The following is a 68,927-nucleotide window of genomic DNA, read 5'->3' on the forward strand; positions in this document are numbered from 1 at the left end:
AGTTCAAAATGGGGAAGAAAAAAGGGCCAGCGAGATTTTAACTGATTGTTGTAGTACTCGACGAGAGAAATCGACTAGTGAAGGAATTGTCAAAATCTGCGCAGGCAAACATGGAGAAAATCTCATTTTCATGTATCAGTTCAAAATGGGGAAGAAAAAAGGGCCCGCGAGATTTTAACTGATTGTTGTAGTACTCGACGAGAGAAATCGATTAGTGAAGGAATTTTCAAAATCGGCGCAGGCAAACATGGAGAAAATGGCATTTTCATGTACTGGTTCAAAATGGGGAAGGAAAAAGGTCCCGCGAGTTTGAACCGCTACGATGTATGTTCACGAACCGTCTTCTCAAATTTAGTTAATTACTGTGACACTGAAACATGTGACACACAGTCACATTGTGGATGACTCTGCAATCGGCAACCACTGCACATATACTCCTCCCGCCCCACAGTTTGATTATTTCGATCCATTCCTCACGTGCTAACGGCATGGTTCAACATCTGCAAGAAAGAGGTAAATGTAACGTTCAATTGGCAATAGCTTTTCACCAAATTAAGCTGCATGAAATCTGATTGCATATTTGACATACTGAGAAAATTCTAGCCCGTGGCCATATGTATCACATATCCCACCAGTTCATAAAAATTTTGAACACAAAATTACGGTCGTCCGTGTGACGTACTCCCAAAAGGCCTAATGTGTATCACCCACCTCACATTCAATGAAACCACATCCGTGTAGAATTTAGAAAGGAACTTCTTATGATGTATACAGGATGTCTCAAACGTTCCCTGACATAGGGTAACTCTTATTATCAGAGTTACAACAAAATGTAAGAGGAAAAACATCTCGAAATATGACGTTTTCAATCTAAAGTGAACACTTTAAAAAAAATCGGACGAGGTGTTTGTGCTGTATACTCTTTATGCACCCAATTTTAAATGAAAATGCAACGTTGTCATTTACCTGGACCCACAACATAAGTGAATGAAGTTACTGTTTGAAATGGGGGCTGGCCATCGACATGTTAGCGTAAAAGACAGTAACTTCACTCACCTATGTTGTGGGTCCAGGTAAATGGCAACGTTGCATTTTCATTTCACATTGGGCGCATAGAGAGTGTACAGCGCAAACGGGTCATCCGATTTTAAAAAATTCCATTCACTTTAGAATGAAAACATTATATTTGGAGATGCTTTCCAAAGTAGTATAATTTAGTTTGTTTAAATTTACAATTTAATACAAGTAGATTCGGATTTACATGCGTAGGATTTTGTATGCATCTAACTAATGAATTCTTTTATATTCATGCTTAACTTAGTGACTTGGCTTTGGACTGGAACTGATTATTGTAACCCATTATTACTTGAGAAGAAACAAGATATCCGAATCTTCATTTGGAGAAATCAAAGGTCTATTGGAAAGCTGGGGATTACAATCATTAATTTCTACATTTCAAGGTGCGTAAATTACATATTCTGTGTTTATTGTTAAATTACTATTACTATTATTGGGTTTAGAATCAATCAAGCACTTCATGATATTTTATGGGGATCAAGATGGGTGCCGGATAGATAAGTATTTGAGCGTCAGGCTCTTATTTCTTTTCAATTTAATATTTAATCAATGATTATTTTTCTCCCTCATTATTCCACCAAATCGTATTCCAAGATCATATATCCATTTTTGATCGATATATCCATATTTTTGATCTCTTTGATATTTCTATATTTTCGATTTTTGATATTGTTTATATTTCGATATTGCTGTATTTTTCGATATTTCGAACAAGTTTCGATAGTTTGTCGATATCAATTATCTATATCTAAATTCGGATATCCCAAAGCCCTATCGAATCCCCTCCGAAATGAAGTTTTTGGCTATGGACCTGATTAGGGATGCGCACGAGACAAGACGAGACAGAATTTTTGTTACGAAATTCGAGACAAGATAGAGCTCTTCCAATAGAAACGGATCTAGTTTTCGAGACGAGACATAACTTTCGCGGCATCTTTTCGAGAGGAGACAATCTCAAATCTTTTCTCTTGCGCATCCCTAGACTTGATCATGAGTTATCAAAAAAAAATGTTAATGAGAAATAACATGTAAATACAATATAGGTAGCTAAAACATTTTTGTTTTCATTCTTCAGTAATGCATTGTTATTAATCTCAGGGGGGCGCGGTGGCTCAGTGGTAGAGCGTGCACCTCCGGTGCTTGGGGTCCCTGGTTCGATCCCAACTCGCGCCGTGTGGATTTTGTGGTGGACAAACACCGTGCTCGTGGGTTTTCTCGGGGTTCTCCCGTTTCCTTCCACTTTCTTCATTCCACCATTTCACTCATTTCTCATTATCACCGTCTCCTTTAGCCTAACCGGCATAACCGTGGGACGTTAAACTTAAAGATTTCATTTTTTATTAATCTCAGTATTTTATAGTGTATTCTAATGTATAATTAAATTTTGAATTCAGTTAACTTATTTTGTTTCTCAGATTGTTTTTAAAATGTATGTGCAAACGTTATTTTCATTCTTGAGAGTTTAAAGTGACGTATAGTTATTAAACATAGTATTTAATATTGTACTCTTAACATGAAAGTGATATACAGTTAACTTTTGAATTCAGTTAACTTTTTTCTTTCTGAAATTGCTTTAAAAAGTATGTAAAAACGTTTTTATTTTCTTTCTTGTGTGCTAAAAGTGGTGCAAAGTTATTAAACTTACTACTTTATATTGTATTCTTAACCCTAAACTGATACACAGTGCGTTTTTGAATAAATTATGTCAAGTTATTTGAGTGACGAACACTGGTAGAAAATCCTGACTACTACTGGAACGTTTTGATTTTAAGGTGACGACTACTGGGGCAAGGATTTTAAAATATTGTTTTTCCTCAACGGCTACTCCTTTTTGAATTCTGACTACATGGTCATTATAGGAAAGACACATGTCTTTCCAACTATGGTACAGCTCCGACAGATTCACGATGCTCAGAGAAGAGACAAAATAGTATGTTTTCAACCTTAAAATGAGAACCACTGGCGTTTTTACCCTGCTATGCAAAAGTAAGTGAGTACTCCAATGGGGTTCCAATGCGGTACCTAATTTCTGCATTTTAGATATATGGAAATGCATGTGTCTAACATGTAAAGAACTTTTTTTTTTTTTACTGAAAACTGCAACTCTGTAAGCCTTATGGATACCGAGGTATGGGAAAATCAACTATAGGTATGTGGGGCTTGCATATTTGACGCTACAATTCGGAAATTGAATTAAAATATGAATCACGGCTATCAAGATGATGTCAAATAATGGGAGGACCAATACAGTTAAGGGGTTTTCGTGTTAGATGCTAAAATTTCCGAAATCGGTCATGGAAAGTTAATAAACACCAGTAGCAATTTCATCTTAAAGTAATTAGAGTATCTTCATGGGGTGTTAGAACATCATGGAGTCTACCAAAATTAAATTTTAAAAGCTTTTGAAAATATAATCTGACATTTGTAAACAGTATTTGAAATATGTGTTTACCCAAAACTTCCAGCTAGTACATCTAACATCTGGAGAAACACTGTTAAATAAAAGCGTATGAGATCTTGAAATTTCGGAAACAATTATTGGTCGCAACAAAATTAAATAAGATGATACTTCTATGGGTTAAATGAGTACCTCAGTACAATTTCGATCGAAAGATTAGTTCAGTCCTAGGTTTTCTTAAGCAATTCCAAGGGTTCATCGAGCTGTGCAAAAGAATGAAAATTCGCTGTCAATATCTAAGATAGTAACCAAGATATAAGGACGTAAAAATAGAGATCTTTATGGATTTGTACTTTTCGGTCTTTCCTATAAGAAAAAAATTCAGAAAACTACTGTATATACCTTAATAGACAATTCAGTGGGCGGGGACACAGTAGCTTAGTGGTAGGGTATTTAACTAATCTTTTTTGCAGAAACTATTGGAGTATTCAATTAACCCGTAGAGATACGATCATACTTAACTCCCTATTTAATTTTAAAATTAAATAAAAGGAAATATTTCAGTGTAGCGACCCACGATTATGCATTTTAGTCTCAGGGAGATTATGATTAAAGCAAGTGAATGTTGTTGACAGAATTGATGGGATGCAAAGGTGGGAGGAAAGAGAGTACCCCGAGAAAACCCACGAATACGATGTCCACTACAAACTGACTTGGCCGTGGATCGAACCAAGAACCCAATACACCAGAGGTAAGCACTCTACCACTAACCCACCGTGCCCCCGCCCATTTAATTGTCTATTAAGGTATATACGGTTGTTTTCTGAAATTTCTTCTTCTTACAGCAAATACTCAAAAGTACAAATCCATGTGGGTCTCTATTTTTACGACGTCATAAAATGCATAATTCCTTATAACTCGCTTGCTATATTAGATATTGACAAAAAATGTTCACTTTATTTCAGAGCCCGATGAACGCTTGGAATTGTCCAAAGAAAATTTAGAGCTGAATTAATCTTTCGATCGAAATTGTACTGACGAGTCTGAGGTACTCACTTAACCCATATAAGTACCATCTTATTTAACTTTTGTTAGGATCAATAATTGTTTTCTGAAATTTCAAGATCTAATACGCTTTTATTGTATGGTGTCTCTTTAGCTGCTAGATGTACTAGCTGGAAGTTTTAGGTAAATACATATTTCTAATACTCTTTACAAATGTCAAAATATATTTTCCAAAGCTTTTAAAATTTAATCTTGGTAGACCCCATGATGTTCTTAAACTCCATGGAAATACCTAATTATTTTAAGATGAAATTTCTACTGATGCTTATTAACTTTCCATGACCGGTTTCGGAAATTTTACCACCTGACACGAAAACCCCATAACTGTATGGATCCTCCCTTTATTTGACAATATCTTGATAGTCACATTTTAATTCATTTTCTAAATTGTACTGTCTAATATGCAAGCTCCACATACCTAGGGTGTCGCTTTTTATTTCACCATATTTCGGTAACTGTTAGGCGTACCGATTGATTGATTGATTGATTTTGAGTTTAACGTCCCGTTCAGCAGCGAGGCTATATGAGACGTGGACCTACTGATTAACGTGGAATCCGAACCACATGAGCTCCCGCCGGGAATCGAACCCGGGTCTCCCACGCCAAAGGCGCGTACGCTAACCGCTTAGCCACGGAGGAGCTCTTAGGCGTACCGACTTGCGCTTTCGGTAAACACACACCTCTAACGTTCTTTAAAACGTTATTAAGACATATTTTAGAATATTTAGAAATGAGAGTTCTGCGAATATCATGGTACCCGAAAACCCCCATCAGGGCGTATGTGTAGTGTATTTAATTGAAACTACTTTTGAGGTTGTTGTAAGCCCTCGTAATTACGTTTCCGAAACTGCACCACCTAGTACGCAAACCCCACACTTCTATGGTGTCACTCTTTATTTTCCCATATCTCAATATCCCTAAGGCTTACCGAGTTGAGGTTTTCGGTAAACAAATGTCAGTTCCCTACATTTTAGAGACATACATTTCCACATATCTAAAAAAATACAGACATTAGGTACCCCATGGTACCCCGAACACCATTGGGGTACCCCTTACTTTTGAATAGTAATACATTTTGAGTTGTTCAGCATCATTAAACACTTCATAGTTTTTCTACGTGCAACCCAAAAGTCCATACCTGACCGAACAGATTTTGTCCATTCAATCTCAAAAATGTTAAGATACTTTGTATTGTTAAGTACAACCAAGTTAAGCACACTGAATTTAATATTTTAAATATTTTCTGATTTTTGTTTCAGGTATTTCGTGCATCAAAACAAAACCAGGATTCTGCTTGGAAGACAGTGAAAAGAAACAGTGTAGGTAGTGGTCAAGTACGTCCTTTCTGAAGACAGACCCAATTGTATTTACATTCTTTTGTACGAATATATAACCCTAATAAAGATACTGTACTACAAATTATTTCTTTCTTCCATAAATTAGAATAAAATATTATCTCTGTTTAAAGAAAATGTTTGTTAGTGTTAAGTCATTTCAACTCTTTTTCTCTGTAATAAGAATATTATCCCTCGCAATATTTTTTATCTTTGTGCTATTGCGATTGGATGAACTAAAATTCTATACGAAGCATGCACTATTATTTCAGACATGCATTAATAACTAATGTAGTGTTCTGTATGTAAGGCAATGTGTATACTGAACATGTCTAGCGAAGGTGTTGTTTTAATATAGGATCTATAACTCAGCTTTTCAGTAGTCAACTTTATTGGGAATCCGAAGAAAAAAGTAAAAAAAAAAAGTTGGACTTACCAACGTGTGTGTGTTCGAATTCTGGACTAATTCAAATTATCCAGAGAAATCATTATATATTTCTTTGTTGCTATTTCTTGGTGATGTATGACTGGAGTATCCTTTATCCAAGTCATATGAAACGGAGACTTCATACATCGCTATACTTTGTATGAACTATGTTCCGTATTTACTTAATCACTTTGTAACTTTATCTAGTGTTGACAAGGCCGTAGGTGTCAATCGAATAGTTTAGTGTTTCACTCATGTCACCTTGTGACTAAGGTACGTCCTGTCGGTATATATATGGTACTGGGTTCAATTAGCGATAAAATACATTTTTAGCATTAAACAAATGCAAAAATCTACACGAAATGAGATACCATGATCTCTGACTTACGGATAACACCAAGCAACTAATGGTACTGAGTGTGATTGAGTTTACTAGTTACTATCTGGCTAAAATCAGTGTTCCTTTAGCTATACTTCTTTTCGTGCCCTGAATTGCAAAGATTGAAATAACCGTTTTAAATTATTGTGTATATATATCTTCCGAGTAATTCTGTGAATCATTGCTCTTTCTTTAAGCAATGTATGAGACTGTTAAACTGCTCGTTGCTTAAAATGTTGCACTAAGAAGGATGCATCCAGGAAAGTCCAAATTTGCAGAATGTCTAGAGCAGGGAAGGATAAATATGTTTAGTCGATGGCTGCACAACGCCTCCGCTGTCACCACGTTGTCACACAGCGAATACAGCGGACGTTTAAGAATATTCTGCACTTACTATTAGGTATCTGCCTGGGAACTTGGTGCAGCTACCCAGTCTCCTTCTTGGTGTTGCATTTGTAATGGCGAATACTGAGTAGGAATCATCTTGTGAGCGAACACGTTTTCGGCTGTCAGCATACTTTTAATTACTGCGACATTAAAAAAAACTGTTAATTAAAATGTACAGACAAGTTATTTCTGGAAAATTCTATTCAGGTCTTTTGTGATAACAACTGCACTTTAGAAGAAGATACTATTAAGGAAAAGAATGAGGTAAAATAATCTTTATATCGTACAAGCAATGGATGATAACAGCTTAATAAATGATTGTACGTAAATCTTGTTTGAGTTTGAATATAGGATTGTATATGGCTGGGCATTTTGCATTATTATTGAAGTCCTGCAACTAACTAACTGCAAACCATATGATAAATTCTTACAGTAATATATCACATATTTATTTACTCTGTATGAAAACGAAAATAGTTTAACATATGGTTAACCTCCTTTGTGCCCATAATTTTAAAATTAACGCTTGTGTCACTTTTCAACACTTGGCTTTGCAGTAGCTTTCCAACGAATTAGCAGGAAGCCCAAACTTACAGGACACCCTGCAGGTAAATACATTTCTTTGGACAGTTTCACTGCTCCAAACTAAGATTTGAAAAGTGTAGTATTGTTAGTTTTATTATTATTGGCACAAAGGAGATCAACCATATTTTAAGCTATTTTTGTTTCCATACAGAGAAAAATAATATGTGACAACATTACAGTAAGAATGTATCATGTATTTCTCAGTATGTTGCAGCACTTCAATAATGGTGCATTATACGTACAATCTAGATCCTGAATATGTCCAATCCATATATTACAACAAGGCAATACGTATGCGATACAGGTAAAATCCGTATATTTCATATGGACGATCTATAAGCTACATACATCCAATCCATACATTACATATGGCCAACCTGTACGCGACATACGTATAATCTATATGCTGCATGCAGACAGTCTGTAAGCTACATATGTGCACTCTGTATGGTGCATACGGATATTCTGTATGCTGTATCGGGACAAGCTGTGTGCGACATAAGGAAAATCTGTATAATACATACATACAATACGTATACTGTATCTAGTCGTACGTACGGGGCACAAGTACAATATAGATGTTGTCTTGGAGTTGAACGAAAGAAACATACGTACAGAACGTATATTGCATACTTCTTGAAATTATGCTCTGTCCTGATAGTCAGTGAGTGTCGTCATTATTAACCCACATGCTACATACGATCCTGACGTCACAAAGCTAGATATTACCTCCGTATATACTTGTTACTACTAATGACGTCACACGAATGACGTCATTACACTTATGCAGACAGTACGTATAATACATACTTTTTCAGCTATACGTTTGCTGCAGGATGTTATATACGGTTGTACGTTAAGTCCAGAAACTACAGGAATTACGAATGTAACCTACGTTTTTAAGTATGCCACCTACATTTTTTTCTCTCAGTGTAGGACACCGTAAAATGGATATCTAGATTTTGTGTGTAAGGCATATATAACACAACGTATAGGAAATTCATTACCACTTAGAAAATCCCCTATCTTACATATAAAATTGAACAACTTGTAAGAGTCATTACCATCAGAAATGGCAAGATTTTCTACAAATCTATTTAACACCGACAAAGCAGTATTATCCTCCAAGCGAGAAAAATTGGTACGAAGATAAGCGCCACCTATGTCATTTGTGTGATCACTATGGATTCTATTACTAGGCAATTTACTAGTACGTTTAGGGATAGCACCAGTGGACCTATCATGCCCCGTATGATCCTTATTAACAAGGACCTCAGAAGATACCATACCCACTTTTCCAGTCTTTTAACATGTTTCCTAACCTTTCAATTTCCAAAAAACAATCAATCAATTTTATTTATATTTAGTGGTGGAGTATCTACACCAACATCATCCAACCCGGATATAGTGTCTGACGAAACCTTATCTTGACCTACACCTTCGGCCGTGTTTAATATATAATGCGAACAGCAAGGGTATTAACAAACTAATTCAGTATTTTAAAAGCCTCAACCTGGTGAGTTTGACTTCAAACCATTTATATGTAATGTATCAGAAATGCCCCACCGAAAGTCAAGTAAGGCATTGTCCCACTAGTTAGATCATTTAATAATAAGCAATATTTCCCTGCATCAGAACAGCAGCATACATGACATACACATAAAGGCACGTTATTAAATTGGATACCCCTCTTAGGCAGATATAGTATAAACTAGGGAATTTTCAAAAACAAAATATCATCCTCAATTAAAAGATATACAAATGAGCAATTTATTAACGAGATAATAAAGAACAAGCGAAGAACACTAATATATATGTATATGAGTAAAGTTCATACAGATCAAAATTTATATATATATATATATATATATATATATATATATATATATATATATATAGTCGCTCTCACAATTGAGCGTACACCTTATTTATTAACATAAAAATGCACAAAAAATCTACATTAAGTGAAGTAGCCCTACGTATTTCAAACTTAAAATATTACTTCCTGAACAGATCTAGAACCAATTAGAATACATTTTCTTCGTAAACATTATTTCAGTAATGATTAATAAAGTAAGGAACAAAATAGTGTGTGTATTCGGAGTTACAAAATTGAGTGTACACACTTGAATACACACTTAAATATTGAGCATACACATTTACATATTGAACAGAAAAAAATATTCAGTAGTTGATGGCGCCACCGTTGACTTTTATTAAAGTAGCTAAGCTTTTAGGAATGAAGTGTACATGTTTGTGGGTCACTAAAAGAACACTTTTGCTCCAGTCTTCTTGCAGAGTCCTTTTCAACTCAGTTTTATTCGTAATTTTATGTTTCTACACTTGTTTTTCTAATTCTCACCAGAAAGTCTCAATTGGATTTATATACGAAGACTGGAGTTTCCAACCTTTTTGGAGTGTTATATAATAACCACAATTTGACAATACGGGCAGTATGCTTGGGATCGTTGTCATGCTGAAAATAATACGATGACCCCATACCAAGCTCATTAACACTTTCGTTGATGTTATTCTTTAACACTGACAAATACCCGTATTTGTAAATTGTGGTATCAATGAACTCCACGTTACCGACACTAGAAGCGGTCATACTGCGCCATAACATTACGGAGCCATTTCCGTATTTGACAGCAGGTCGTAGATTTTGTTGTTGTAGGGCTTTACTGGGTCGCCGCCACACATACTGCAGTCCATCTGACCCGAACACATTAAACTTGCTTTCGTCACTGAATATCACTGAATCCCAGAATGTAGGAGGCTGTGAAATATACTTTTTAGCGAACGCCAATTTTTACGTTTGTTAACTTTACTTATCCATGGCTTCTTTTTGGCTACGCGACCATCATATGCTGCTCTTCTCAACGTCCTGCGTATCGTTTCACACGAGATTGCTTTTCCCGTCTCAAATGCAATTTTCGTGGCAAGTTTTGACACACTTTGATGTGGATTTCTTCTTGTTTGCATAACTACATTTTTTTGCTCTCGCTCATTTAGAATTATTTTTTACCCCTCCCTCGTTTATTGCGCACTGTCCCTTCATATTTAAATTTGTCAACAATTTTTTGCACTGTAGAATGCGTTTGATCCATGAGCTGTCCAATTTGACGCAATAACTTACATTGTAAAGCGAATTTGAGTATTAAGTTTCTGACTTCCATAGTTTCTCTTCTGCTCTTGTATTCACATAAAGCACATTTTGCGTATCAAGGTATGTATTGATGAAGCACAACGATCACTGAGTACGGATTATTGCACTTTTGTACTCCTTCTACAGTCTTCCAATGAAGACAAATACTAAGGTGTACGCTCAATTCTTTGTCTTTGTTTTTATATTCTGCGAGACCTAGTACGCATACGTCCTTCCAATCACAACAAATTCTTACTTACATTAGCTAAAGAAGCATCATACTCTTTTAACATAGACCCATGCTAATTTATCGAAACAAAATATTATATAGCAGTTTTAATATAATAACTGCAAGTGTACGCTCAATTGTGAGACCGACTATATATATATATATATATATATATATATATATATATATATATATATATATATATATATATATATATATATATATATATATATATATACTCAAATCTCAATTTCTATTAATTTGCAAGTATGACACGGTAGTAACATAGGTTATATCAAATTACCAAAAATAAAGTAAATTTAATCACACATTGAGTTAACACTACTTTTACCTATAGAAAAAGGGTCAACTTCATATGGTCAGCTCAATAGCGAACGTTGGAAGGAAGTCTTCGCAAGCACAAAATAACATATATATTAAGAAAGAAGCACCTGAGGAAAGAAAAAAACTATTAAAAAACTACAATTAAATTACAGAACTAAATAACTGAACACCTCTGTCATTGTTCAAACACGTCACTGTCCGTTGAGTCGCGAAGCACAATTTTACATTTAAATAAACTCCAAGGAATACGCACCCGATTTGAATCATACTGACGAGATGCAGAAGGACTTCATATCACGGCACAAGATATGACGTCGTATCATATACAATAGTACAAGAACAATAAACCAACTGAACACCATAGTGAGATGACATTTTTTTTACAGATATAAAAGTAGAATGCAATTTCCAAATGAAGAAGATAAGTAAAGTTTAAAACAGATATTTGTAATTTGATTCACATCCAGAGCTTTTCGTTGGAATTGACAATCTAAAGATTGTAGGATTACATAAGGGTGGAGTGTGTGTGTGAATTCCTGGCGAAGACAAAACGAAAGTAAATTATTTAAAAGTAGTTATGAGATTTTGGGAAGTTTGTCGAGCACGTGAAACCCCTGAAGTTCTTCCGGCAGCAAACTGGAAACCTCATCGGAAACCTGTCCCATTCGAACACCTAACAAGATGTGAAGCAACCTGCTGATGTCGAGTAATGCCATGTAGATTGTCAACCTAGAACGGCCCAGTGAGAGATACGTGGACAACGCACTATTGATGGCAAATCAGCGATATACATCTAAGCATAAAATTCAATAGTATACGTTTACGTGTAAACAAGTGTAGACAATGTAAACAACGTAAAAATATAATACATGTAGACAATGTGAAATCAATAGTATTAGATCGACTAGATACCTACATACATACCACAATATAATACTAAACGAAAAGTTACTTTTGATTTTGTATAATAAGCAATTGAAGTAAATATAAATATGTAGCAAAGTGTCATGTCATGAGATTGTTGACTTACAGATAGTATTATTGTAAATGTATGATGATAGTGCATTTTTAATTATAGTAGGAAATATCTGCATGCAAACTTTTCATTAAAAGTACAGGGCACCTTATTTCAGCGTTTTTAAAAAAAATATACTGTGGGGGTGGGACACGGAAATATTTCCAAAATAATCAAATTTCTCTTTGCTTGATCAGAAAGATCCGAATGTAAAGATTCGTGTCAGATGGGGATGTAAAATTAGAAATATAAGCTCTTAAATAACACTTTGAAAAGGCGTGGTCAAGAGATTTCAAATATTCCGCTGCTAAAGGAAATTTCCAAAATATTGAAATTTCCCTTTATTTATTCGCGAACTACCGAATTGGAAATCTGAAATTCGGTGTACATATATTTGAATAAAAATAATGAAATGCATGTTTCATCCTTTTCGAATATTCCCCATTTCTGGCGGAGGGAAGGGGAAGGTAATGTCTATAATCCAGCATTTGTTTAGAAAGTACTTAAGTGAAGATTAGCTTAGTTGGGGATGTGGAAATCGGTTTGTAAACTCTTAATTAAAAGTATGACAGTACATGTTTAAGCGCTTTTATAAACCACTTCTAAGGGGAAAATAGGAACAATTTCAATAATATTATAATTCTCGATTATTTGTTCAAAAATGCTTAATATAATGTTAACCTGTTTTGGTACTTTTTTAAACATTGCGTTGAAAATGTAGCATTATATTTAATAGAGCACTTGAAGTAATCCCAGTTTGTTTGCGTTAGCTTAAAATATATTTTAAATTACCTATTTTGCTAATGTTTAATGTACGCACTTATGACGTATTTTGGGGATTTTTACCACTGTTTTGAGTTGGCAATACAAATAGGAAACGTAAGTACAAATAAGAGACACTTTTATAATAATAGTTTTTTATACATGCTTTGTATTGTATTTGAAGTGTAAAGTGTGTGTTTGTGTACCGAAATGTTAAGATATATAACTTAAAGTGTATGACTATTTTTCAATGTAAAAGAGGGAAAGTTGAACGGGATTACACCTGCAACGGTGATAAAGATGATTACCAAATTTTAGAAATTTCACTGTGTAAAATGCAGCAATGTTTGCAGTATTTACAATTACAATTAGTTTATTGAAAAACCTTTATTTATGTTTAATTTTTAAGAACTGACTATGATTTTATTTAAAATTGTAATATTAAATGTTAAATGTTACTTGTTGACGACTTTAACTTGTTTTTTGACAAAATAGATTGAAATATTTATACAAGAAAGATCTTGCATTACAGAACATGGCTTCCAAAATTTGGGCACTATCTTATACGTGCGTATGAGTTTTTTTGAATTTTTTTTAGTTAACCAATTTCTCTTAAAATGGAGCGTCATGTTAGCACTCTGCATTTTACATAACTTACATAATGCTGTCCGTTGCAATATGTTGGTGTTGACATAGAATTACAAAATCCTTACATTCACATAACATTATTTAGACAAATTACAACATTCACATTTGGAGACTATGTTTTCTGATATTACACATACCACAACTACAACAAATAATCTTCGATATTTTTACAATTGGAAATTAAAATGAACAATATTTTTAAGTAATGGAAATAAAATAGTAAGATTCCTTAACAATAACGTTTCCTTGAAGTTGGAGGTGTGAAATTTCTTAAATAAACTTTTCACTAAATTTAAAGGCAAACGTATTTAAGCATTTTTGAAAACGTTTCTCCTGTAAGGAGAAAAGTGTCAATCTGTACTATTATATGAAAGTGTACGAATAAGACACTCATAGATGCCAATTGTGTACTAACATACCAAGAAAAGTAAGGTTTAGACAGTAAGTTTGTTTTGTTGCGGAAGTTATGAAAAAGAAAAGATGTTTAAAAACAAGTATCTAAAGGAAAGCAAAGCTGACTTAGATATTTTGCTCACAACTGAGTACCACATAAATATCTGAAGTTAGGGAGATGACACTCGTCATAAAAACACTTAATTAAAATTAGAGGATATGTACCCCAGCGTTTTTGAAAATTCATGAGCTGCAACAAGTTGTGCTTCAACAGCAACATGTGAGCAGTGTATAAAATTTTCCCTAGTTTGTTGAGTGCTCAATTCCTGAAGTACCCACCATATTTGTTTTATTCATTTACTTTTTGCTTCCATTCTTTTACTTTTACTTCACTTTTTTCTACAAAAAAGTAAACACAAATACCCCAACCAACAATAGGTGCAAATTATGCTACTTTGAACACACACACACACAAACTATAGCTACTGTTTTGGTTTACTTCCGAAGATCAAAGAAAAATTAAGCATTTATAATGGTCAATCAGTCAGTGCGAGAATTTCCTTGGAGTTTCAACGTTTTATCGAAAAATTTCCTCTTTACGCTTTTTCTAAATTTACCTATTGGGGATTTATCTAGATTAGGGAAATTTCCCTTAAACTACGAACACTGCATGTAAGGATATATTGTCTTGCCTTAATAATGTTCTTACATCACAAAGGGAATCAATGCTTGTTCTATTGCCACTCGGTAAACAACTTAAGCACTTTAGACATGGAGCTCTTTGTTGACAGATTTCGAAAACTCTCTCGACGATTACAACTGTAAAAGGTCTGTAGGAAATGAAACACCATCCTTTTAAGCGTTTTCTAAAACAAGTATGCAGAGAGGCCTATAAATAACCATGGCTTCTATTACTTCTTGTGCCATTGACGTTCAAAAACAAATGCTCGTTTTTACGATTTTATTTTTGTTAGGTAAATATGTGTATTCCCATTATTTAATTTGAAGTAAAAAGGCTAATCCTACTTCATTAGGTAATCATAACTCAAAAGATGAGAGTTCTCAACTGTGCTAAGCACGTATGCATCTTGTTCTGAATTGTTTATGGTGAATGCCTTCAACTGCGTGATTAGTATCATAGTGCCACATTGCGATTAACACAGAATTCTGCTTTATCATATATACTAGCATACTTTAAAGTGATATCGTATCGTAATATGCTACACAGAATTGTGATTCAGGCGAAAAATTGCATCGCAAAATGCGATGTATCTATGATCATAATTTACTAACGAAATGAGGTATTTTTATAATATAGGCTACATACTATAGCCTTTCCTTCATGAGAAAAGGGTCAATCCATCTCAAGTGGTCCAAAGATGGCGAAAATGTTGCTCGACTCTCTCCGAAAATTATAGAAATTGGAGTGTGATGAATCTTGTGTATGAGAAGGTCAATACAATCATTCACGTTGTAGTACGTACAAATGTTCTTGAATGTCGGCCATCTTTGTTGTCTGTAGAGTGCCAATTTTTGCATTTGCAAGCATTTATGAAAACTACAGTTGCTTCGGACGTACATATCAGACGAACATCAAACAAAAACGAATGTTTAGAAGAGAAACTGAGGTACACGGAAAACATGTACTCTTGCTTCTAAATGAATATGCAGTATTGCAAACCAATTCATGAAATCATTAGAAAAAGTACAAAAACTACACTTTTAAAGAGGCTGTAATTTGGAATGGCATAAAGTGTGGGGCTCATAAGTTTTGTTCTGAATACTATTGCAGATAAAGAGTTTGCAGAAATATTCACATCTATGATACTACTGGCAACATAGATTTATGGGGGTCCGAAAGTTGAAGTTTGTGATTTTGATGCCATGTTTGGGGTGTAATATCACAGGAGAGCAAAGTGCTAAAAATTGCTGCTTAGGCCACAAATTAATTCTGTATGTGAATAAACTATTGCATAAAAATCATGACTGATATTACATGAAGGATATTATAAAAACTCGAAGAAAGCCGATGCGTGACGATGGTTATAGCCGGGAAAATTTTAAATGTTTTGATATATTTCATGCTAGATCTCAAAAACTACACAAGGTTTAGTAATTTCGTCCGCTTTGGTTTGTGTTCAGTTGTGCAAAAGCTTGCTAGTGCCCCTGTGCCGTCTTTCTAGCTTCATCGTCATTACCACTTCTATATGGTAAGGAGGGTTAGCTCCCCCTTGCACCCACGACACGCATTGTCGAACTGGACCGCAGTATTAAGGCACTTAATGTATCAGCAAAGTATCATTGAAATCCTATCCCAGTTACGGAAGTTAATGTGTTCACAAGATTGCGTTACGTATATCTATCCTATTCTGCTGAAAATGACGTAGGCCTAGTTGTCGAAAATATTTAAAATGATTGTTGTTTCCCTTCTCTTCTATAGCATTGTAACAATAGCTTTTCGTAGCTGTAATTACAAGCTCTCGCAATTACACGATTTAAGCAGTGTTGAAACTTCAGCAATGTTTATCATGTTTCCGGAACGGTTGGAGATACCGAAGTGATGTAAACGACAAAATAATTTACTCATCCATTACAAACCATACAAGTAACTAGATATGATACTTATCTCAGCATTTTTTCGAAATAAAGGCTTTCACAAAAACTGAAATTTTCAAGCCTTGGTAACTTCGTTCCTGTTCATTCGAAACAAATCATACCATGACCATGGTATCCAACACTAAAGTACTTTCGATGTGCATTATCTTGTGCATCTCCGTTATGCTGCATTTGCGTTAGAGGATTCCAAACTTTGGATGTTTGTGATACTATAATATCTTTAGTTTGCATCATCTTCAATAATGAAAGTGATATTTTAAGTTTATGTTTGAACGTTGCTTTGAAATATGTATTAATAAGATGTAGTGTCATTTGAAAAAATAAAACTTTATATTGGGTTGGTAACACTGTTAGATCTTTCTGTTTAATACATACATAGATGTTTCGCTCATTATACTTGATTTGTGCAAAGTTCCGCTTTTTTATCTTTTGGTTTGCCCGTTATAGCGGATGGTCAAGATAGATTGGCAATTACCATGAAGCTAGAAATGTGCAACAAACGCCACTCCCAAGCTTTTGCACAACTAAACACAAACAAAAGCGGGCCTAATTGCTGAACCATGCGTAGTTTTTGAGATCTAGCATGAAACATATCAAAACATTTAAATTGTTCCGGGCTACGACCATCGTCACACGCACGCTTTCTTCGCGTGTTTGCTATTTCGTCACTTTTTAAAATGTAATATCAGTCATGATTTTTTGCAATAGTTTATTTACATACAGAATTACTTTTTGGCCTAAGCAGCAATTTTTAGCACTTTGCCCTCCTGAGATATTACGTCCCAAATATGGCATCAAAATCACAAACTTCAAATTTCGGACCCCCATAAATCTAACGTGCTAGTACTATCATAGATGTGGATATTTCTGCAAACTCTATATGCAATAGTATTCAGCACAAAATTTATGCACTCCCCATTTTATGCCATTCCAAATTACAGCCTCTTCAAAAGTGTAATTTTCTGTAATTTTTCTACTGATTTCATATATTGGTTTGCAACACTGCATATTTATTTAGAAGCAAGACTACATATCCTCCGTGGACCTCTTTCTCTCCTCTAAATATTCGTTTTTGTTTGGTGTTCATCTGATATGTACGTCCTGAGCAACTGTAGTTTTCGTAAATGCTTGCAAATGCAAAAAATACCACTCCACCGACAACAAAGATGGCCGCCATTCATGAACTCTTGTACTTATGACAACGTGAATGATGTTATTGACCTTATCGTACACAAGGTTCTTCACACTCAAATTTCTATAATTTTCGGAGATGGTCGAGCAACCACTTCTGGACCACTTCGTATGGATTGATCTAAAAGGGTTCTTTTTTGAAATGAAATGAAATGAATTTTTTGAGTTTTACGTAACACGAATATGCTAGTTAGGCTAAAGGAGATTATGATGATGAGAAATGCGTGAAATGGTGGAATGAAGAAAGTAGGAAGAAACGGGAAAACCCGAGAAAACCCACGCAACGGTGTTTTTCCACCACAAATCTCACTTGGCGCGAGCTGGGACCGAACCAAGGACCCTATACGCCAGAGGTGAACGCTGTACCGCTGAGGCACCACGGCCCCGGATCTTGTTTGTTATCGCATACAATTATGATAATTCTTCTCTCAAAAATACAACTTTCTTCAGGTTTCTCTTGGTGGTCACCAACACATATCAATACACTGTGAAGACTATATTACTTGAGACTGGCTGTAGAGATGACGAAAAATAACAATGTGACTTCGATATTTTATAACTTAATGAAAGTAAAATGCCTCAATATATTTCAAAATGCAAGACTTCAATTTACCTTTCCTAAATAAGGTAACTGGCGAAAACAGGCAACTTTAGCAGTATGTTCTATCGCTCAGTCATTTTTTTTACGATTTTTTTAGGTGAAAGTCGCTGTTGTTTTCTTCAAAATGATATAATACCCTTAGATGAAACATATTTTTTTGAGGGTCTGAAAGTGATGGCAACATTGTCAAAAAATTAAAACTGAAAAAATCCAGTTTTTGATAATTTTAGGGTCCTCAATGTCAAAACTGATTCCAACTTACTTAGTATTTAAAAAGTGTACTTTGAAACGTTCCTTATAGCATATTTTTATGTACCAGAGCTTGTTTTGGGATTTTCTCCTCAAATTTGTATGCTATTTATTATAATACTTCTTTCACAAAGTATCAATTTGAAATATATTTTATACATAACTTCAATTGTGTTTCCCCAATTATCAATTTTAGATGCAATTAAATCTTATAATGTCAAGAATCACAAATGCAGTGTTAATGTACAAAAACAAAGTTTAAGAGTTGAAATCAGAAACACATTTAATTTACGAGAAAACAAGATATCTCTTTATTATAGATAGATTGTATCAAGGTAATTTCCCACCTTTGAACATTAATAACTTCTAACCTGTACAAGATAGAAAAAAACAAATTACACCACTAAATTCTGAGCTCAAGCTAGTGTTATTTGATGTGTCATACACCCTTCTTCCCATTTAAAAAAAAAATGACTTTAATCCAAAATGGCGGATTTCAAGATAGCGGCCATGAATAACATACACTCCAAAAGTTGCGGCCCCTCATCAAACCTCTGTTCCCATAATCACTTTTTACTTTTCCCGTCGATTTTCAAACTTATGCAGGTGTCCAAAGACTTTTGACTCACCCTATATATTGTTTTGATTATGTTCGCTCGTTTGTTTTATCATTCAATCATTCTATTTCTCAGCTTACAAGTTGCAATTCGTCCTTTTTGTTTTATAGAGACAGAAATTATTATTGTAATACTTTCTAAAAAGGAAAAGAGTCGTAATAGAAGTGTTGGAAGTGCATTATGAAGACAGAAAAAACGAAATTCTAAGTTTTACATCCCACGCGTCAGGGTCCAAGTTTGTACTGGTTGGGATAGTGATCATCTCTACATGACACCTTTTACACCCAAAAATTGTTATGGAGGCTGCTAATGATCATATATATGGTGAATGTCTATCTGAGGTATACTATATCATACTCACTATAGAACCAGTGTAGCTGGGTGATGACCATTGATGAAGAACAGCTGGTGGTTATGCGGCGTTCCACTATATTCCTACGTGCTCGATTGGCTTGGATTCGGAAAACATAGATCGACAGGGTAGAAATCATACAAGCTTAATGCCCTAGGTTTCCGTTGTGATATGTGGACGCATTTTGTTCTGCTGAAAGATGAATCGCGGTAAGTAAAAGTATGTAGTTAGTTACAATTAATAAGTAGTTGTAGTAAATTTATTGACACATAGGAAAATTATGCAGGTAAGCTGTTATACTATTTATTTATTAGCCATATTAGAGATATTAAAAGCTCTCACAGTAACAAGTAGGTAATAGCTCTAGATGTTGTAGTGCCATATAAGTTGTTAATAAGCAGGATACTCGTAAGGGGTGAACTAGACATATATCGTCAAGAGATCTTAATAATTCATTTTATTAATCTAAAATATTGTTCACTTTAATTTTAAATTGTAGAAATCTCAAATATTATTTGTTTTGGTTGTGGTATGTGTGATGTCACAAAACATAGTCTGCGAATGTGAATGATGTAAATTGTGTATGTGGTTGTAAGCATTTTATAATTTTATGTTAACACCAACACATTGCATTGGACAGCGTTATGTAAGTTATGTAAATGTAGAGTGCTGATATGACGCTCCATTTTAAGAGGAAGTGGTGAACGAATATTTCTTCAGAGAAATCTCACACGCACGTGTATGACTTTGACCTTAATTTTGAAAGCGACGTGCTGTCATGCAAGCATCTTTGGTTGTATAAATAGTCCAGTCTTTTTGGTCAAGGGGAGAGATAATCGACCGAGAAGTATCGAGGAGAGAGTTCTTAAACTCCGAGAACAATTTGAAAGTAGTGTCATCAACAAGTAATAGACTGGTGTTTAGTTACGAATACTCCAAAGATTGAAGCATTTAGCATAGTGGGACTCTGTGGAGTTGGTGATCATTTTCATCAAGTGTTGTAGGTATGAACCCATTAATCTTTTTCCTCTTTTACATTGAAAACTAATCATACACCTGGAGTTACATAACTTAACATTTCCCTACACAAACACACACTGTACTCATTAAATATGAAACAACATACATGTTATCTATTGCTATAAAAGTTTCTCTTATTTACACCTACTGTTCTGTTTTGCCGACTCAAAACAGTGGTGGAGAATCCCTAAACATACATCATAAGCACATCATAGGTGCGATCTTTAAAACATTAGCAAGATAGGTAATGTTAGGATGTACACTCATGTCCAAAATGATTGTCGCATATCTATAGCTGTCTTCTTGTAAGAATGTAATTTGATAATGATTTTGCAGAGTACTTTTAATACTGATGCTATGTGTGTAATCGGGAAATGTATATTCGTGGTAAATTTCATAGGAAAATAATTATAAATACGAAAATTAGAATGAGTAAAACACAATGTTGCTAAATAGACAATACAGTTTTACTTACGTTTTATTGTTCTTGTTTACAGCTCTTTTGACACGAAATTTGCACATACGTGTCTTTTGCCGAATATACAGATACATTATAAGAAATACCGGGAGAATTCGTTACCAAATTATATTCCTACACCAACCAACATATTTATAGACATGCGACAATAATTTTGGACATGAGTGTACCTTGAGCTAATGCCAACAATCTGGATTGTCTCTAATTGCTCTATCAGAGATAATGTACCCAGACACAATTTAAAGGAGTACCAACCCAGGTTGACATGGTGATGCTGGGTACATGACCGTAGATTTTCCATCCGATTTGACCGTAGCGAGTCGAGCCTCTCGGTGTTTCTACCAAAGCTTCAAGTCGACCGGACTAAAATTCGGAAATTTAGTGAGTTATTAAGAGTTAAGTTAATTGTCGATTTAAGTTAAAATTTAAAAATATTGGTATATTTAACAATTAAGTTTAGAACAATATTTTAGATTAATAAAATGAAGTATTAAGATCTCTTGACAATATGTGTGTTAGAATAAACATCAAACATTAATAGGTTGTTAGTTACAGCGTTACTTAAGTAAGAACTCACTCGTCCTAATTATTTTTGCATATTACTTATTTCTTTGATTTGTTATAATATTATTATCTCATGTAGTATTAATATATTGTAATTATTTTGTCTGGTATCTATATTTCTTTCTTCGTTTAGTTACACATGTTTATTTTATCATATTTCCTTTGAATCATCCTTTCTACCTCTTTCCTACTCAACATTATAAAGCGAAGTTAAGAATTGCGAAATATATATCATAAATACTAACTGATGTCCTATGAAAGTATTCAATATAATCATAATCCTATAAAGAAACATACAGATGTTTGACTAAAGTAATCTCTATTAAAATTCATGGACAATTGCAACAACTGTAATGCTATATGTTTCCCGATTAATATGTTAAATGTTATATTTATATGCTTAACAGTAAAGGGTTGGTATTTAACAAAGAAATTTGGGGTTTACAAACTAAATGTTTATTCCATATTATTACAAATACTGGGAAATTTCAATGCAGGAGGAAAATTCTCCTGCGTTTATCTTTCTCAGTACTTCATATTTGTATTATCCATCCTCCTTAAGATAACAAAATTTTAATTTACAACTAGAAGATTGTTTATCTTATGATGTATAGAAACTTTACTCACATTTTTAGTCCCTTTATTCTCGGATATATAGTATATCAACGTCACATTTACATTCCTTTTGAAGGTTTAATATTTAATCTTCTAGTAATGCAATAACATTTTGCGTTTTAGATTTTATCTTTTATCAAAATGTCAGATTATTTACAATTCTCTCAAATATTATTTCATTTCAAGTATAACTTTCTTGCTGTGTATTTTACAAGCTCAAACATGTTTTGGTTTCCATTTCTAATTTGGTAACTGTGTATAAGATACAGAATTTTCTCCTATTTACCTTTGGCAGGTTTACGATTCAGATTGATCATAAGTGATGAAACTTGTTGACTAATTAATTAAATATTTAGATTAATTACTCCACTAGAATAATATTTAGATAATAAAAAGAACTTGTATAACATGAACATTAGATAAACTAAAAACAAATGAAAAGAAATATTTCAGTTTAATGTACACCATTATGGCCTTAAGCCTAATAAAGACTGATGATTAAGAAAAGTAAATTAAGACGAATGAATTTTTGGAATGAAAATGTGAGACGAAATAGCAGTAGCCCGAAAAAAGCCATGGACACTAAGTTGTACACAACAAGTTTGGGCGGAGATCGAACCACGTACCCCACGCACAAAAGTATTAACTCTACCACTGGGGCCACCATAGCCCCTAAACTACAAATGAAGAAAATACGAAAAATAAAAGAAAACACATATAAAACTATAAGGTAAGACTTTGGTGAGCGATGTTTTGGGCGGTGAGGCTACGATCACACAACATTTTGGGTTGGGAGATTTCGATTGTAACGCAACTATCCGCCAGGAGTCCAAGACAGCCAAAGATAATCAAATAAAATTAAAATAATGAGCTCGATTAGCCCGGGTTGTATCCAGAAATCCCTTGAAGAAGGGAATACTTGAGATAAGGACAACTTAGATAAAAGTTTCGTTACGCGTAACAGTTGCTAATCCAATGTTCATACAGGTGAAGCACAAAATAATAATCTAGCAATATAATAATAATAAATCAAATACCATAAACTCGATTAAATAACAACTTCATTATAACGTTGAGGCAGATGTAAATATGTGATTATGCATTAAGTAATCGCAATTTTGTGCAGTGATCTTTCGGCCGTCAGTTTTTGCCACCATTATTCTATACTAGTGATGCAAAAAAGCTGAGTTTTTGGGACGCGAGTTCTTTTTTCTCATAAAAGCCAGATTGTTGAAAGAAACGCCAGAAGTTCTAGTTTCTTACACCTTTTATGATTTTCTTGTTCAAATTCTCCTTTTGTTTCCCTGTAGTGGATTCTACAGTTACGAAAATGCGTTTACAACATTCTGTATTTGTGTCTGTTGTTTAGTCCAAAACTGTAGCCTTTCAAACTTGCATACATTATGCAACCACCATATCTCAAATGTAGTTTTGGCTGCTTAACCTTCTTATCAAGTTCACATAAGTTATACATCTTGATTTTTGTGTTTTACTGATTGCCTAAATGCAATCTGGCAGACAAGCAAAAAAGTACCTTAGACTAAGAAACTCATACAGAACTTTTTTTTTTTTTTTGCTATAAAATCTTACTTTTCTTACATATTGTTTTACATCTGTTCCTTACATCTTACAAGCAATGAAGCACTATTTCGGTGTGATACTAGTTTAACATCATTGTTCACAGAATTCTTTCTTTCTTTGCTGTTATATAGTGTCAAAATGTTTGCAGTAAGAAATTTGTGGATACCATTTTGAACGTTTTCTCTCTCGAATTTAAGTGTCTCCAATAAATTTTATATATAAAAAAATAAAACAAACTTTTAGTATTTTCATGATTCTTAAATGATAATTTTGTTCCATGAATTGCACTACCTTTTCATAATAGCTATTGCTGTTACTATTAAACGTTTTAATAAAACAGTTTTGTCATTGAACGTTAGATCCACAAACTAGAAGCGTCCACCGATTTACACTTTTCTTTCCTACCGAATTACCAATTTTCTTCAGTTCTTGACTTTTTCAGGAATATCTTTTCAGAATATACAGTAAGTAAATGCTTTTCATATTATAATGTAAAACCAAGGTGTAACGTCCTGTTATATTTCTAAGAGATCTGAATGTTATAAAAAAACTAAATTTTCCAGGCAATTAAGCGAGGAAAAAATTGTGTTACTTTTTCAAAAATGCCAGTTTTGTTCTGAGCCCTTGCATTTCTATTCTAGACGGATTTTAACTTCAAATGACAAGCTTTTTTTCTAAAGTCAAAGGAATGTATACTCCAAGTGTGGTTAAAATGGGATACATTTTACAAAACAGACGGACATGCAGAAACAAACTGAATGCTGTGTCAAATTGCTATAATAATGTTGATAATATTTCAACTATTTGGTAATACCCATGTCCTATTACGCAATAGTAAGGGATTTAGGAATAAATTTTTCCCTTGATGTGTATTAATTGTAGACCTTAGTAGATGGTCGTAAGTAGGTATATGCAGCTGCAAAAATTATTTGTCCCCATAACGTATGTTGAGATGTTGTATAATATTGAATTATGGACATCAGTTGTATTTTTTTGAAAACATTTGTATGTTATGAGCTATACCTTAGTTAAGCTATACCTTATATATTATTCACGTGTATATTTGTTTATTTTACACATTTTTGTACATGTGTATCTTTGAAACCATGAAGTGATTGTGCTTTCATTGTGAGATATATAAGTACTAATTCATTGACTAGAGTTCATCTTCTCTTCAGAATGGGACAAAGACTCTTCCTCACTCTGGCAATCGCCACGGCTTGTGTAAGTTTCTTATTATTTTTGAATATAAATAAAACCTTAAATTTGTGTAACTTTGTACTGTGATATCAGATTATAAAAGTTCAATTTTCTTTATATATATATATATATATATATATATATATATATATATATATATATGATTTATGAAGTGATATGGGATATAAAATTATCTGGAGTAAGATAAGTTTTAATGACTGTAATTTGTTTGACATTGGCGAGTTGTTTTCTGAATTTAAAGAATTTTTGAGTCATGTTACTAATTGTATAGATTTCTAATTTTATGATTTAAGATTTTATTCTATTATGAACGTATTTTTCAAATGCATGAAAATGCAACATATGAAATATATTGTAGATGTAGATGTTAGCTTATCTTCCATTATATTTGTAACAAAGATTTGCATAAGGACTTTGTTGTACACATTGGAAAAAGATGGAGTAGACTTGGGGTATAAATTGAAAAAAAAAGTGCCAAGTTTCTCATGTCGTTAATCTCCTGTATTATTTTACAGCTGCAAATAAAACTATCATTACGGTACTCGTATACTATCATGTACTGTTCCCTTTCACAAACTGGTCACTAATGAAGTATTCACACAATTAAAACTTTCGTATTAAAATTATGCAATGTTAGCTGTTAAAACTAAGTTTTTAAATTCCAGTCATGTCCTATTTTACTACATCTCAAAACATCTCCTAACATTTCAAAAGCATCTAATCGGCTTAATAATCAGAGTAGTAATATGTTAGGGAACATTTATTAAATAAAGTTTTGCTATAATTTTGTTACATTTACAAAATTTTATTTTTTAAATGTGGAACAGTAAAATATTTTAAAACTCTTACTTAAATTTTAAATTTCAAATACGTATATAATTGTGAGAACTTTTGATTGTTATTATTATTATTATTATTATTATTATTATTATTATTATTATTATTATTATTATTATTATTATTATTATTATTATTATTATTATCGTTAGTATATGCTTTTCTTCTCATTTTACTACTATTATTATTGAAATAAAATATTCCAAATTTCACTTACTTTCAGATGCTCTTTTCTATTCACGGTGATATCACACAGTTTGATTTTCGTTTCTCCTATTCACGACTTTTATAATTACCCATGGTTATAGTAGAGCTGTCTTGTTTTAAAGCTAATTTTTATGTTTTAGTTTTAGTGTTAGCAATGCACATTTTTGTGTTTGGTTTAGCCTTGTATATCGTTTATGATAATTACATTTGCTTTTAATCGTACGTCCGTTTCTCAAATGGATGCTAGGCAAGATTTGTATGAGATGAATAAATACAAGGTCTGATCGTTTTTCATCTTTTACAATTTATTCATATTTGATGTGTATTTCATAAAGGAGTTAGTTTAGGATGTATCATGAACGAATGGTATAAATGAGTATTAGGATGAGGAGAGAAATAGGGCGCTTCCACAGCATTTATTATTACTACCTAAAATAAGTAGTTTGCTAAATAATTATCAAACAAGAACAATTCACACAACACGTTTAAAGATCAGACAAATGTCACGGCACAAGAAAGCTTACGAACAATTATACACCTCAAGCATTTATTCACTCTCACTTGAATGTGGCCTAAAAAGAAACGGGAAGTACAATTAGTATCAGGTATAAGAAACAAAAAAGATAAATCCGGTTAAATGAATCATTAAAAAAACATTAGCAACACGTACACTAGATGCAAAATCATGAAATTTTATTTTAAAGCATGTGTGTTATTTGCAAACCAGTAAATGGACATAAAAGGTTGTTGGAGGAAACAGTGAGAATAAAAATAAGGGATTACGCAATGAACAGAGAAAAAGAGAAAATAAGTGAAATTTAAAATATTTTATTACAATAATAGTAATAATAATAATAATAATAATAATAATAATAATAATAATAATAATAATAATAATAATAATGTCAAAAGTGTACATTTGAAATTTAAATTTATACTGAAAGTTTTAACAATATTTAATTTTTATACATTCATAAATAAAATTACAATAATATAACAAATTTATAGTACAAAATGATTATATAAATATTATCTGTATCACTAGAACTCGGATTATGAAGGCAATTAGAACCCTTGAAACGTTCGTTATAATAAAGTACATAATGGAATATCGAAGGTATTATTTAATGAATGTCTACTGTTTTTAAGCCTATCTACAATAATGATTTATTCCTCTCATCGTGAACCTTGTGTTATTATTTGTAACGTAATGCTGCGTTATATATTAAGTAATTGCATTTCGTGTTCCCTCCTAGATCAGGCCATTTTGTTATGTTGCTTCTACAATTTCTCGGGAACTATTGAAAATTTGTATCTACCTTTATATAGCTTTATTTTTCTAAGAGTTAATCATACAAACACCCCCAAAGTACTGGAGATTAATTGTCACACATCCCCTACTGATGGGAGTGTATTTAAAAAGACTCCGTATCGAGCGTGTTATTAAAAAAGTCTCATCATTCAATGTACATAGACATAGAGGAAAACGTAATGCTGACTTATCAAAGAGGAAAACGACAAAAAATAATGATTTTTTGGAATCAATTCTGCGTCCAAAGAATAGGTTCTATCTCACCCATTAACCCACTATTTAAACCAGATATGGTAGAAATTAATCATTTGGTTTCTATATTAATGGATATTGAAAAATGATGCTAGGTAACAACAATTGTTTTTTTAATCAATTCAATACTATCTGAACTAAACATATCAAATTTCTCTCGTCTAAATACCAAAACCAAAAGTGATAGAAAGTTACTACTACTTTCTGTGTTACTATTGATAAAAAAACAAACAAAAAAACAAACAAAAAAAAAACAAAAAAACGGAAAGATGCCAATCAATATTAATAAGCGCTTCGCTGGAATCGATTCTTAATCCCAAGAATATGTTTAATATTTTCCCGTAATCTTACATGTTAAACTGAAAGTGGTTGAAATTAAATTTTGTGGTTTTAACGTTGATTTGATTACAAAAACGATCATATAAGGCTATTACCAGTTATATACAACGGATAAAATGTCTCTCTCATATTTCATGTTCACCATAATTTTTCTATTAAACCCTGAGGTACAGATGAATCAAAACTTCCGGTTTCAAAATATACCGACATAGAGCAAAATGGTACGAAATATCGAATATTTTTCGAAATACACTGATAGACAAGAATGGATCCTGTCTTCTCCCTTAACTGTGAAATCAAACAGGAAGTTGCATAAGTAAGCCATTTTCGGCATTACCGTAAATCGCCGTAGAACAGATTGAGTAATAGACAGTGAAAAAGAAGCTTTTTTCAATCGATTAAACATCCCAGAAAAAAATAATCTTCAACCTGATCTACATTCTGGCGCCATTATAGATAGAAATCTAGTGCAAAAAATGGAAAGAAATGTTTTATTCCAATCGATTCAGCGATCTAAGAAAAAGTTTAATCTCGGAGTTTATCGATCTACTCAAATCGGAAGTGCTGGGAATTTATTATTTCTAGTTTTAACACTTAACATCATAACGTAAAGACGATTATCGATTACTATATATTATAGATGTTGAAGAGCACTTTATACGGATTTAGTATCCCACTAATATGTTCCACCTCTGACTTTATTCCTTTAATCCAACCAGAAGTCGTAGAGATCCATTGCAAATTTAGGTTTGAATATTAATCTTCATATACAGGGTGTTTCGAAACAACATTGCCAACGTTTGGGAGGTGATTCTTGATACCAACACAAGACCATCCTGGGTGTACAAATGCTTCCTTCCGAGTTTTTGGCTGCCGAAAACATGGACAAACGAACTTTAAAGGTAAATCCAAAACAATGGGACGTACCGTAGTCGGGCCAAGACTTCGCTTAGGAATTAGTATGTGCTCTATACAAATATTCCCAACAATTTTTTATGGAGGCAGTTGGAGAGTACTTTACTTTATATGCCCATAGTCAAACTCCCTCTATACAAATCGCTTCGTGAGTACCTTAGGATTCTGAAACATGCATTTTTGGATAGGGCATATATTCTAAGTGAAGTATTGACCCGACTACAGTATGCCCCGTAGTTTTGGAGCTATTGACCTTAAAATTTCATTTTTTCATGTTTTCGACAGCCTATAACTCCAAAAGGAAGCATTTGTGTAGCTAGGTTGGTCTATATTTTTTGTCTTAACTTGGTGTCAGAAATCATCTCCTAAACGTTGTCACGTTGTTTTGAAACACCCTGTAGAAGAAAACGGCAATAGAGAACTTTTTTTAGGATTAGTTTGCTAAGAAGGAAATACAAAAAGAAATGCATAACAATTAAAATTTTAATATATGCCTTTTCCTCGTAGATTACTGCTTTACCTAGAGATGTTAAAGAGAAAGCTAATGACACTTCAAATCGATGTAAGTATTTCTAATTACCTAATACATTTACATTATCTTTGTTCCTCTGTTTGAGATATCATTAAGTATTTACGAGTGTATGAGCCTAAAGTTATGAAGCATAATGTGGGCACTTTAAATTGATGAACTACTTTCCATGCTTCAATTTCTATAAAATATATAAACATGTTCAAGTTTTGGTGTATCCATCAACTAATTCTTTTGAGTCCTAAAGGTCCTCTTTGTAGGATGGAATTGTTAATTCCTTTGCTTATTACAGTGTTTTCATTATATTATTTATATTTGTAAAATTTTTGTGCGAATGGAAGAGGGAATGTAGCACACACACACACACACTCTCTCTCACTCTCTCTCTCTCTCTCTCTCACACACACACAGACACACACACACATTTTCACAAACCGTGCATTCGGAGTATGTCATTTGGTACGGTAAACCGGAGAAGTTCTGTCATGAATCAGTCACTTTTCTCGAGGCAAATTCTGAAGCTAAATAAATGTTTTAACTAATTTTCGATCAATAGTTATAACACTACAGATAATTTATTATTTATAACTAAAGCAGGAACGTTGTTATAAAGTTTAGTATTTTGATTCATGACTAAACTTATTGTGCATCGCCCAGCAAATTGCTATATAAACTTTTTTGTTTCAATAGTTAGGTTTTCGTCTGCTTCTTGGCGTTCATAATAATTGATTCTACTATAATAATGTTGAAAATTAACTGTTTTGCCACTGCATTTTTAATTCAATATCTTATGTAATGAGAACAGAAGTGTCAATAAACCTAGTTTTACTCCTAGTTTCAAATTATGTATTATTAAGATATATTTCTTTAATTAATTATGCCTATTGGTAATGCCTAGTTCGAGATCTTAGCAAATTGGAATATTGGCAAATTGGCTGGCAGAAAAATTGTTGGTGACAAAGTAGGAAAAGTAGAATGATTTACAGAGTTCGTGAGCAGTGGCGGCGATTGGACGTTAAAAGTGGGGGGCAAGACATGATTTGAATATTTGTATATCAATGTTAATATACAAATTTCCCTGGTTCAAACTATATACATTAATAGGCCATTTCAGAAAAGTGGGGGGGCAACTGCCCCCCTTTGCCCCCCTAATCGCCGCCCATGTTCGTGAGAACACTTTGTATAATCAGCTTTTGGTTCATGTTCAAATTTTTCTTTCAAACGATTAAAATTCTCTTGTCCATGATTTGTTGTATTTGTATCGGGCCGTGGTTACGTTTAAGAGTGTTTATTCATCGACTATTGTAGTATACTTTGAGTGTTTTATTCAGTATTTATTCAAATTTCGTCTTGAATATAACTTTCCTATTCGTATTTAACAGTCGCCCAAGGGAGATCGAGTCACTTTTGACCCATAAATGTTTTATTTTAACTTTTTTCCTATTTCTTCTTTCTTTCTCCGGTCATCGGCCTAGGTATGCTTCTTTTAACCTACGTACCATTCAGTAACACTTCTATTACCCTAGCATTCTTTATTTGTCAACCAAAAATAAACAATTCTGTGTCTGGGTCTTGAATGACCCGGTCTTCGCTGTTTACGTGAAGAATGTTTTATTTGTCATGTCTAGTTCTCACCATCCGATTTGTTGCTATTTTACTCACTCTGCCTGATCATTTCTACTATTTACTCATTCCTTTAGCATGCTCCAACATGTCACCAGTGTTGCCAGGCGGCAAAAAATCCCAGACAACAGGAAATTCATATAAGTGGCGGGAATGCGGGATATTTTCTTCTAAATATGTAGAATATGAAATAATTTTGTTCAAAATATTTACCAATAAGAACGCATGATATATACCAAAGGAAATATATATGCATATCTGGGTGTGTTTGTGTGCGTTATATATTTGCATGAAACATTGAATTATATTGGAAAATTTCATGTCTACGGACGGGAAATTTCCCTTCACGAACTGGTAACAATGCCTCTCAGAGTAAATATTAAACACTTTAGTTCAATTTCACTCGTGCAGAAGAAGAATGTAAATAAACTGTGCGCACCTGTTCTCTGTGAGGTAATAATGTGCGAGCTATAGTTTTTGACAACTTCCGATGAGATATTTCGTGAACTGAATAAACAGCAAGACGAAAGTGCTAAAGCTATCACAGTCTGGGTTCTGGCTGCCCCCCCCATTTTTACCTTCTAGGTCCGCCGCTGAAGACCAATATGATCATCACTAATATCAAGCTTTAAATTAATTGGAAATCTAGTAATAATACTAAGTTACCCTTAAATATCCATTAAAATATTGATGGGTCAAAATGACCCAATGTTCGTTGGATGCGTTATTTTTAGTATCTTCGCTGGGCGAGTGTTAAAAAGTTTCCGAACCCTTATATTCAACGGAGGAGGAGATACTTTTCGAGCATCGCATCGTGGATTTCATTTCAGTTTATAATTCTTTTCATTTGTTTCTTTAGCCCCTACTCGGCTTTGGTTCTGCTAGTGATCAAAGCTCGAACCTAGGATTACGAACAGTGAATACACAAGGACCGCCAACTATACGCAGAGACTTTTTCTCCATTATTTTTCTTGTATTATTTTCATTGCTTTTACTACAATACTCCGCCCGTTATAATAGTGAATTCTCAGAAACTTTCAACTTTTAAACACTTTTTCTAAACAAATAACTTACCTAACTTATATCTTATTCTTGTAAGATGCTGAATAAATGGAAACTGAAATCCAAACTGTCGGCGGCGTACAGCAACGATATGTTGTGCACAACTAACACCATTAATTTATTTCTGCTTCTACGTGACAATGACTCAATAGATTTTACGCGCTGCTAGCTTTGGTGGGCATTGTTAACATTGCTTGCAGCTTCAGTAGAATAGGTATATTTTTTAGTGGTGGGCACAGAAACAGGTTTTACGGTTTTCTTCAAAACCGGTTCGGTTTTCTTCAAAACCGGTTTGGTTTTCTCCGAAACCGGTTATCGGTTTTCTCCAAAACCGGTTCGGTTTTTCACCTGATCCGGTTTCGGTTTTCTTCAAAACCGATTCCGTTTTTTTTTCAAAATTTGTTCTATTTCTGACCAGAATGGTGTTTCGTTGTTCTCCGAAAACCGAACCCATTTCCACAGAAATAGTCATGTGTTTTCGAAAAGTTTTCACCGAAACCAGTTTCGGTGAAAACCGAAGCGGTTTTGGAGAAAACCGAAACCGGTTTCGGTGAAAAACCGAACTGGTTTTGGAGAAAACCGAAATGTCGGTTTTTCGAGTTTCGGTTTCTATAGAAACCGGTTTTCGGTTTTATAAAAACCGGTTTTGCCCATCCCTAAAAATGGTGAAGACTTAAGTAATTCGTTGGGCCGAAACAAACTCAACTACTAACAATGTTTGGTACACACAAACGTATAAACATAAGGAAAGAGTACGTATTTCTCTCGAGATTGCTCCATTCTCCTTATTTTTGTATGATCCGCTATTGGAACATTATATATATATATATATATATATATATATATATATATATATATATATATATATATATATATATATATAAAGATTAAAATGGAACTATATAATTTTTAACTCTTCTTTCAGCTGGCAATGAAACTGTAAAAGTATATATTGGCAGCAGAATTGCAGGAGGGCTATTTGCTGTGCGGGGACAATTTCCCTTTATGGTCCGTCTCCGCTATTTTCTGGGAAATAACGACATAGTACTTTGTGGTGCAAGCCTTATCAGTGACCAGTGGATACTGACTGCAGCGCATTGCGTAGAAGGGTAAGTTAGTCTTGTACCAAAAGTTTAGCGGAAGCATTTATGAGGCAATTTTACATGTATTAGCAGCGAGTAACTTATAATGGCATTTTACTGGCACCAAGATACTTCGACACCTGCAAACTAAGATATCACACTGATCATCATAGGTATTCTGTCAGTATTGACAGGTCACATATGTAACTGAGAAGCTCCCATGTTCCACGGTCTTCCGCTAACCTTTTCGTTTTTGCGTACGACTTTTCTCTTTCGATATCGTCAATTAATTGTAGTTTCCTTCGCCTTTCCCTTTCCTTTTTGCCGCCATACCCTCTAGCACGTCCCTCATGATACAGTTCCTTCTTAGCCAATGTCCCAACCAGTTTCTCTTCCTCTTCTTAATAATGTCTAAGATTGGTCTTTACTCCTCCACCATTCATAAGACCCTGTCATTTGTTTCCGCTCGACCCAGCTAATTAGGTCTCTCTATTTTTCTCCACACCTGCATTTTGAAAGCTTAAAGTCGTTTTTCATCATTTTTGCTAAATGTTCATCTTTCTGACCGACATAATACAATACTCCGAACGAAGCACTTTATTAATTTTTTTCTCAACTCTTTATTCAAGGTTCTACAAAATAATGTTTCTTCCTCCTAAAGGTTTCTTTCGAGCATTCCTATCCTTGCTCCTATTTCACGTTCACATTTCATATCACCCAGGTGTTGAATAGCCACCTGTTTATTTTCTCACTTCCTATTTCTCTATTTGACACCGACCGTCTCGTTAAAATCACCATGGCTTTTGTTTTTTTAACATTCATTTTCATCCCATATTCTTCACAGCCCTTGCTCAAGTTGTCTAACATCTTATTGATTTTCTTCCCAGATTCCGCAACAAACGTCCATCATCTGCAAACCGTATACAGTTCCTAATTCCAACTACTACTGAAGTGCTGTCTTCATTTTGCAAGCTCTTTTCTTCCTATCTCTTCTAGATGGATATTAAACATTTCTGTCGAACTCCGCTTTCAATTACTCTCTACCCTGTCATTTCCTCCCCTATTCTAATACTGATAACGACAGGTATTTCATTATTCTGGCTCGATTACTCACATGACAGTAGTACTGCCAAATCGCTCGGACACAAACTTAATAACCTTTATATAACATTGACATCATTCTTACATTCAATCAATAAATCAATTTACTAAAAATGTTTTAAGCTTTCCGTTCTAAGGCCAACCATCTTTTAGGCCTTGAAGTGGAATATCAGAAAGTATTACAGGTATGCAGTATGAAGATTTTATCATATTTCTTCGATCCTAATGTAGAGCAATACGAAAAAGAGTTGGAAAAGTGAGTTCTTCCTTCATCCCTGTGATTGATGTTAACCAGAAATATATTAAGAATATAGTGAATTCTTAAAATTCATTTACAGTGTTGAAGCTACTTGATATTATGTATGAATACCGAACAAGAATTGAAATAAATATTAAATTAAAGACAAGAATGACAAGTAATAATATTCAACACTGGCTCGAAGTGTGTAGATAAACTAGATTACAAGATATTACATCATAATAATATCATATTTTATCTTAATATCCTACCAGATTACAGGAGTTTTTCTTGTAAGTAGCATATGAACAATTCAATATTCAGTTCATAGGTGTTTATGTTTTCAGAATTATTTATGTACTCAGCGGATAGTTATAGATATTTGCTACTAACACCTCTTGTTTAAAATTATAGTTAATTGTAATGACTAAAACATAAAATGATTAATGAAGTTAACAAAACAGTGTCTGCCAAATGCTATTAAATAAAGTGCAAGAAACTAAATGCGCAGTTTATGAGCTTATAATTGTGCGCCATTTAATATATAGACTGTTAAAAATGTTTGTAAAATTTTAGAAACCATGACTTATCCGTCTACTAAAAAATCTTATAAACCAGATTTAGTAATTGTCATTCATAACAAAAGCTACAGTACAGTGTGTTGGTGAGTTTCATTCAACATCATCCACTTTCCTCCATCACGCATGAATGATAGTTTCAAACTCTCGTTACTGTAAAAGATGTTGTGGGTGTACAGATATGAACGGATTTTCAAATTTAAAAACTAACTTTTAACAGTGTGATATCTTTTAATAATGCAACTGGTATGAGAGAATCTAAATATATGCTTTGGAATAAATTCGACATTTTGTACTGGGAAGCTTGGAGTGAGTGTGTCATTTTATAAGTTGTGTCAAAATAGAATGTCCATTTACTGAATTGAGACATATAATATTATGTTGTATACCTTAAGCCAGGGTATCTCAACCTGGGGGGTTGCAAGATAAGCGAAAGACATAAATATAATTAGAATCTAATACCGGAAATATTTTTAAATATTATTTTGAATTTTGTTCTGATAGACATATTTTTTATTTTTATACATACTGTTAAGAACAACTAAAACTAGGTCTACTAAACGTGTTAAACAGGTGCAGAGTTGTTTAAAAATCAATTTAAATGAAAGAGGTACGATATGAAACTAATGAGAATTGCATATTGGAATAACAGAAAATACATATACAACGAAACCTGCATATTGAAATACAATTACAGTCGAAAGCTAATGAGATACCTGAGCACGGTTTGATTTCACGAATGCAGTAATGTCCGGTTCAATCTTTGTGACGCACATGATCAAGTCATTTAAAATACTCAATAACTCTTTTAATTATCCAAGTTATTTTAACCAAAATTAGAAATCACTATTTTGTATCAACCCAAAATTAAGGGAGTTGTGAAGTTTTAAAATTGTCAAACGTCCTCAATCTTGAACAGTATAACAGAAAAGATTCTATATTTGTAATATGAATGAACTGATCAAATTTGGTTTTAATCTATTCGTTTTTAGGGCAGTTACTATATCCACTATATACAAGAAATGGATTCTACTATTATACAGGTGTAGGTATAGATGGATGGATATAGTGAGATCTCCGCAATAGATATATTAAAAATCCCACACAAACTTATTACATACCTGAAATTATAAGGAGATTGCTGGCAAGAGGATGTGATGAAATGGTGGTCGTGATAGAATTAGATTGAGAAACACTGCCTTACGCTAAACAAAGAACCTGAATTACATGTAATCATAAATCGAATCCAACCTCCGTACCAAAGCATAAACTCTCTCAGTGTAAATTTGTTGCAATTAATACTTGAAATCAAATGGTTATATTAGTTATAAATACATGAACATTTTCATAATTAAATTGTATTTACTGAATAACAGGGAGAGATACATTAATATGAACGAAAAAATCAAGTCACACAAACTTATTACAAACTTATTGACTAAAGTGTTATACTCAAAATTTTCTTCTTGAATTCTTCAACTTTTATTATTATAATTAATATTATAATACAGGTGAAGCGAAAGTATTCATGCAAAGATAAATTATATAGAATGATTGTCACCTCTCTGCCTTAACTGAAATCTGCGCTTTGTTAAAAAAAATACATTGTTGGTAAATCCTAATTTCAGAGTTTCTGTTCCTTTTAAATCTAGTGGTGAGTCTCGTTTCGAAGCAATAATGGGAGCACTTAATCAAGATGATCCAGAATCAGAGGGAGGAATCGTGGCGGGAGGAAATGAAATAGTTATAGGTGGTGACGAGGATATTGCTCTTCTTAAACTATCAAAACCAGTTCAGTTTTCAGGTAGTATAAAACTTCACTGTGTAAGCACTTATGTTTTCATATTATTAACTGGTTATTCCACGTTGCTTTTCATGTATATTGTATTACATGAATATGCATTGCTTCTATTTCTTGATAAGAAGTACATATGTCTAAATAGCATAAACTAATGTCAAAATAGTATAAACTAATTCCAATGAATTGCCTTCAAATATATTTTTAGTATAACCCCTGATAAGTTAATGTTCGATATTCAGTTCCTCTGTTTTAATGTTATATGGTTGTTAGTTGCAGATATTTTAGTTACGATTAATTATATTTCAAATTGTTTTAAAATTAGAATTTTTAACCAATTTTGTTTTTATCTTCCTGTTAATTGCCTCCTTCTCTAAGATATATGGAAATTCTGATTTGTGTAATATTTATAATTTTATTTATTTTTATTTCCATGATATGAAGTATTGCCTTCTTTCTTTTTTTTCTTTTACTTTGGGCCCCAAAGAAAGTAACACATTATTACTGCTATTATAGTACAGGTTAATTTCAGAATTTATTTTCCCTAACTTTTGAGATTCGTTAGATACGTTTTATTGGAAAAGTACTTCTACTCTACTTTATTCAAGGTTAAGAAATGAACTTCGAAAAATCTTCGGTTATCACTTACTTTCGTGCAAAGGAGAGTTTTTGTCCAAATTTCACGATTCTATTAATAGTATTAATAGTATAATAATGTAGTAGTATGAAATGACTACTGTTAAAGGTTAAGTCACTTCCAATCTTTTAAATAGTTATATATATATATATATATACATATATATATATATATATATATATATATATATATATATATATATATATATATATATAAATTTGTAATTGCTTCTTCTAAGTACATATATAATTGACGGGTAGCCATTACCGAATTTGCTTTGAATTATCTTACATTTTTGTTATCATCTTCTTAATCTTCATTATTAGAATTATAATACTAAACTGATTCAGATTGAAATTTCTAAATTTATGTTCTACATATGTATACAGAAGGTATACAACCATGAATAAATTAAATGCCACTTCATAATATTTTATACAGAACGCAAAGCATTTTTCAGAAGTTACTTCTATCTTCAAGGGTGTATGCTATTTGACAAAATGTGACAAACATTGTTACCTGAAGAGAAAGTTAGGTGTGTACAGAAATGGATTTGCCTTAAGCTAATATTTGATAAGTCGTCAATGCGATTTGATAATTTCAATGCACCGTTCTGCTGTGTATACGTCTGTATGTCTTTTTGCCATAACAGATCTCAATGAGCTTTGCGTGATATAAATGGAATTGTATATGTAGAAATTCTGAATTTAATGTATGATTGGTAGCTACACAATGTTTCTCCGATAAACGGGGATGAAATCCATGGTCTTATGTAGGATTTCCCTTCGAACATTAGTGATATCATTCCCAATTAGTGATTATAATCTTCCTACGATATTTATTACTTGTTTGACGCCGGATGATTTCACTTCTACTTTTCACTACACGAATCTTACGATCATCTTACGAAGAAGATGAGAAGATATCATCGTCTTGTGAAACTGGTTGGAAAGTTTATATTCCTATTGTATAATGTATGTACAGCTAGCTTCATTGAGATTCCTTAAGTAAACGTATTAGAAAAACAAAGAAAGAAACTACAGTAATATAGAATACCTTCTTACTTTCACCCAACTATATATAAAAATATTTTTTAATTTCTAGATACAATTAATCCTATTGCATTACCTTCAAGAAATGGCGACACGTTCGCTGGAAGACCTGCCTTCACTTTTGGCTGGGGCAGTGATGATGACGGTGAGTTTCTTTTGGTATATAGTTATTTATGTTTTATGGGCGAAAAACATGTGTCCTACCTATCCAAAATAGCTCAAATGTATCGCTAATAAAAATTAACACGATCAATCCTTCTGGGGTTTTAAAAGTTGGATTCTGTGTAACAAAATACACCGAATCTACACCTTGGAACCCGCTGCACAGAACTTATGTTTTTTGTATAGCTGTGTTATATGTATCCTCCTTATCCGAAATAACATAAGTTTTTTGTCCATAACAAAAAATTGTACGGTCGATCGTTCTGCTGTAACAAACTACATTGAATCCATACCCTAAGATCCAGTGCACAGAACTTCTATTTTTTGTGTGTGGATGTGTAATTTTAGATTATTTCTCGTTAATCATATAATGTACTGTCATCTTCCTATGACAACGAAGAACTGAATATGTGTATTCTAATAATGAATAACATCAAGAGTTTAGCGAATGTGCACTTGTGTCATGGGAAAAAAAGATGTTATGAATCGAATGTATCATATATTGAGTAACATATCCGGAAGACCAATGCTTCTACATATAAAATTTGATTTATCTTACTATTATCGAGCTACAATACATTATGCGTTACGTTTTGAGCAATCTTTGTATATTTCTCACGTGCACACGTGAGTTAAACCTCAATTTAAGCTCTTAATCCTAGGCGATTATCCTTTACACAGTTGTTTTCAAGCTCCCCCAATGGCTCTTTGTGTCGTCGGATTCTCCATCTGCTGCACTTGTAGAAACACATCCATTGTCCGTTTGGGAGAAACACGTTTTCTTCTTGCCGCTCTACGCGCACCTACTTTCTCTGGGGCTGCATATTTGTTGCATGTGATTACATTGAGAATCTGCTTCTTGGAAATGGTGAAACCCTTTGCCAAACACTGTTTCGCAATTTCATTATAGCTGTATCCTGTTGGAAAGTGCTGGAACAAACCCCCCAAAAGGGGTAACTTTTGGAGACATTTTATGCTCGGAGCACTTCACTGTGTACTAGCGTTTTCTCCATATACTTACCTTCTGAGTGCTCTGCTTCACTTTCACACAGTGTGACTACAGCACCCCTAGTTAACGTTTCAATTCGTTTCCATAAAAGTGGACATCCCTCTATATATTTAAAATATGTTGACGTTAGAAATAATTTACACATGTAATAGTATTATATCATTATCAAACTTACTGAGAAGAGATCAAGGCTCTTGAAGAAGCACTTCGACGAGTAGAAAGCACACATCAAAGTGAACTAATATGTCCTTATCCCTAATTACCACAGAATTGGTTATTTAACAAAATCTGCAGATTGCTTAATATGGAATGTTGTGATTCCTATCAACGGGCCTCTCAGCGCAGTCAGTTGTTTTCTTAGTGTATATGTGAGGGAGTTTACAACACTAACAATCCATTGCAGGAGAATTTCTTACTTCTCAATTTTTGGAAACCCATACAATGTAGGAAATACATTATCATATATTTGGGACGCACACTAAATTTATTCTTGTTATTGTTTTTAAAGAGAGCTATAAGTTAAGTTTGGATTATTATTTATTTGTAAAAGGTATGCTACCAAACGAAATTATTACATATAATTTCTAGAAAGAATGACCAAAATGAGATTTCTATCTCAGCGACACAATTTAAAATAATGTAGTGTTAGCGGTGTGTACACTGGTATTTTGCTAATAATATTTAAATTATTTGTATTTTTAGGCGATGATTCAAATAACAAATATTTAAAATGGGTTACAGCGAGAGTGATTACCAATAACGAATGTCGAGAAGCAGGATGGTATCTAGGATCCGAGGGTCTAATATGTGCTGTTGGTGGACCAAAACAAGGTGGATGCTCAGTAAGTTCAGATTAATTTATTTCCTGGCGATATTTCACGTTTTATAAAGGCATTTGATATGCCAAAAGTCCTTTATATACAGCGTGGTCCGGAAGTGGGCGTACCCCTCATTGGTGTTTTCTTACGATTTTAGGTTTTACCCACATTTGTTTGGTAACATTGTTTGACATTGTCTGGTTGGATGGATGGAGTAGCAGCACACTTAGCGATTCACGAGCGCAATTACCTGAATCTGATGTTTCTTGGCAGCTGGATTGGAAGAGGTTGTGCATCTTCACCAGCTGCCTTTGCCTGGCCTCCAAGAAGTACCGATCTGACGACACCAGACAAGGGTCTCTGGGGTTTCATAAGGCAACAAATAAGAAACACTCGATATCACGCAACGCACTAATTACGAGCAGCTGTATAACACGCCTTCGCCCTCATGAGTCCGTAGTATCTCCGTAAAACATCTGCTAGAACTTTGCGCAGAATTCAGCTGTATTACGCCATGCATGGTGATCATAACGATGTTTACGACTCTTAAGAACCTTAAGACTTCAAGGTAACTGTGTATAGACATTCTACCATAACTATACTGTTGAAACTAAACCACTTCCGGATCGCCCTGTACTTATCCTGTCCGTGAAGCAAAAATATCAAGGTATATCTAATGAACACCGGTCTATTTTGGCCAGGTTGTAGAGGTTTAAAAAGTGGGAATTGAGTTCGTTAATGGTAGTTATATTTAAAGTGTATGTAGTAGAAATATAACATTTCTGTTTTTAACGTCGATCACTATAGTGCAAGAATAGTAATAAATAGTGAGAACTTGTCTCCTACAATCGATTAACTGATCCAACAATATATAGCATTCCCACTGTAATCTCTCTTCTAAAACTAGAACTGATAAAAATTTACAAGCAATTCAGATTTCAATACGTATTAATTAAGAAAATATCATATCACACAAACTAAACTCCTTCATTTTGTACGAGTATACAGGTAACCCCGATATTTTTTATGTAACATTGAATGTGATGTAATGAAACCAACACAAATGGTATACAAAATGTTTAACGTTCAAAGTCTTTTTCATTGCTGGCTTTTGTTAATTTGCTCTATTACATTTTATACTATTTTGAATATTTCTTTTACTAAGGGTATCTTCTAGAAACATTTATTCGGAGGGAGAGGGGAAGAGACAAGATCAAAATATGAAATTAGCACAATCTTTGCTGTTTGCTAATTGACATGCCTTGGAATGCTTGGCAAATGGGAAAATCAAGCTGTCTTTATGATTTGAATAAATAAGCAAAGAATAGAACTGTTATACACCATATTCTTAACAAAATAGTTTAACATTTTACGTTACGTTAACGAACTTTATGGAAAAGTTACAATCCACAGGGATCGCAGAATTAGAACATATTTGAAGAGAATGTTGTAGAGTGTTAACAATAGGGTTTCCAGTTTGAGCACAGGGCGAGTCTAGATACCAAGACAAGACAGTATTCTGGATTGGAGACACAAATTTGACATTAAAGACTGCTTGTTATTATTTGGTCTAGGAATTAATTCGTGCGGGTGGACAAGAGATGGCGCAACGAACGGAGCGTCCCACAGTTCCGTGTATCCACACATGTGTTGCAAACTCCTGTCATCGCGTATCGTTCGTAGTATAGGGCAGTGGATTAAAGCGTCAACAACACCACTTTTTAGTTAAGTGAACATGGCGCAATTTGTGACTGATAAAGTGTTTTTGCGGGGTGTCCTGCTGCATTACTTTAACATGCAGAAAAGTGCGACTGAAAGTCATCGTATTTTGGTGGAAGTGTATGGTGACCATGCTCTAGCTGAGCGAACGTGTCAGAAGTGGTTTGCACGGTTTAGAAGTGGTGATTTCGGCTTGGCAGACCAAGAGCGAGCTGGACAGCCAAAAAAATTTCAAGACGAAGAATTGACAGCATTGCTCGAGCAGGATTCGTGTCAAACGCAGGAACAACTTGCAGCAGCATTAGGCGTTGATCAAACAACAGTCTCCAAACGCTTGAAAGCCATGGGAATGATTCAAAAGATGTCACATTGGGTTCCACATGAATTGAACGACAGAGACGTTGAAAGACGAAAAACCATTTGCGAATTGCTGCTTCAACGACAGAGCAGAAAGGGGTTTCTGCATCGAATTATTACGGGTGATGAGAAGTGGATCCATTACGACAACCCTAAACGAAAAAAGGCCTGGGTGAAACCAGGTGAACCAGGTCCATCACAACCAAAAGGAGATATTCACTGTGCAAAGGTTATACTGTGCATATGGTGGGATATGAAAGGTGTGGTGTACTATGAGCTGCTGCAACCGGGTGAAACTATGAATGGAGAACGTTATCGACGACAATTAATGCGTTTGAAGCAAGCTCTGGCCAGAACACCACCAAAATGGGAGAACAGACATGATAAACTTATTGTTCAACATGATAACGCTCGCCCACATGTCGCAAAACCGGTCAAAACCTATTTAGAAAATGTCGGATGTTAAGTTTTACCCCACCCGCCGTATTCACCAGACGTTGCTCCTTCGGACTACTACTTGTTCGATTGCATGAACAACGATTTGATTGGACAGCGGTTTACTTCTTCAGAAGATATCGAAACATGGGTCTCTGACTGGATCGCTTCCAAGGATGAGGACTTCTTTCGCCACGGAATCCGTACATTGCCTGACAGATGGGCGAAAGTGGTGGCTAGCGATGGACAATATTTTTCTTAAGGTATTTACGTATTTTGTGTTTGTACTACAGCTTCAATATGTGCGTACCAACCGCACGAATTAATTCCTAGACCAAATATCATCGTTACTTCTAACGTCTATAATAACTACTACAAGCTATTTACATTACTATTACTGCCGCTACTAGCCAAACGTATACTGCTTAACTAAAGTAACAAAATCATTTAATATTTATAGCTATGTACCTTATTACATATAATTTTTGGAGGTCTACGCTGTTGAAGAAGAATTCTTTTTTTATGAACGGTTTTGTTAAAAAAATGAGAGGTCATTTTAATGTCATTTTCAGGTAATTCTCAAGTTCATCTTAACACAAAGTTTTCAATACAGTAAACACTTGTTAGACATGTGCATTGTCGACTATACTTTACTACTTTTATTACGTTTGATGCATCTACTTTCTCGAAAAATGCACTCCACAATTTTCAATGGGTTTCACTATCCTTTATGTCAAGTGTTTATATTATAGATTTTTAGAACAGAGAACTCCATGTAAAGTCCACTACTATAGAAACTATTTTTTTGGTTGCATCCCTATCTATGCCAAATCAATAAAATGTTGCCAGGCGATGATACAAGCTCAATAATAAAAATAATTTAAACTTAACCTTTTGTTGCAATAAAATATAATTATTGTTATTAACTAACAATAACAACTAAGTACAACATATGCTTGTGTTAGAGGTAGGAGTTGACATTGGAGTTTCAGTTTTTAGTAGTATATTAGTACACTATTAAGAAGTAAATGTTTTTCAAAGTCGGAGTTGCTGCCCCCTTCCCTCCCCAAGTACCGTACTTAATCCGAACTTCAATCAACTATAATTTCCCCAAGTAGCGTACTTAATCCGAACTTCAATCAACCATAATTATAGGGCATAAATGGCATAAATTAGTAATTATACCTAATTCAATTAAGTAGATTTAGTTCATTTGACACTAGACTCATATAGTATTTGGACCTCAGGCATATTGGGCGCTGCCGAAAGACCTAACACTTCATTAATACAATATGTTTTCAATGCCCTTACGTACAGCATGGATCATTTAAACAATGCGCCTTGTAACTTCTACACTAATAGACACAAAATGCTGAAGCTTTGTACAATGTAAATATCAAAAGGAGAAATGTTTTGACATACTGCAATACCACCACGTATACAGTGTTGCCAATTGAATACAAGTTGTAATTTTTAAACTATTTTAAGTATGGTTATTACACATTTCAAATCTACATGTTAACACGTTAACTGCAGGCCAAAATTAGCTGGTTGAGCCCCAGGCGCCATTGATGCAGTATTATGTAACTCTCACTGCAATATCCATTGCTTGCTCTAATCCTCCTCCCATAAAGTTAGTAAGCAAAAATTTTTTTCACAGGCCATGAGTTCCGGTATACTTTCGTGCGCCGTGTTGGTCCTTAAACAGAAATATACAAAACCACATTTATCATTAAATATTGCAATCTGAGAACAATACAGCATCATAATTACCCAAAGTTTGGAGACTTCTAGAACGGTAATAGAGCAAGAGGAAGGGGAGGGGTAATGCGCATGCAACGTGTCGAATACTATGATTATGATATGACGTGATTATGCATACTATGATTATGCAACATCCAAGTCTGGTTTACTCACAATTCAGGCCTCTTTCTGCGCACCACATCCCTTAACCACGTTAAAATGTCATGGTAAAACTATTTGTTTACCATCTGACCACGTGATACAAATTCATGATGAACAATGCCCTTCCAACCAAAGGCACAATCAGCAACACCTTCATCTTTCACTGATTTATGTGTGTTTTTTGACGAGGATACACTGAATGAATTGAAAAGCAATGAAAATATCTCTGTAAATAGTTTGCAAGTTTGTAACAAAATTTCACACACGCACGTTGTTCTTAAAGCTTTTTCATTGTCACTGTGTGATTCATCCGACGAACAGCTTGTATATGGGCTCACTTTAGCAGCTGTAGTTCGGCGATTAATAGTCATAATGAAACGAGATATTTGACAGTTCGTTGTCTAAGCCAGTCGCTAGATGTGATCAATAGCCGCAACGCGCTCCCTCTGCCGGTTGGCGTGCTATTTCAAAAGTTCGGTTTCTTTTTGAACACCTCGTATTTTAAATTATAGTATTAGTATACATAATAATGTTATCAATACATAATATTCTTCTTTTGATTTTATAATTTGTTCATTTCTATTAACAGGGAGACAGCGGAGGTCCTCTTGCTGTAATTGATGGAGGAAAAATTGTTCATCTCGGGGTTTATTCGTGGTTCGACGGTAGATGTCCATCACCCATGCCTATGGGTTTTATACGAACGTCTTCACATTTAGATTGGATTGCACAAACAACAGGACTAAAAGTTTAAAGTATTCGATAATATTATCTAACTACTACTGGAATGTATATATATATCTATTCAGTAATTAATTGTGTGTATTGTCTATTGTGCAAGGAATAAATTTGAATATATGAGAAAAAGTATTAACTTTCCACACCTCTCTGATCGTTTACGAAGTTGTGCATGATGACGGTTTACCCGGCAGTTTGTCATTTCCCACAAACTCCTCACCATCTTTAAAACACTTAAACCATTCAAATATTTTTAATTGTCCTAAAGCTTGCTCACCAGAAGCATGTGGGTCTTAGATACATGTTTCCTCAGTGTACAACAATTCTTAATGCAAACCTTTGGCTCCAGGCATTTCGAAATTCAAAGACAGCAAAACACGGCGAAATGAAACCAGGAAAGCTGAAGAAACTCATGTAGTAAAGATCTAGTAATGGCCTATAAGAAGAAAATGATAATTTCTAGACTGATCGAATAGCATTAAATAATTTCTTCTTTTTCATTCTTATTTTGACACGCTCACTTATTGTTTTCGTTTTCTGTATTCCAATAAGCTCAGTCAACTGAAGAGATTCGAATTTAACATGTTAAGTTTTAGTTATTCTATGGTGAAACGAAATAGGTCCTACCTTTATCTACCTGTTAGTTGTGTGGCACTTGTATGTTAATTGATAGTTTTCATTTTACGATCTTTAGTAGATTCACATAGCGAAAGTAATCAGAATTGAGTTTTACAATTGATGGAGCTAGAACCAAGAGAATGGCTAACTGAATGACAGCCTATATCCAAGGTTATGGAAAGTAGTAACCGTTCGTGAATTCCGTAGCTGTTAGGATGGTGTGACGTCATTGCTCATAGCTTACTACGTCAGTCGTAGACTTAATGATTTCCACGTAAGTTACCGCCTACCAAATGCGTGAACGGTGGTGTGTAAGGTGCATATTATTGTCCGAACCAACATATTAGGGTTACAAATTCAATATATTTTGAAACAAAAGTTCTAGCTGTTTCAAACTTTGTATTCTGTTTTTTGTTTGCAGTTTACATACCTTTTATTATACTGCAGCGTGCACTTTGACAATAGATCAGTACAAATGTTATAAGTATTAATAGAGTAACTGATTGTCAACAATGGTTACAAATATTGTAATTTCTGAAGAGAGTAAGAAAAAATAATCCAAATTCCACATTCCAATAATCCGAATCTAAATTCCAAATTTTCGCACTGTAACGTTATACGTTTGTGCATCGTTGTCGCGAAAAGCGCTTTCGTCTCTACCGTGTAATACCCACAGCAAAGCACGGAAAAGGTAATACCACACTTTGGGGATACTTTACAGAATACCAAGTTGATAATTATTCAAATTAATGAAATAATTTACAAAACAGTGTTTAACAACGTTTAAGTGACGCATTAAATTCCACCAGGAATGCACGTTTGGAGCAGTAACTTCATACTATAGCAAGATTACCATTCCAATCATTCTTCCAAGCTATGCAGTAATTATGTCTTATGGAAAGACGATACTTACATTATCAACAAGTGGAATAGTCACCACAGTCACCGGATTTGTTATTCATCAAGCTCTTATAAGGTGAACTTGACAGAACAATCCGTACATTGATACTGAGGGTAGGGACATGCCGGAGATACATCGCGATCGAGGTAGAGGTTTAAGTCGCGGTCGCACCCTCGATATTGGCACAAACCCATGTATTCAAATGAGTAAGCTCTTGCCGAAGATGCACGCTACATCGCGACCTAGAGGTCAAAAGCGAGGGTGAATTAGTAGTCACGATGATGAACAATTGAAGGTAAGAACATGCCGAAGATACCTCGAGGTTTAAGTCGCGGTCGCTACCCCGATGTCTATGTCGCGATGGATGAAGGGCGCACATAGCGAGGAGAACGCACCCTCGCTGTTAAGTTCTCAGCTTAAGGAGAAACATTGCTGTGAAATTATTCCGTCAGTGCATAAAAATCACTGCAAAACCACATTTTGAAATTGAAATGACAAGTTTATAAATAGGGATGGATGCGAGACGAGATATGAGAAATACCAAAGCCTCGTCTCTTGTTTCGCAAAAATATTTGAGACTCATCTCTTGTTCATCTCTATCAATATTGTAAATCAAAGACTGTTACCTTTTATTCAATTTTGTGTGAAGAAAATGCTCTCTTTCAGCACTCGGGGGAGAAATCGTCTCCCAGTAAAATTTAATAAATAAATCAGATATGTCTGAGGTTTCGAAGTGGAGGGGGCATTAACTGTAGCAAATGAAGTTTCGGCACTGCAATTAAATTATTCGTCATTTTCTCCCTATGGATATGTGCCTGTCTTTACAGGTATTTCTTTACCTTATATCAATAACGAATTTAGAAGAAACCCGTTTTATTAATCTCAGAATTAGGGGGGGGCGGAGTGCAGTTTTTAAACATAGATATGATTAACAGTAGCTTCTTTTTTCTTTAAAGATTCTACAATTTGCGGACTTCAGCCCGAAAGCTCCCTCCACTGCTTTATATAATAAGCTATAGTATAATTCTCAAATAAATAACTTATCTGACATTCCCATTTGAGTTGCTATTTTCTTCCATTCTTTACTTAAAACGTGCCTGTTATGATATTGTTTGTGTTTCTTATTCCATATTGCTGAAACATTCCCTATTAGTTCTATTAATATGTCTTTCATAATCAAATACGTTAGTGCAGCAAAACCTCTCGAGCGTAGACACACACAATCAACTGCAGACGAAATTCTAAACAAATAAAGACTTTATTCCGTGCAGCGCTTCAGGGAGAGCCAATGAGAACACGAGCTACAGCGTTGCTTCCGCTGAACATCGATGTAAAAACAAACTCACTTGAGCATCATCGCGACCACTAATTTACCCTGGCGGTCGACCTCTAGGTCGTGATGTAGCCTACATCTTCGGCATGCGCTTTCCCATTTGAAACCATGTGTTTGTGCCAGTATCGAGGGTGCTACCGCGACTTAAACCTCGACCTCGATCGTGAGGTATCTTTGGCATGTCCCTACCCTGAGTTTTTATTACATCGATGTTCAGCGGAAGCATCGCTGTGACTCGTGTTCTCATTTTCTCTCCCTGAAGCGCTGCACGGAATAAAGTCTTCATTTGTTTAGAGTTTCGTCTGCAGAGGATTGTGTGTGTCCGTGCCTGAGAGCTTTTGATGCATTATTAAATTTAATTATAAAAGATATTTTAATAGAACTAGCGAGGAATGTTCCAGCAATATGGGATAAGAAACAAACATTATAATAGGGAAGTTTTAAATAGAGAATGGAAGAAAATAGCAACTGAAATGGGAATGTCAGGTAAGCTATTCATATTTATGTGATAATTATACTGTAGCTTATTATTATACAAGGCGGCGACGGGAACGGGGGGGAGTGCTTTCGTGCTGAATACCTCAAATTCCGGATTTTGTAAAGAAAAAAGAAGGTAGTGTTAATCATATCTATGCTTAGAAACTTCAAGACCCTCCCCCCTAAACCTCCGAAATTAATAAAAAAGAATTTTTTTCCAAATTCATTACTGATATAAGGTAAATAAATAGCTGTACAGGCACATATCTATAGGACAAAACAAAAAGTCATGTGATTTCTGCGTGTAAAAATAGGAAACATTGAACACGCATTTGGTTTTTTCTGATTTATATGTGTTTGTGAGATTGAGGGGGGAAGGAGGGTAAGTAGTTGTGTATTGTGTTTGTCTGTTGTCTAGATCCTCAAAGGAAATGAAAGCAAAAAATAACTCAAGCTTCGTGTGATAAGATTACATGAAAAACAATTTACCCTTTCATTTGAAAGCTTTTTTTTAACAATAACACAAATTTGTTGATTTTTTGCATATGGGAATACGAATATGACACTTATTTTGTAGTGGAGGTGCTTTAATGCATGAAGAACAGTTTCTCTGTTAAACTAACGGAAATTAGCTGTTCTCAAACGAAGAATCGAGAGTTACGCAGTAACCATTTGCTAAGACGTCAATACATATTCTGGGTACCTTGGTATTTACAATTTCAACGTTGATCTGCGTCTTCGGTCGTTTAAAGACTAAACTACACAGGTATCCAAAACTTAAGTATAATGCAAGAAGTTGCACGTAAAGTCCGGGAAGGCAATCGCGAGCACAGAAATTGTAGTGAATGGAATGTATTCCTTGTGAGGAGCATTGAACCGGATGTGGTAAACTTCCGCCTGACCTCCTATGGGAAGAAAGCGAACACTAGTGCTTGGATTCGAAATAGGCGCATATCTTGTGTGCAGTGAGTGGAGTGTTATACTGAGTGGAAGGTACTGCTAAGTTGAATGAGGCAATAGATTAATGGAATATGACACAAAGACGTCATTTGGATGCATATACCAAAGGCCGGATCATCGGGCGCTTGGAAAAAGGTAACACATATACAGCAGTAATACGAACCATCAATGTGCTACAAAGTGTCGTGTCTTGATTGTGGAAACCGTTTATTGACACAGGACACATCAGCTGTAGGTCCGGTGGAGGACATCCACGAGGGACAACTCCACAACAGGACCGATACTTGTCCGTAACTGCGCGTCAGAACTCGACCATGCCTGCAAGAGAACTGCCAACGGAGCTTGCAGCCGCGTCAGGAGTGAAAATATCACGCCAGAGTGTGTACTGGAGACTGAGTGCCAGTAGTCTGTATGACCGACGACTAGCAACATGCGTTCCACTGACCCAGACACAAAAAGACCCATTTACAGTGGTGTGGAAAACATCACCAGGGGACCCCAACGAATAGGGCCGCGTACTGTTCATAGATTAATGCAAATTCAGTTCCCAAAGTGATTCCCATCGTACTCTGATCTGGCACGAACCGTTAACTCGTTTACATCCCAAGAACATCATGGAAAGGCATCGGTATAGTGGTAGTGAAATACTGGTTTGGGCAGGCATTATGATAAATAGTCGTACTGACAAGCACATCTTCGAGCCTGGTCCATTAACGACCAGAGGAACAGAGACGAGGTTCTGCATGCCCATATACGGCTTTTCAGGGGTGCACTTGGCCCACAGTTTCTGTTTATACATGACAATGCCCGTCCCGGTGGGAGAATGACTAGAGACGGAAGACATCCAACATATTGAGTGGCTAGTGCGACCTCCTGACCTAAACCCGATTGAACATGAATGGGACGCATTAGGAAGATATATTGGAACCCGCCAGCCGCCTCCACGACACACCAGGAGCTCTGTACAGCTCTTCTTGAGGAATGGAATTAGCTACCCCAAGAGCTCTTCTATAACCTGACCATGAGCAGGGAACGTCGTTGTCAGATATGTATGACTGTTCGGGGCGACCATATCCCATATTAACCTGTTTTCGATGCCGCCAGTGCCTCTCACAGTGTTTTTGTGGTATGAGTATTTTGGTACAATGTTTTTAGTTTGTGTTGTATGACCCCTTCTGGCATGTTTTCCTTTAAGGTTGGCCTGTTCCGTGTTAGTGTGGCCTTTAAGTGTGATATGTTGTTATGGTGGTTGCATTTGCTGTGACTTCGTTCCGTTCTTCGTCCCCTATATACTCGAACAGTCATTATGCTTAACTTTGGACACCTGTGTATATCACTTATATGAATTATGCTAGGAAATACGGAATAATGTAATAATTCATGCAAATTGTTAAATGAATTGATTATTATGAGAATATATTTGTAAAAAGAGAGAAAATATCGCCTTTATTATTTATAATGGCATAATTCTCATATTATTACATACATCACTTGCACACACTTCAGAGTGTCAAAAAAAAAAAAAAAACTCGGAAATTTCAATGGTTGTTTAATGAGTTAGCAACAAAGAAGTCCTTCAACTTATCTCGAATTTATTTTGCTCGATTTGTTGAGGGGTTACTAGAACTGCTCCTTTGTAAACGGCAGTTCTCTGGAGTAGGGGGAACATCATTGGGGGCCGGCATGTATTTTTCTTTGTCTATTATCACATTATGCAGAATGCAAATTGCTTTTATAACACTATCAACAACTCTTTCATTAATTTCGATTGTACCAGGCAAAATTCTCCATTTAGAAAATAATATCCCAATGCACACTCCACTGTTTTTCTGGCCCGAGACAATCTTTTATTGAAGGTTTCCTTTGATTCACTCAATGATTTTCCCGAATATGGGTAAACTTCATCAGCAATAAATACATATGGTATCTTACAGTCAGAGTTAGGCAAATTTTTCTCCTCTGGAATACCTAATTTATTTTCTTCTAGTAGTTTGCAAGTAGTTTCCAGTCCGTCACTTTGTTTTCCATATCCTCCAATATCAACAGAAATGAATCTTTACTGACCATCAATGAGTCCTTGTAAAATTATGGAGAAATACTTCTTGTAGTTGTAATACATGGATCCTGAGTGTGTTGAACACTTAATTCTTACGTGCTTACCATCGAGTGCACCCATACAGTTGGGAAAGTTCCATATTTTGTTATATTGTTCGTCACTTCTTATAAAGTCGGAAGTCGTGGGTTTTTTCATATGGATACGTTGAAAAGTTACCCAAAGAACTTCACACACCTCCTTGACAATTTTTCCAGATGTCGGTGCTCCCATTTGAAAAGAAAATGCCAGAGTTCTGAAACTGGATCCTGTGGCCAAGTATCTGAAAATACAAATTTGTACTTACAAACTATTGTAAATAAAGTTGAACAGGATCAGTTTAAACATTAATATAGGAAGTTTAGATATTATGACTTTATGATAAGGTTAGCAATAACATCCACACTTATAAGCTGACTTTGTTTGCTTAAGAAAGCGTGGTTCTTAAAGCTCGTCTTTTTAAACTTTATTTTATTTAAAATTAATTCGTGTATAGTTACTTCTATAATAATAATAATAATAATAATAATAATAATAATAATAATAATAATAATAATAATAATAATAATAATAAATTATTAGTATTACCACAGGTGAACCATTATTGTCATAAGTAACATTTATGTGTTTCCTGTATTAATTGGCGGGTGGGTGTGTAAAGTGCAGTAAGTCAAAAGTTAGTGTTTTAGACAAGTTGCTTTTGAAAGTTCAAATATAGACCTAAAAATCCGGTTTTGGGTTTCAGACATAAATCCAAAAAACAGTCCTATTAACATGAAGAGCTACAACAGCTAATCATTTTCTCAAAACCGAATTTTGGATTTATGCCTGAACTTTCAAATGTGATTTCTCTAAAACACTAATTTTTGACTTAACGCACTTTACATACCCACCCGCCAATTAATAATTAATTAAATCTAGCGTGAATATAAAATCCGTGCTAGGTGCCAAAAATGGAAAAGTTCGATTTAATTTAAAAATGTGGTTTAGTGTCTAAACTCAGTGAAAAACTAGCTATCTAGTATTCACTGTGGAAGTAGGTCAAATAATCCCCTGAAGAAAGCGCGCGCCTATATATCCCATCAGTTCTGAAGTAACATCTGGGCTGTTTACTTGGCACTTAGCACAGTTTTTACATTCAGTCTACCAATAATAGTTAATATTCCGTGCTTACTTTTATTTATTTCTCAAACTGTGTTCACACACAGTATTTTTTTTATTTATTTACCATATTTTCTTTCAGAGTCTGAGATGCGAAATAGTTGGAAGAATCTGAGGCAAGAATTCGGCAAACAACTAAAGAAGCTTCGTGGTCGATCTGGAGATCCTGCACCAGATGAAACTGATTCCTAATGGCCTTTCTTTCAAAAGATGCTTTTCCTGATCCATCAGTTTACCCCACGTGTAACTACTGACAATTTATCTCCTTCTGCTGATGCTGCATCTCGTATTGCTGATACTGTCTCAGAGGAGGACCTACCTACGCAAGGCGAAGAAGACAGTTCTACTCAGTGTCGTGTCAGTGAGACTAGGTTTTCGGGCAGCGATGTAGATATGTCACCGAGTGATCCCCACTCCCCTATCACACCATCAAACATACAAATTACAAAAACTGGATACAAGAGACGCTTGACATCCCAGGTAGGTAGGTAGCTTCTTCAGTTTGAAAGATAAAAGTTTGAATTTAGACGGCAAAAGTTGTCGACCAATGAACACGAAGAAGACGATCTGAACTTTTTAAAGTCTCTCCTTCCTCAAGTTAAGGAGTTATCTTCAAGAGACAACATATTGTTTCGAATGAAGGTTCAGCAAACATTGTATGAAATTTCATTTCCAGAAGATACTAATCAAGGAACTACGATTACGGTTAGAGCCAATCAACAACCAATTAATACAGAAATTGTCCCTTCTTCTGGCTCATCTGGTAGTCAACATTCAACATGTACTATTTACGACAGGAGTGCGTTTACTGGTGGATCTTATATCAATATGGAGACTCACCAACAACAATTTTTGCAGTAAAATGAAATAAAGAAAAAGGTTACTTACCACGGTCAACTAAGGGTAAAGATTTTCCCCGAACTAGTTTTGCAGTGTGTTTTACTTTACGATGAGGGATTTTTTTAAAAAAATGTATTGTTGTCATTACCGCCCACGTGCAGTTTATTTTATGTATTTTCCTCTAGTTATAGAAACGTTTTGTCAGCCATTAAACCAGGCTACAGTCTTTTTTCTTTTTCTTAGAAAGAGATACGAATTTTATGTTAAATATGTTTATAAGAAATCTACTTACCTGATTGTTAAAACAAGTCTTTCTTCAGCCAGGAGTGGATCCGTGTGGTAATTATTGTAGTTCTCTTTTTCTATGTTTTGCTTAATTTTATTTAAAATGTAGTCGAAAGTTTCAATAGGCATTCTCATATATTCATGAAACTTACCTGCATGCTGTTTCAGTTCCGGAAATATATTTTGATATTCGCCCAAATCTTGTCTCCTCTTATTAATAGGATGAGCACTATAACGTCTGTTCTCAATATTTGAAAGTAACCACCATTTTGTAATTGTAGACATAGAATCATAATCTTCACTGTCACTGGAATACAAGCGTTTAGCAACGCTTGAATTTACAAAATCAACTGAACAACAAAACACGCACGGAATAATTTCACACGCGTCACAGCAATGTTTCTCCTCAAACACAACTTAACAACGAGGGTGCGACCTCCTCGCTATGTGCGCCCTTCGTTCATCGCGACCTAGACATCGAGATAGCGACCGCGACTTAAACCTCGACCTCGATCACGAGGTACTTCGACATGTTCCTACCCTAACGAATACTGAAGGTCTTTGGGAGGCTCTTCGGCTCTACTGGAGTCGCATAGCGTCAGTAGTATTCCCCGCACTATGGCTCGCCGAGTCAGCAAAAATTTTAGTGACGTCATAGGTCATAGGTCAATGACATTGTTCCGGGGTCAATGACCTAGGGGTACTTAGGACCATCCCTTCTAGATTTTGGCAGCGGAACCATGGCCACCCCCTACGTTTTGACAGGGTACATAAGACCACCTCCCTTAAATTTTGGAAATTGCTAAATCTAAAAATTTGGTGTGGTAGCCTAGGACCATAGTATATACCTCTATTAGTATTGGGGGTCCACCTCGTTCAGTTTTATGGGTAAAAAATTGCCAAAAAGTTAAATTTCGTTTTTTTACCTAATTTATCTAATTTGATGAGATGTTATTACCCTATATGGATATATGGGCGTATACAGGGGTCCATTCCCTTTCATAATACATGGGTATATTGGTGCACCCATTTAAATATTTGGGTAGGGTACCTTGGGTTACCCCTTAAATTTTGGAAATTGCTTAATTTAAACATTTGTTATAATAGTATAGGACCCTAATATAGATTATTATAAATTTTGGTTGTCCACCTCGTTGCCTTTTAGGGGTACAAAATAGTCAAATTTTAGTACAACCACCTGTTTGGTTTTCGGCCCAATTTATTCCCTTTGATGAGGTCCTATAACCTTATATAGTTATATGGTCATGTATAGGTGTCAATTCGCTATCAAAAAACATAGGTACATTGATGCACCCCTTTAAATTTTTGGGAGGGGTACCTTGGCCTACCTTTTAAATTTTGGAAATTCTCCAATTTAAGCATTCGGTATTATAGTACGGGACCTCAATATGTATCATGCTAAATTTGGATGGTCCACCTTGTTCCCTTTCATGGGTAAAAGATTGTTGAAAATTAGTACGACCACGTGTTTGGTTTTTACCCGATTTATCCCCTTGGATGAGGTCCTATAACCTTATATGGTTATAAGGCCATGTATAGGAGTCCATTTCCTATCACAAGACATGGGAATTTAAGTGCATCCCTCTTAAAATTTGGGAGGGGCCCACCCCTTATATTTTGGAAATTGTTTAATATGAGCATTTGGTATTATAGTATAAGACATCAATATGTATCACTATAAATTTGGGTGATTCATCACGTTCCCTTTCACGGGTAAAGAACTACCAAAAATCATATTTCGGAGGCTATTGACCCATTTTATTTTATTTGATGAGGTCTTATTACCTTATATGATTATATGGGCATGTATAGGGGTCTATTCTATTTAAGATATAGATGCATTGGTGCATCTGTTGAAAAATTTGAAGGAGTAAAATGCCCCCTCACCTTAAATTTTGGAAATTGTCAATTGTAAACATTTAATACAGTATTATAGGACCCTAATATGTATTAGTATAAATTTGGGTGGTGCATTTTTGTTCTCTTTTATGGATAAAAAAATTTTAAAACTTCAAATTTCGGAGGTTATTGACCCCCTTTGATGCGGTTTTATTACCTGATATGAACATATGAATGTATTTAGGGGTTTATTTTCTTTTATAAAGCATGAGAACATCGATGCTTTCATCTTAAAATTTGGTAGAGGCATATTGGCTCACCCTTAAAGTTAGGAAATTGTCCAATTTGGTATAATAATATAGGTTCTTATAAATTTCGTTTCCTTTCATAGGTAAAAAATTGTCAAAAATGTAAATGAACCCTTTGATAAGGATGAATGTGTACAGAGGTTTATTACCTTTATATTTTTATGTTCCCTTTTAAATTTGGGAATTATCAAATAACAAGTTGGTGTCCCTCTTATGGCCAACTAGTCAAATTTTAAAGGTTATTGACCTATTTTATCTTTTTGATACGGCTTTATTATTGAATGAGTATAGGATTTATTACTTTTTTCATAGGACACAGGTGTATTTGTGTACCAATCTTAAATTTTAGGAGGGGTACATTACTTATTGTTAAATCAATAATTGGTAATTTTTCTTAGAATTGGGTGGTATCTCTTTCTTTGGCTAAAGCATTGTCAAATATGAGTATGGTCACGTGATCTGTTATTGACTTATGATGGGATTAGCAGTCCACAACATTGGTACATTGAAACTGTAGGATAATTTGAGAATTGTCAAAATGAAATTACGTCATTGGTTTTGATTATTCCCGCCAAAGATAAACGTAAGCAACACGATGTACCATGTGATTGACCTTGATAAGGTAGTGTACAGGGATTCATTTCCTTTTCAAAATTCGTGAAAGTTATCAAATAACACATTTCTAGACAACAGTTGGTTCTCCTAAGATAAACAATTGACGGAGATTATTGACCTTATTGAACATATAATGATATGGTTAATTCTAAGACTTAGGTTATTTCGAGAGAGGTACGTACGACCATTCTTTAAATTTGGGAATTGTGATAAACAAAATTTTAGTGTGAGTCGCGTAATTTGAAACAATACTTTGAACTTTAGTCACAGCTCATAGTCTGAGATCATTGGTGGTGGTTGCTTTGACCTTGAGCTTTAGAAATCTGATAGGTAAGCTTATTGCATCTTATGACTTATAGTCTAAAGGCAAAACATGCTAAAACCCTGAAATTTAGTCAGAAGGTGATGTAATCTGACCCTGGCAAAGTTATTGTTGATGCAATTTGATTGGATGATCACTATCTTTCGTGCAATCTGTTTGGTTGATCACTATCTTTCACGCAATCTGATTGGTTAATGATTTTCAAATCTTTGCTGCATTCATTTTTAAGTTTTGCTTAACATTTATCTATTACTGTTTTAAAATCTTGGTCTCGTTCAACATTTTACACTCACCGATAAATATGATCGAAACCGTTTATTTGTTAATCCTTCAAATTTTTCAACGGATGCACCAATCCATCTATATCTTAAATAGAATAGACCCCTATACATGCCCATATAATCATATAAGGAATAAGACCTCATCAAATAAAATAAAATGGGTCAATAACCTCCGAAATATGATTTTTGGTAGTTCTTTACTCATGAAAGTGAACGTAATGGATCATCCAAATTTATAGCGATATATATTAATGTCCTATACTATAATACCAAATGCTTATATTAAACGATTTCCAAAATGTAAGGGGTGGGCCCCTCCCAAATTTTAAGAGGGATGCACTAATATTCCCATGTCTTGTGATAGGAAATGGACCCCTATACATGGCCTTATAACCATATAAGGTTATAGGACCTCATCCAAGGGGATAAATCGGGTAAAAACCAAACACGTGGTTGTACTAATTTTCAACAATCTTTTACTCATGAAAGGGAACAAGGTGGACCATCCAAATTTAGCATGATACATACTGATGTCCTGTACTATAATACCGAATGCTTAAATTGGAGAATTTCCAAAATTTAAAAGGTAGGCCAAGGTACCCCTCCCAAAAATTTAAAGGGGTGCATCAATGTACCTATGTTTTTTGATAGCGAATTGACACCTATACATGACCATATAACTATATAAGGTTATAGGACCTCATCAAAGGGAATAAATTGGGCCGAAAACCAAACAGGTGGTTGTACTAAAATTTGACAATTTTGTACCCCTAAAAGGGAACGGGGTGGACCACCCAAATTTATAATAGTCTATATTAGGGTCCTATACTATTATACCAAATGTTTAAATTAAGCAATTTCCGAAATTTAAGGGGTTGGCCAAGGCACCCCTCCCAAATATGTTAAGGGGTTGCACCAATATACCTATGTATTATGAAAGGGAATGGACCCCTGTATACGCCCATATAACTATATAAGGTAACAACACCTCATCAAAGGGGATAAATTAGGTCAAAGGCCCCCGAAATTTAAATTTTTGGCAATTTTTTTTACCCATGAAAGGAAACGAGGTGGACCCGCAATACTAATAGAGGTACATACTATTTTTCTAGGATACCATACCCAATTTTTAGATTTGGCAATTTACAAAACTTAACGGGGTGGTCCTATGTACCCCTGCCAAAATTTAGGGCGTGGGCCAAGGTACCCCTGCCAGAATCTAGAGAGGGTAGTCCTATGTACCCCTAGGTCATTGACTCCGGGTCAAGGGCATCGACCTTTGACCTATGACGTCACAAATATTTGCTGACTCGGCGAGCCATAGTGCGGGGATTAATACTTCGTCGCAAAAGTAACAAATTAAGCAAACAAATGCCAAAACTTTGTAAAGCTCTTATCAAGAATAAGGATCGAAATGTCATTAAACGCAAACATACTCAATACATTTGTCTGAGGTGTCGGTTCAACTTGAGCACGTAAAGCTCTTGAATTTTGGAATGAATAAATCGGTAAGAACCATATATGGTGTTGAGTGGAATTTGAAGCCATTATTTTTGCAACCCTCAGCTTACGGGGAAATGAAGGAGGTGAAAATCGAAACCGGACTCTGTTTCCCAAAACACCTACAGAAGCTCGATAATATTTTGGCCTCGAGACTAAGTGGGCCAGGGAAAATGTTAAACCTCGTCATAATGTTTCTGAAACAACTTTTGAACAAGGCAAGCAGTGTGAATAGTGGTTTATCATCCTGGAATATGTCTCTCCTTTGTGGTGTTAAGTACGCACCTTTAAATGGATCTGGGTTGTCAAATTGTTTTCCCTATATTGCTTTTGTGATCGTACTTTGTAGTGTGACAAGGGACCTGACGAATTTCATTATATAACTTCTCAAATCATAATAAAGCCGCCATCATGTTTGAAAATTTGGCAAGACTGCTAACACCATATGCTTCAAAGGGCGTCGTCAAACGAATGGACATCCAATGGGGAAAAAGATAAAGGATAACTTGTTCGAGAAAATACCACGTTGCAAGTTTTCCAACGTTTACTTTTTGTTGCATTGTACCATATTCGTGTTGTTTATTTGGGGCAGGGCAATAGCAAAATGCCATACAAACCGATTTTATGCAGTTCTTGCCTCACTCATTTTGATGACGCTACAGTGGTTAGGTGCTGATTAAGTTCTGTAGTCACTTTGTAGGCTGTTGAATTCTTCTACCTCGTCAGAATATGCTTCAAGGCTAGGCAATCCCTATAAATAGATTTCGTCTTTTAACTACTATTGTGCTCGCCGATCCTGTTTCCATTTGCATAGTGTATGTACAACGGTACATTGTATATTTGTATTATAAATCTTTATTACTTCGTAATATTGGACCATAAGATATTCTAAATATGTACTAGGCTGGCTGATTTTAATATCAGAAGAAGAGAAAGAAAAAGAAATAATATATAGATATAATGTTAATATATAAAAAGATATTCAAATGTTTTAGAATAATAAGATTTTGGTATTTCGTTGTCAGGACAACAAGAGATAAATAAATGGAATTATGGCAGTGAAGTTTGCGTTGTAGAGGCTCAATTAATTTAAAATAAAAGCGAACCGCTATATAATTGGTGCCGAAACCTCGGGAAAGGAAAGGAAAGAAAGTGTATAGTTCGAAGTACAGTAAAACGAGCACCATTGAGCCTCACATTGATTTCACTATCTTAAGAAGTGGGAAAGTGATACAAAAAAAAGAAAGAAAGAAAAAAGAAAAAAGAAAAAGAAATGAGTACTTCGAATAGTGAAACGATGGATATCCAAATGGTTCAGGCCGAAAGGAATGCTCCAGAAAACGTGTTGGATATTCTAAGAGGCATATCACAACAAATTAAGGACCAAGCTCAGAGTTTTGATGAAACGCTTGAGCAATTGCAGAAACGCAACGATGACAAATGGGACCAATTACAGGAACAATTAAATCAGGTGAACCAGATAATTACAGCCAAATTCGAACATCATGATGAAGAAATGGACCATAAGATCATCATAGAAACCACGGAGAAAGCAAATTTTGAATCTCTATTGTTGGAATTTGCGGAGTATTCGCAAGAGTATGCTGCCGTATTGGTTGGAACAGACTATCCTGACTTTTCCTTTCAATCGAATACTTTTGATTGTCTTATGGATGCTGCGTGTGATGGTGATTTCGGTATGCATCAAAGTGTAAAAAATTACGATCGTTTTCGTCTAAGGAATGCTATTGATTGCTTATATTCACAATATATTCAACATGATATTAATCCTATGGTTCATGTAGCAAGAGATAAGTTGATTCCAATATTCGTGAAATGCAGAAAGAAAACGTGTGTTCCTATTAGTGCTTGTTTTGATTGGTCGAGTGAATTGAATCTGTTGAATTGTTCATTCAACAAAAAGACCAGAATGACGTTGGTAAGCAATCCGATGATGTTTTCACAGAACGTGATACAGTGCATTGACTTCAACGAAAAGACCAAAACGTTGGTAAACAATCCAATAATGTTTTGACAGAACGTGATGCAGTGCATTGACTTCAACGAAAAGACCAAACTTGGTAAACAATCCGATGATGTTTTCACAGAACGTGATGCAGTGCATAGACTTCAACGAAAAGACCAAAACGTTGGTAAACAATCAGATGATGTTTTCACAGAACGTGATGCAGTGCATAGACTTCAACGAAAAGACCAAAATGTTGGTAAACAATCAGATGATGTTTTCACAGAACGTGATGCAATGCATTGACTTTAATAATCCAAGCATGATGTTGCAAAGTTTTGAAAATCCAGCAGTGGTGCAATACAGTGCTAACTTGAATCAAACTAACTTTCGAAACCAAGTTCGAAGTGTCCATGTGAGACTAAAGTGTGATCCCAATGTAAAAGGTTATGTTAAATCCATATGTACCGGTAATGTAACCGAGCCTAATTACAGAAGAAACAGAAACCATGGCCGGAAAGAATACCATAGATATCACGTAAAAGACAAATATAGATCCATTAAGATACACGATATTTCACCTGAAACGAAGAAGAACTGAACCTGATTTGGCCGATAATACAACACCATCTAATCCCAGCCGAAATAATACGATTTTTAAGAAACGCTGTTTAGATGGCAGGAATTACGGCGAAAATTCTCAACATAAGAAACTAAGAACTGTAGAAGTAAAGAAAGCGGAAAATTGTATTCCGATTTATGATTTTCAATGCAACTTATATGAGGCCGTTGGACATGTAACTTAGATTGGAGTTGCGGCGTCTGAGGGGGCCGTACTCAATTGATTTTGCTTTATTTCACTTGAAATATCATTATGATTTTGTTTGTTATTCGTACCTTACCTGAGTTCCAGGGGTGTAGCCAGAAGTTTCATGTAGGAGGGGCCCGTCGTTTTTGAGGGGGGGCAGCTACAATGTACAAAGCCAAAGAAATTGTGTAGCAGCTAATGTTCTTGTGGCCTGGAAAAAAACGGAAAATTTTAGTTTCCTTCCGGAAAACTAAAAAGCTGGTTTTTAGCTTATTATTATTATTATTATTATTATTATTATTATTATTATTATTATTATTATTATTCGTTTTTCTCCATAAATTATATTCCTGGTAGTTTTTATTATGTTTAACCAATAACTATTGTCCCCACCAAATGTTATACCTTTCTGTATAACTATTTAATTTAAGCCCTTGTATCTTCATAAGACTGATTTCCTTTGAAATTTCACTTAATTTCTTTAAAATTTCCTAACAAAAATATTTATTTATTATTCGTCATTAAAAGAAACAAAAACATAATTTTATTAAAAGCTATATCTCATTTTAGGGGCACTCCACATATTTCGTAACGCTATTTTTGACCATTTTTTATCCCTTTCTCCTCCTTGTCACACTTAGTAACGCAAGGCCGAACTTCTTCAACTTTGTTACGTAACACTTTCTAATTTTTGTTTTTTCACCAATTTTGATTATTTTGGAGGTTATTACAATAAAAAAATATTTTTAATGGTAGAACTTTTTATGCTTATATTATTGTGAATATATTTGTAGCGTTTTTTGCTAACAAATCAAAGTATTAAAAATGGTAGACTCGTAATAATATTTTAACCCCATAAGGTTATTTAATTAACCAATCCTAATTCTTCAAAACTACTGTAGTTTCCCTAAGGGAATCGCACCCATCATTTTAGGTCGCTGGTGACTGGCACGGTAAAAGTACTGCGGAAGATGCAGTTAAAACAGGATCTAAAGAAATAACATCGACCTCTTCTTCCGAGAACCAGGATGCTTCGTGCATTTGAAGTTCGCCAGTGACAACGACGCAAAGTTCTGTTCCTCGTCGATCACAGATTAGAAGTGGCTGCACACGTGAAGGAGCAGGGATATCACGTTTGTGAACAATTTTTCGAGCATCTTCTTTGGACTTTAGACTTCAGTTTACCACTTTACAAATTCTTCTTGTCCTAAAACAGTGCGAGAATGCGAATAAATTTGATTTCTTCAGAAATGTCCAAATCCAATTTTTTTTAAAAAAATAGTACGATATTAATATCTGACGAATTATAATATCTTTCGGTTTTTAATATATTTTGGTCTGCAAATCGTGGATCGTTCCGTCGCGGAAAATATTATTTCACGAAAAAGAGTTTCTTCTGTTTCACATGCGAAACCTCTGAGAAGAAAAGAGTGGGTAACGATTCGAATCAAAAGTTTTAAATAATATTCTCAAAAATAGCAATACAAGTGGGAACGTGAAGGAATTTTAAAGCGGTGATTATTATCACTAACAACTAACTCCAGAAAAGCGTGTGTCGTAAATGCAATCCTGCGATAGCCACAAAACGAAGTTTTATTGTATTGCAATACACACAGAGTTCCTCACCAGTCATGTTGGTGTCTAGTGCATCTTGGAATCCCTACTGTATGATTCAATTTATATAGGCTATAGTTCACAACTTTCAGCATAGATGAGTTTCGAGCCTGGGATGGATTTTATTGCTTCACTTTGAAGATGCACTTTGAAGAGAAGGGGAAGATGTGTAAAAATGATCGAAAATGAAAAATATTAATGTCGAATCGATAGTTTTCGGGGTGGCTGATATGAACAATGACACTTCCGATGCTATTTAAATCCAAATTTTAGTCCCCATTAGTACCCCTAAGCGGGATGGTGACGTAAAAATAATTGAAAATTACCGATTAATTGGAATCCAAACTGAAAAACCGAATAACGTTGTTTTCACCAAATTTTCCATCTAATATAAATATGTTTATTTTTAACATTAGTTACAGCATACCCCCAGTTTAGTACCATTGTTGTATGGTAGTATTTATAGTACCTTGTTAAAACATTTGTTTTCAAACTGTCAAATATAAATCGCATTAAATTGTGTAATCTGCTGTCAAAAGAAAAAGTATACCATACTACTTTCCGATCGGTGTAAGGAAGAGATACCATACTATTTTTCGATTGGTATGGTAAAATAGTATTTTTCCATACTATTTTACAGTAAATTATTAATTATATGTAAACTTTGTTTACACCCCTGATGAGTTCTATGATGTTAATATTATGTTCTGTTCATTATCATATTTCAATTTTAATCTATATTTTGTTTAACTATATCTTATATTCGATCATGTTGTGTTCAAAGAACAACTATATAAATATCACATACATATTTCTCAAAATATTCTTCATGATGCCTAAGTAAATAATTGATAGCTTGTAACAAGGATTTAATGGACCCGAAAAAGGACCTAAAATCTAACAACTTGTAAAAGCATTTAATGGACCCGAAAAAGGACTTAAAATCAAACAACTTGTAAATCAAATTTCAAATGTGCCTTATCGTCGTTGAAATGTATAAGTAAATGAAGATGATGATAAAGTTTAAAATAAATATATTTAATATGACAATAATATTCTTATAAAATTAAATATGAGATATATGTATAATTATATGAATTGTAATTTTCAAGTATACGAGGTGCATTCGAAAACTCGAATGATTGATATGTAAAAGTAAACGGTCCAGAATTCTTTTTATTTTTATTAAATAAAATGAATAAAAAGAAAAGTCCGTCGGGCGCCATAATATACAACGGTACATTGCATATTTGTATTATAAATCTTTTTTACTTTATAATATTGGACCATAAGATATTCTAAATATGTACTAGGCTGACTGTTTTTAATATCAGAAGAAGAGAAAGAAAAAGAAATAATATACATATATAATGTTAATATATAAAAAGATATTCAAATGTTTTAAAATAATAAGATTTTGGTATTTCGTTGTCAAGACAACAAGAGATAAATAAATTGAATTATGGCAGCGAAGTTTGCGTTGTAGAGGCTCAATTAATTTAAAATAAAAGCGAACCGTTATATATATGCGATAATGCCTTTTGTTACACCACGTAATGTTTCTGTTTTGCTCACCTATTTTGCCTTTCAAGATGGAGACCAACAATTAGACCTCTTTAAAATTCCGTCAAATTCGAAATATTGGTCACACAACGTCCGCGAAAACACTCTCACTTGACATTAGTACATAACCCATACTATCTGAGATAAATAAGATACTGTTGATTTATGTAGTTTTCAAGTGTTAACATATACAGTGAAAGTATATCCTCCTTTTGACAAGTATTTTTAATATATTGTCTAATTTATTATGTATATACACATGTGGCAATTAAATAACGAGACTGCCCACCTCCTGTCCAGCAGGATCGTGGGGGAGGAGGTAGCTAATGATGTGTTGTTGATTTTGAACCTTCATGAGAAGCCACTGTTTGTTTCATGATTCTGAAAGCTTTTCTTTTCTTTGCAGGCTTGCATGAAGAGGACAGTGTTCTGTAGTTGTGTCGGAATCATGGTGAATAGTAAAGTTGAGCAGCGCATTAACATCAAATTTCTGGTGAAATTAAACAGAACACCAACGAATGTTGTGCAATGTTAAAAGAGGTGTATGGTGATAATGCTATGTCACGTGCGTGAGTGTTTGAATGGCACAAACAATTTTCAGAAGGTAGGGAGGAGGTTGAAGATGATGAACGAGCCGGCCGCCCTTTGAGTTCAAGAACGGAGGACAATGTTCAAAAAATTAATGAACTTGTGCGGAAAGACAGACATCTGAGCATTTGGATGATCGCAGACATGACGAACATTAACAAAAAGACAGTAAGACAAATATTGCATAATAATTTAACCATGACAAAAGTTTGTGCAAAAATTGTCCTGAAAAAACTCTCTCAGGAACAAAAAGACATTCGAAAGACCATTTGCTGTAACGTCATTGAACGACTCGAAGCAGAACCAGACTTGCTAACACGTGTCATCACATGTGATGAAACATGGATTTTCCAGTATGACCCCGAGACTAAGGCTCGATTCAGACGTGCAGAAAAGTCTGTTGGGGCCCGCAGCAGACTCGTGCGGGCGTCAAAGGTCAACCAGTTCAGACGTGCAGAAAAGTCTGCTGCGGGCCCGCAGCAGACTCGTGCGGGCGTCTTAGCCCAATCACTTCACATAGACATAGAAAACAGCTCATTTTATTTTCAGCTGCAGTTGAATGAAGATGGAAATTGAAAGAAGAAAACGTGCTGTTTTTGTATACTTAGCCAGTAAAATCCTAAGGAAGAAACAGAGACGATACTGGGTTCATCCGTACGTAAGCTCATGACTGCTTAAAGGTGAATTTTCTTCCATGTTTATTGATTTGCGCAATGACGAAGAAAAGACCTTTAATTATTTTCGCATGAGCATCACTTCATTTGATGAACTCTTATCGAAAATAAGTGATAAAATTAATGCAGAAGATACTTTCATGAGACTTGCGATACCAGCAATTGAAATGCTGGCTGTTACATTAATGAGTTGATTTTGAGTTCAACGTCTCGTTCAGCAGCGAGGCTATATGAGACGTGGACCTACTGATTAACGTGGAATCCGAACCATATGAGCTCCCGATGAGAATCGAACCCACGCCTTCCACGCCAAAGGCGGGTACGCTAACCGCTTAGCTACGGAGGAGCTCTGGCTGTTACATTAAGGTAAGTTAATTATGTTAACTAATTATCGTTTGTAAGAGAACAGAAAGTTAAACATTCGCAGACCTATTCATAGACATTTTCAGACGTTATTAGCGGCCACTGGCGTAATTTAACAATTGCGTGACTAATTTCGATTTTTTGACATAGTTGGTGGCTTTAAATTACAAATGAGACATTTATTTGAGACTTCCCGAATATCCCGCTCAAGAGGGGGCATTTCAATAATAGTAAAATTTCCCTTTATTTATTCCAAATTGCCGAATGTGAGGATTCGCTTCAGTTAGAGATGTAAAATTCGGCATGTAAACTCATATTAAAAATAATGGAGCATAGGTTTCAGCGTCTTTGAAAATTTTCTCTTGAAGGGGAGATGGGGGATTTCTATAGTATTGGGATCCAGTGGCTCAGTGATAGTGTGTTCACCTCTGGTTCGATCCCAGCTTGCGTCAAGTGGGCTTTGTGGTGCGAGAAGCACCGTGTGCGTGAGTTTTCTCGAGGTTCTCCCGTTTCCTCCAACTTTATCCATTCTACCATTTCATTCATTTATCACCATCATCATTATTTCCTTTAGCCTACCCGGTATATTCAAGCGACGTAAAACTCAAGGATTTCATTTCATTCCTATAGTAGTGACATTTCCCGTTATATATTGAGAAAGTATAGGACTCGCTTAGATTGGAGATGTGAAATTCTTAATGTAAACTCTTAAATAAAAATAATGGATTTAGTGTTACCGAATAATACATTTCTAAGGTGAGAAAAAGGAAACATTTTTATAATTGTGACATTTTAACGATAGAAGGTTTTGAGGAAATCCCCAATACGTGTAGCACACCAAAAGGAGGCAACGCAGCAAACGGAAGCAGAAGCAGATGGGCTGATTATTTTGTAAGCGACATAGGTAGAGTTCCATGGCAAGATAACTTTGTTTTATTTGTTCTTTATGTAAGAAAACATTCAGATGTTATCTCTAGAATAACAACGACGTGCACAATATTATCAATTGCACGAGAAACAAAAATATTTCTGTTACATCTCGAGCATGCTTCTTTATTTTTTAACCACATGAGTATCCTGATGTTCAACAATTTTCGTATTAACTCTATTTTTTTAAAATTTAGTATATTAACAAATAGAGACAACAAGTATCAGCCGGAAAACGATGTTTTTTCTTTCTTTTCTGTTCTGGTATTATGTTGATGGTTGTTTTGGACTTCAGCGTCCCTTTTGAGTACAGAATCTATATAATACGTGACCTTGACCCAAGAGCGCCCATGTTGTGGTTTTTAAGGGAAGGCAAATATAAGCTACTTTTCAAATATAGTTTCATTTTTTGCTGCAACTAATGTAAAAATTCTATTGGGTTTTCGATATTCCCAAGTACAATTTCCTCTTAGGGGGGGGGCGAACGCCCCACCTTGCCCCCCTGATGGGCGCCCTGATGGGTACGTTATAAACAGTCGGTTCATTCCGGAGTGAGTGACAAGAAATCTCATCAAAGAAACTGCATTAACAATAAAGGCTTTTTCTCCAAGCGTATTTGTTGTCTATTGTTATCACAAAAAAGTATTCATAGCCTCTCTGCTGGAAAGGGACGCTAAACGAAAATCAAATGTAAACACTACATGAATATTAGATTTTTACATTGAAAAGTAATAATAATACACACCAATGCTGTGTTTTTCTTGTTTTTTCATTAAATTTCTCACATAAGGTTTCACACACATTCCATGCACCCCGTTTTTTATTTCTATCTCTATACATTTCGCACTTTAAATTCCATATCTCGTGAT

At 34.7% G+C, this 68,927-nt stretch overlaps 1 protein-coding gene across 1 annotated transcript; it reads left to right on the forward strand.

The window, feature by feature from the left end:
• Positions 1 to 20,661: 20,661 nt before the first annotated feature.
• Positions 20,662 to 46,122, forward strand: LOC145679837 (epithelial serine protease-like). The gene is made up of 8 exons (XM_081750356.1): positions 20,662 to 20,822; positions 25,255 to 25,300; positions 29,667 to 29,721; positions 33,299 to 33,482; positions 37,025 to 37,176; positions 38,912 to 39,004; positions 40,733 to 40,872; positions 45,854 to 46,122. The coding sequence occupies exons 2-8, from the start codon at positions 25,256 to 25,258 to the stop codon at positions 46,016 to 46,018; spliced, it is 834 nt and encodes a 277-aa protein (XP_081606482.1). The 5' UTR covers positions 20,662 to 20,822; position 25,255; the 3' UTR covers positions 46,019 to 46,122.
• The last annotated feature ends 22,805 nt before the right edge of the window (positions 46,123 to 68,927 follow it).

Source organism: Thermobia domestica, chromosome 2 (assembly GCF_964235325.1).
Source record: "Thermobia domestica chromosome 2, izTheDome1.hap1.1, whole genome shotgun sequence".
NCBI lineage: Eukaryota > Metazoa > Arthropoda > Insecta > Zygentoma > Lepismatidae > Thermobia > Thermobia domestica.

Excerpts from the sequence above, each read along its gene's own strand:
- LOC145679837 (XM_081750356.1), top strand. The coding sequence starts at position 25,256 with ATGGGACAAAGACTCTTCCTCACTCTGGCAATCGCCACGGCTTGT. Across the intron at positions 37,177-38,911 it reads AAAACCAGTTCAGTTTTCAG|ATACAATTAATCCTATTGCA; the intron begins GTAGTATAAAAC and ends TTTAATTTCTAG. Across the intron at positions 39,005-40,732 it reads CTGGGGCAGTGATGATGACG|GCGATGATTCAAATAACAAA; the intron begins GTGAGTTTCTTT and ends TTGTATTTTTAG.